The sequence below is a fragment of the Lolium rigidum genome, chromosome 1 (assembly GCF_022539505.1).
Source record: "Lolium rigidum isolate FL_2022 chromosome 1, APGP_CSIRO_Lrig_0.1, whole genome shotgun sequence".
Classification (NCBI taxonomy): Eukaryota; Viridiplantae; Streptophyta; class Magnoliopsida; order Poales; family Poaceae; genus Lolium; species Lolium rigidum.
This window is the reverse complement of record NC_061508.1, coordinates 345,501,378-345,573,466: the sequence shown is the minus strand read 5'-3', so window position 1 is coordinate 345,573,466 and position 72,089 is coordinate 345,501,378. Positions and strand designations below refer to the sequence as shown.

The following is a 72,089-nucleotide window of genomic DNA, read 5'->3' as shown; positions in this document are numbered from 1 at the left end:
TTCACGTCTTCTCGCTATTCCTACTTCGAGATTGAGAGTGTCCAAAAATTAAAATTTATGGTTTAATTTCATGGATATTTGTTTTTTTTGAAATGTGGGAAATATCGCTTCTGCATCCAAAGGATGCACACAACTTTTTTTATTAGATTATTCACAACACCTTACAAGAGCAATACAAAAGATCAAACTTGAAGCCACCTCGCTAAACCTACAGAGGGATGAAGGGGGTGACAATTCACCAACACATATCATCCAAAAACCAAATGCCTTCCCAGGCCGCCCAATAGCGAGATGAGAAGCACATCCAGATCAAGGCAGACTCTCAGCATACGCCAACGCACACGCCATAGAAGTTGCTACCGCCGTCTTCCTCGACTCCATCTTCAAGAGAGATCATCGCATTGACCATGTCAGCCTGCCATCGATGCCGCCATGGCGCTAGACGACTCCACCATCCTGTGCATGTCCATCACACTGCATCCGTCCCGAGACACCACTGCACCATGCCACGGCGACTCGACGACGGCGACACAGCAAAAGCACACCGCTCCACCTCAGCACCACCACCATCCGTTGTCTGCTCCGAAAACGATATCCCCAACAGGGAGAACGGCGTTGCGCGCCGCTATCGTCCGATCCGGGAGACCTGGGTCTAGGGTTTCCCCTGGAGCAGCCCAGGCGAAGAAACACAGACTGCAGAGACAATGCCTTCAACAAGGTAACGACGAAAGGCGCCGCCATCATCCGCCATGATCGAAGTCCGGGCCGGCTTTCACCGGCAGCTGCGCCTCGCCATCGGGAGCTAGGCGACGGATCGCAAGATCCGCCACGGCTAGCCACACAACTAGCCGATCTCCTCCGGCGAGAGAGAAGACCACCACCGCGGTGCCACGGTCAGCGGCACCTGACACCCGCCACCTGCCACCAGGTTGGCGCCGTCACCACCATCGCCATCCAGGGCCGCCGCCCTTGGTTCCGTGATCCCAGATCTTGAGGAGCAGCACGAGATCCACCCCCATCCCCACCCGCCCGGCCATGCCAAGGCGAGGAAGTAGGACAGGACCACGCCGCCGCCCCCATCACCGCCCTCCCGGCGAGGCCACGACGAGGAACGGCGGAGAGGGTTGCGCCGCCATGGCCAGGGCCGCGCCGCCGCCCCCAACACCGCCCGCGCCGCCATCAACCAGAACCGGGACCATCCCCCCGGCACGGAGGCGTGCCTCCTACCGCAGCACCAGGGGACCACGTGAGGATCCCCGCCGCCCCCATCACCGGCCGCGCCAGGCTTTGCCGGCGGCGGCCTCCGGGGACGACGAAGAGGGGAGGGGAGGGGGAGAGGAAGGCGGCAGCAGCTAGGGTTCGCCCGAGTCGCCCGGGAGGGGACGACCCGTGCGTGCGTCCTGTGCGTCCGCTGCCTTAGTCTCCAGATAGATGCGAGCGTCAGGTCCATGGATATTTGTTTATGTGATACAAAGTAGGACGGTTCCATAACCACCAGAAAAATTATGTTAAATAAAAATTTGCACAGTAACAACTTTACTTGGCCATAATCTGTGAGAGAATGATTGCTATGGAATTGCGGGAGTGATTCTGTGGCATTGTCCTTCAGATAGTGGTGGGCTGGTGGGGTGTCTGCCTTTGCCAATGAATAACATGGTCTTCGAGCAGATCACTCTTTGGCTATTGGTGAAGAATATATCAGGGCTTGTCACTTCCTAGAGGTTCTATGTGAATGGAAGGGAAGAGATGACACTCTTGTAGATCAGTAGAGGAACTTGTGGGCGCCTATAGTTAGGTACTGCATGAACATATTAGACAATGAAAAATGTTGCCTAAATCATCCATGCATGTGTAGTTTAATTTTAAGAACTGTTAGTGCATTATTCAGAAAAAAAATCCACACGAAGCATGTGCTCCACCATCAAAGATAACTAAACAGAGTCGTTTATGTTCAGTACACCCCCTGGGGAAAAGAAAGCTAAAAAAGAATACAAATAAGAGTCCAAAGAAGAACGTCAAGGAACCAGCCTATACACATAGCACAGACAAGATTTCCACTCAAGCACCACAACTAGAACATGACCAAAACTAAATAACCGACCAGAAGCAAAAGCAACTAGCCTCTACCACCAGAACGAACATAAGTTTTGAGAAAATCTACAAAATTTTACAAGCCTAGACTAAGAGAACCCAACAGAACCTAGCCATCATAGTTTCTCTCAGACAACAACTTCATTTGGTTCAAACATCCAGTTCTTCGTCCCCAATTTAAGCCTGCTCTTCGTCCTCCTGGTCATCTTGATGCTCCTCGGTCTGAAGAGATCTGCTACCTTGAGAAGTACGAAGTGATAGTGTGCCATGTCCTGCAACATCTGCATCTGTTAGTATTTCACTTGTTTTCATTAACTGATTGAAAACCCTGCACAGTATGCTAATAAAGAACAGGAATAACAAATGATCTCGGCAGGTGATTTCATAAGCTTAAACACAAAACAAGATCTATTTCTCAACTTCCACATAGACCAACACATAGCTGATACCCTAACAACATGCAAGTTAGTTTTCCATGTAAGATTCTTTCTATCCACCTAGTACAGGTCTATTACTAGCACCCAAATACATACTCAGAATACTCCACATATATTTTGCAGCTGGGAAATCAAAGAAAAGATGCTGTATTATCTCAAATTCATCACAAAATACACATTTAAAGTCTCCAATAGAGCCCCTCTTTTTCATATTATCTTTATTTACAATTGCATTGTGCCAGATTAACCAGAGCCAAACTTTTATTTTTAGAGGCATCTTAGCTTTCCGAGTAAATTACAAGCAACTACCACAGTTGAGACGAATTCGACGGATCAGTACCGATTTTGTTAAATTTTTCAAGTCAATACCATTTCTGAGACATGGAGCAACAAATTGCACTAATTCTATACAGACAGCGTTTTAATCTCTGCGGCCCCACTACCAGTGATGATGTGGACTAACGGTATCACCCGCCGTTTAAACTAGCTGGTGAATATCTGATCTGGTGGCGTTGACCGATTTGGCCAGGAAACGCGGCCGTGCTGCAACGGTAGAAGTAGCCTGTGACGTGCGCGGAAGGGTCGCCGGAGAGCTCTTGAAGATGGCGCTCGAGCCTGACGAGCGCGGCCGCGGCCAGCGCGCCGTCGTCCGCGCCCCCACTGAAGGAGCACGCGCAGCGCATGCGGCCAGCGGGACACGCCCCAGCTCCGTCGGCCGGCGTCGCTGCAGCTCCCGGCCCGCACGCATCCGCCGCAGCTCAAGCACGCGTCTTGCACCGTCTCCTCGCCTCCGCATGAAAGGCAGCGCCAGGGTGGTTGTGACAGACCGCGCAAGGACGAAGACGATTGGCACCGACCTGGTGCTGCGCAGCCCGGCATGGCCTCGCGGCTAGCGAAGTCGGCGCCGTCGACGTGGAGTACAAGGCGGCGCGCATGGCGGCACAGGGGCACCAGCGCCGGCAAGCACGCGATGCCCTAGTCCACCACCTCCTGTGAGAGCGCCGTCACAGAAGTGAGGCCGGCGTTCCGGCGCGGCGGCAAGCGCGCAACGCCATGGTCCGCGACCTTCTCTACTGGCGCGACGGCAGCGGCAAGCACACGATGCCCTAGTCTGCGACCTCCTATGCGGGCGCCTTCCCACAGGTGAGGCCGGCATTTCCGACGCAGCGCAAGCCCATGATGCAATGGTCCGCGAACTCATGGCGGCCGGGTCTAGCACCGGTGGGTTCCTCGCGGCGGTGATGTTCGGGCGCGGCATGGAGTTGTTGCTCGCAGCCGGACGGGACCCGTGGCGCGGCATGAATTTGGTGCTCGCAGAGGGAGAGAGGTTCCCTTCATCCGAGCCACAGCAGGACCGGCGCGGCTGGGGGCATCGCCGGCGCGAGCGGAGCGTAGCATTGGAGGAGCTGGGACGCGCGCAAACGACGTGGATGCGGACGGGCGCGAAGCGGGTGAGCGGCGCTCGACCGGAGAGAGAGGGGCGCCGTAGGCAGGAGGAGCTAGGCGACAAGGCGAGCAGGGTCCGGTCTTCGAAGGTAGGTGGACAGAGAAAGTTCCCCAGAAGAGATAGAGAGAGAAATTAAAAGAACAGAAAATAAAAAAAAGTGGTCATAACATGTGGGCCCATCTCCATCTCAGCTCCTCCAAACAGAGGGGACGGCCGTCAAGGCACATCATCACCGACAGTGGGGCCATAAAGGTAAAAACACTGTCTGGTTTTGCTCCATTTGTTGTTTCCTGCCTCAGAAATGGTACTGACTTGAAAAAATTAACAAAACTGGTATTGACCCATCGAATTCGTCTCAATTATGGTAGTTGTAATTTACTCTAGCTTTCCAAAGATGTGCATTACTCAGAAAAATAGCACACTGTTTGCAATGTTCACTTGTATACAGCTGAGACTCACGCGTGGAAAGAAACAGAGTGATAGGCAAGAGATTCTAGAAACATGCCCTTTTCTAGCCGTCCCATATGATGATCCTCATCCAATTGGTACTTACCCAAACTACATGGATCAAACATGGTTCCTGAGTCCTAGCAGCAATTTTATCAAGCATATGTTTCCCGGGCTTCGTTCAATCCATACTTGTACTACTTGGATAAATCTGCAATTATCCATGCATCGCTCCCTAGACTCAGCCATTTAATTCCATCTAAGTGCAGCCGGTCTCTTCAATCTTCATGCCACGCACATCGATCAATCGAACGGGCTCAATTTACCATTCATCGTTACGCTGAAGGAGAAGCATATATATCAGCGTTGTCACATGCATGTCAAATCATCCCCGTCCCGCTCGTCGCCAGAGAAGCGTTGCCGCTCAGCACTACGGTGATGCCACATATTCGGCCATGTGTATGCGTCTTGTCCTCACCTTAGGCCATCTCCAACGGGGCAGACCCAAATGCAAAAAATCATCCGTTTGGGTCTTTCCGGACAAAACCTGCTCCCAACGGGGCAACCCAAAACAAAAACGGACAGCAATAAAGTCCAGAGCGACCCAAACCCGTCTCAAATTTCGGCGGACTTTGCGTCTGTCCGGCTGGCTCTGGACAGCTCCGGACGTCCGTTTCTATCCACCCAGCCCCACACTTTCTCTCTCCTATGTTTCTTTTTCCCATGAAGATGACCGGCATAGCCACCGGATTTTGGCTGGCCTGGTCAACTGCCGCCGTCACCGACGCATGGAGAACGCCGTCGCCGATTCCTCACTTTTTTTCATCCATGCCGGAAGTTGCCGCTGTCAAAACGAGCTCCGGCGGCAAACCTCGTCGACGGCGACGCGCAGGGCGACGGCCGAGCGCGCGTGCACGGGCGCCGGCGGAGCTCGGCGAGGAATAGGGCCGCGCCCACGGCGGCGAACGGCGGCGACGAACAGGGCCTCGCCCATGGCGGCAAGGAACGGGGCCGCGCCCGCGGAGAACGGGGCGAGGGCTCGCGCGCCTCGCCATGGCCGCGCCCGCGGAGAACGGGGCAGGGGCTCGCGCGCCTCGCCATGGCCGCGCCGCGCGAGGGGCTCGCGCCGGGCTCGCCCGCCCGGCCGCGCCGTCGCCGCGGCGTCGCCACGCCCGCGCTCGTCGCCACGCAGGGGCTCGGGCACCTCGCCATGGCCGCGCGCGTCGCCGAGCTCGCCGCGCCGCGCGAGGGCTCGCGCCGGGCTCGCCCGCCACGGCTGCGCCGTCGCCGGCCTCGCCACGCCGCGCAGCTGCCCCGTGCACGGCCCCCGCCGCCGCGGAGCCCGGCCCCGGCCGCCGCGCGTCTCGGCCGGCGCGGAGACCGGCCCCGCTGCCCTCCGCCGCCGCCCACGACGCCCTGCCCCGCTCGCCCGCGCCAGTGGCCATGCGGCCTCCGGCGAGGCAAGCACAGGCGCGGCACGGCGACCCCGGCGTCGGCCTCCGTCGTGGCGAGCACGGCCTCCGGCGTGGCTGAAGGGGTTCGTAGCATAGAAAACAAAAAATTTCCTACCGCAAGACGAATAAATCCAAGATCCAATCTATGGAAAAACACCAAGATCTAATCTACTAGATTGAAGCAACGAGAAAGGTTGGATCCACATACCCTTGTAGATCGCTAAGCGGAAACGAGATCGGATCTCGTGGGTGATGTAGTCGTACACTTGCCGATCTCAAGATCGCGATGACGATCCCTCCGACGCTGCAAACGGGCAGCACCTCCGTACTCGGTCACACGTACAGCTCGATGAAGACACCTCCTCCTTGTTCCAGCAAGCGGGGAGATGTGGTAGATGGGATCTATTCCGACGACAGACGACGGTGTGGTGGTGGTGGAGAGTTTGCACGGACAGGGCTTCGCCTGTTCGCGTTGGGTGGAAGAAACTAGGCAGAAGGAGTAGCAAACGGAGCAAAGCTGCAGCACACAAAAAATCTCATTGTACCGTACGCGCCTATCCTTTTATAGGCGCCCACGATCAGCCAATTGCGTGCAAGCCAAGCAAACCATGTTTTGCCGATTTTACAAGCAATCGATCGATCGGATCGATCGGCCGGCCGTACAGGCAAACGATGCCTTGGCCTTTGCTTGCTTGTATGGATGGCCCAAGGCACTCACAGCGTGGCTCAAGGCTAAGGCCTTGGCCTGGCGCTCGTGAGAGCACCGGCCGGCTCAGCCCGGCCACCTCTTTTTTTTTCTTTTCCTTCTTTTCTTTAATAGTCTGTCTACATGAGCTACTAAATTGGCCCATTAACAAAACTACTCATAGACTATTTTTAGTCTTATATTTATTTCTATTAAATAAATATATATTAATATTTACTAATTCAATTAATTAATAAATTATTAATCATCTTCCCGGAACAATTCCGCAACTCTCCAAAACTATTTCTTTAATCCCAAAACTACCCCTAGCAACATCGCAACCTTAAGTGTGTCACCCTACGGTTCGAGAATGTGCAGACATGACCGAGACTCCTCTCCGATCAATAATCATCAGTGGGATCTGGAGATCCGTAATGACTCCTACATATTCAACGATGAACTATGTGATCGAATGAACCATATACATACGATGTCAATTTCCCTTTGTCACACGATATTTTACTTATCCGAGGTTTGATCATCGGTATCTCCATACCTTGTTCAACCTCGTTATCGACAAGTACTCTTTACTCGTACCGCGGTATATCATCTCTTATGATCAAATCATATGCTTGCAAGCTAATCGAGACGACATTCCACCGAGAGGGCCCGGAGTATATCTATCCGTCATCGGGATGGACAAATCCCACTATTGATCCATATGCCTCAACTCACACTTTCCAAATACTTAATCCCATCTTTATAACCACCCATTTACGCAATGGCGTTTGATGTAATCAAAGTACCCTTCCGGTGTAAGTGATTTATATGATCTCATGGTCGAAGGACTAAGACAACTATGTATCGAAAGCTTATAGCAAATTGAACTTAATGACTTGATCTTATGCTACGCTCATTTGGGTGTGTGTCCATTATATCATTCAACTAATGATTTAACCTTGTTATTAATAACATCCAATGTTCATGATCACGAAACCATGATCATCCATTAATCAACAAGCTAGTTATACAAGAGGCTTACTAGGGACTCCTTGTTGTTTACATAACACACATGTACCAATGTTTCGGTTAATACAATTATAGCATGGTATGCAAACATTTATCATAAACACAAAGATATTATAATAACCACTTTATTATTGCCTCTTGGGCATATCTCCAACGAGTCTCCCACTTGCACTAGAGTCAATAATCTAGATTACATTGTAAGGTACCTAACACCCATAGCATTCCGGTGTTGGTCATGCTTTGCCCTAGGGAGAGCTTTAGTCAACGGATCCGCAACATTCGGATCCGTGTGTACTTTGCAAATCTCTACTTCACCATCTTCGATGTACTCGCGAATCGAATGAAAACGCAGCTTGATATGCTTCGGCTTCTTGTGTGACCTTGGTTCCTTTGCATTGGCGATGGCACCCGTGTTGTCACAATAAATGACTAACGGGTCCAATGCACTAGGAACCACACCAAGCTCAACAATGAACCTCTTCATCCATACCGCTTCCGATGAAGCCTCTGAAGCCGCTATATATTCAGATTCTGTTGAAGATTTCGCCACCGTGCACTTGCTTGGAACTGCTCCGGCTACTGCCGCACCATTCAATATAAACTCGTACCCGGACCGAGACTTAGAGTCATCGGGATCGGTGTTCCAACTTGCATCGGTGTAGCTGGTTACAACGAGCTCTTGGTCACCGCCATAACAAAGAAACATATCCTTAGTCCTTTTCAAGTACTTCGGGATATTCTTGACCGCTGTCCGATGTTCCATTCCTGGATCACTTTGATATCTCGCTGGTCAAACTAACGGCATGTGCGATATCCGGTCTAGTACACGGCATGGCATACATGAGAGAGCCTACTTGCCGAAGCATAGGGGATCTTGCTCATCCTCTCTCTTTCATCTCGCAGTAGCTGGACCTTGAGTCTTACTCAAGACCTTACCTGGCAACATAGGCAAGAACCCTTTCTTGCTTTCATCCATTCTAAACTTCTTTAGAATCTTGTCCAGGTATGTACTCTGTGAAAGGCCTATTAGGCGTCTTGATCTATCTCTATAAATCTTGATGCCTAAAATGTATGCTGCTTCACCAAGGTCTTTCATTGAAAAGCACTTATTCAAATAACCTTTAACGCTGCTTAATAGTTCTATATCATTCCCAATCAATAATATGTCATCTACATATAATATCAGGAACGCTACAGAGCTCCCACTCACTTTCTTGTAAATACAGGCCTCACCATGAGTCCGTATAAAACCGAAGTCTTTGATCACTCTATCAAAGCGTAGATTCCAACTCCGGGATGCTTGCTTCGGTCCATAAATGGAACGCTGAAGTTTGCATACCTTGTCGACATTTTCGGGATCGACAAAACCTTTGGGTTGTACCATATACAACTCTTCCTCAATATCACCATTGAGGAACGCCGTTTTGACATCCATCCGCCAAATCTCATAATCGAAAAATGCAGCTATTGCTAACAAAATCCTCACGAGACTTTAGCTTCGCTACGGGTGAGAAAGTCTCATCGTAGTCAACTCCTTGAATTTGTCGAAAACCCTTTGCGACAAGTCGAGCTTTATAGACGAGTAATATTACCATCGGCATCTGTTTTTCTCTTGAAGATCCATTTATTCTCGACGGCCTTGCGGCTATCGGAGTAAGTCTACCAAAGTCCATACTTTGTTATCATACATGGATCCCATTTCGGATTTCATGGCTTCTTGCCATTTGTTGGAATCCAGGGCTCATCATCGCTTCTTCATACGTCGCGGGGTCCTCATCATTGTTGTCCACAATCATGACATTTAGACAGGGATCATACCAATCGGGAGTGGTACGTTCCCTCGTCGATCTGCGAGTTCGATAGCTTCCTCGTTCGAAGCTTCATGATCATCATCATTCGCTTCCTCTCCTATCGGTGTAGGCTGCGCAGAAACTTCTTCCGGCACTGCGCTACTCTGATCTATGAGAGAAGGTTCAGTAACCTCGTCGAGTTCTACTTTCCTTCCAGTCACTTCTTTAGTGAGAAACTCCTTCTCAAGAAAGGATCCGTTCTTGGCAACAAAGATTTTGCCTTCGGATCTGTGATAGAAAGTGTACCCAATTGTTTCTTTAGGGTATCCTATGAAGACGCATTTCTCCGCTTTGGGTTCTAACTTGTCGAGTTGTAACTTCTTTACATAAGCTTCGCAACCCCAAACTTTAAGGAACGACGGCTTAGGTTTCTTCCCAAACCATAATTCATACGGTGTCGTTTCAACGGATTTAGATGGTGCCCTATTTAAAGTGAATGCGGCTGTCTCTAATGCATAACCCCAAAACGACAACGGCAAATCGGTAAGAGACATCATAGACCGAACCATATCTAAGAGAGTTCGATTACGACGTTCGGACACACCATTACGCTGTGGTGTTCCCGGCGGTGTCAACTGTGAAAGTATTCCGCATTTCTTTAAATGCATGCCAAACTCATAACTCAGATATTCGCCTCCACGATCAGAACGCAGAAACTTAATCTTCTTGTTACGTTGATTTTCTACTTCACTTTGGAATTCCTTGAACTTCTCGAAAGTCTCGGACTTATGTTTCATAAAGTAAATATACCCATATCTACTCAGATCATCCAGTGAAAGTCAGAACATAACGATAACCACCGCGCGATGCTACACTCATCGGTCCGCACACATCGGTATGTATGATTTCCAATAAATCTGTAGCTCGCTCCATTGTACCAGAAAATGGAGTCTTAGTCATTTTTCCCATTAGACATGCTTCGCATCTGTCAAGTGACTCAAAGTCAAGTGACTCAAGAAGTCCATCGGAATGGAGTTTCTTCATGCGTTTCACTCCAATATGACCAAGACGACAGTGCCACATATAAGTAGAATTATCATTCAATTTAATTCGCTTAGCATCAATGTTATGAACATGTGTATCACTACTATCGAGATTTAACAAGAATAAACCATTCATCTCGGGTGCATGGCCATAAAAGACATTACTCATATAAATCGAACAACCATTATTCTCGAGACTTAAACGAATAACCGTCTTGCATCAAACAAGATCCGGATATAATGTTCATGCTCAACGCAGGTACCAAATAACAATTATTAAGGTTTAAAACTAATCCCGAAGGTAGATGTAGAGGAGCGTGCCGACGGCGATCACATCGACTTTGGATCCATTTCCAACGCGCATCGTCACCTCGTCCCTCGCCGGGCTTCGTTTATTCCGCAGTTCTGTTTCGAGTTACAAATGTGAGCAACCGAACCAGTATCAAATACCCAGGCACTACTACGAGAACTAGTAAGATAGACATCTATAACATGTATATCAAATATACCTTTCTTCTTGATGTTGCCGCTCTTCAGATCGGCCAAGTATTTGGAGCAATTACGCTTCCAGTGCCCCTTCCCCTGGCGGTGATAGCACACGGTATCGGGCTTAGGACCAGCCTTAGGCTTCTCGGGAGGCGGCCGCAACTTTCTTGCCGCCCTTCTTGAAGTTGCCCTTGTTAGGCTTGCCCTGCTTCTTGAAGCTGGTGGTCTTGTTGACCATCAACACTTGGTTCTCCTTCTTTATTTCTACTTCGGCAGACTTCGGCATGGAGAAGAGTTCGGGTAACTCTTTGTTCATGTTACGCATGTTGTAGTTCATCACGAAGTTCTTGTAACTTGGTGGCGGTGATTGGAGGACACGATGAATACCCGGCTTGTTAGGGATCATCATCCCCAAGTCATTGAGCTTCTTCGCATGCCGGACATGACGAGCATGTGCTCACTAACGGAGCTGCCCTCTTCCATCATGCAGGTAAAGAACTGCTTCGAGGCCTCATAGCTCTCCACGGCCGCATGAGTTTCAAAGATAAGTTTGAGCTCACGCATCATCTCACATGGGTCGTGGTGCTCAAAACGCTTTTGGAGCTCTGCCTCTAAGCTGCACAAGATGGCACACTGAACTCGGATGCCGAGTTGCCCGAGTCTCATAGACATTCCTAATGTCCTCGGACACTGCGGGAGGTGGTGGGGGACCTAGCGGTGCTTCGAGCACAAATTGCGAGGTTTCCACCGGTGAGGAAAATCCTCACATGACGGAACCGATCGGTGAAGTTGCTACCATTGCCCTTAAGCTTTTCTTTCTCTAGGAAGCTGGTTAAAATTGATGGAGGGGCGCCATGATCTACAACATATTTGCAAAGAGTTTAGACTAAGTTTATGATAAATTGAGTTCAATTTTAATTCTGAAATTAACTAGGTGAACTCCCACTTAAAACAACATCCCTCGCATTGTCTTAGTGATTACACGAACCAAATTCACTACACCAAGTCCGATCTTCACGAGAAAAGATGTAGCTTCAAAGGCGAACACTCAAAGTGTTCATCATATCATTCATATGACTCATGCTCTACCTTTCGGTATCCCGTGTTCCGAGACCATGTCTGTACATGCTAGGCTCGTCAAGGCAACCTTGGTATCCGCGTGTGCAAATCTGGCTTGCACCCGTTGTATGCACATGTAGAGTCTATCACACCCGATCATCACGAGGTGCTTCGAAACGACAAGTCTTAGCAACGGTGCATACTAAGGATGAACACTTTATTATCTTGATATTTAGTGAGAGGGATCATCTTATAATGCTACCGTCGCGATCTAAGCAAAATAAGATGCATAAAAAGGATTAACATCACATGCAATTCATAATGTGTGATATGATATGGCCTTTCTTCTTGTGCTTTTGATCTCCATCTCCAAAGCACGGACATGATCTCCATCATCACCGGCATGGCGTCAAGGTCAGTGGCGCCGCTTCATGGTTGTCCATCACTTATAGCTACTATAACAACTACTTGAAATAAAGCTATTACATGATGAATAGACACGCAGGTCTTTAACAAAAATTAAAGACAACCATTAGGCTCCTGCCGGTTGCCATAATACAATAATGAACATCTCATACATCAAATATAATCATCATCACATCATGGCCATATCACATCACCAAACCCTGCAAAAACAAGTTAGACGCCTCTAATTTGGTTTGCATATTTTACGTGGTTTAGGGTTTTCGAGTAAGATCCAATCTACCTACGAACATGAACCACAACGGTGATACTAGTGTTGACAATAGAAGTGTAAATTACAATCTTCACTATGGTGGGAGAGACGAGACACCCGCAAAGCCACTTATGCAATACAAGTTGCATGTCAAGCGTGGAGCAAGTCTCATGAGACGCGGTCATGTAAGGTTAGCTCGGGCCGCTTCATCCCACCATCCCGCAAGAAGCAAAGTACACAAACTAAAGCAACAAGAGCATCACCGCCCACAAAACCATTGTGTTCTACTCGTGCAACAGATCTATGCATAGACATGGCTCTGATACCACTGAAGGGGTTCGTAGCATAGAAAACAAAAAATTTCCTACCGCAAGACGAATAAATCCAAGATCCAATCTATGGAAAAACACCAAGATCTAATCTACTAGATTGAAGCAACGAGAAAGGTTGGATCCACATACCCTTGTAGATCGCTAAGCGGAAACGAGATCAGATCTCGTGGATGATGTAGTCGTTCACTTGCCGATCTCAAGATCGCGATGACGATCCTTCCGGCACTACAAGCGGGCAGCACCTCCGTACTCGGTCACACGTACGGCTCGATGAAGACACCTCCTCCTTGTTCCAGCAAGCGGGGAGATGTGGTAGATGGGATCTATTCCAGCAGCACGACGGTATGGTGGTGGTGGAGAGTTTGCACGGACAGGGCTTCGCCTGTTCGCGTTGGGTGGAAGAAACTAGGCAGAAGGAGTAGCAAACGGAGCAAAGCTGCAGCACACAAAAAATCTCATTGTACCGTACGCGCCTATCCTTTTATAGGCGCCCACGATCAGCCAATTGCGTGCAAGCCAAGCAAACCATGTTTTGCCGATTTTACAAGCAATCGATCGATCGGATCGATCGGCCGGCCGTACAGGCAAACGATGCCTTGGCCTTTGCTTGCTTGTATGGATGGCCCAAGGCACTCACAGCGTGGCTCAAGGCTAAGGCCTTGGCCTGGCGCTCGTGAGAGCACCGGCCGGCTCAGCCCGGCCACCTCTTTTTTTCTTTTCCTTCTTTTCTTTAATAGTCTGTCTACATGAGCTACTAAATTGGCCCATTAACAAAACTACTCATAGACTATTTTTAGTCTTATATTTATTTCTATTAAATAAATATATATTAATATTTACTAATTCAATTAATTAATAAATTATTAATCATCTTCCCGGAACAATTCCGTAACTCTCCAAAACTATTTCTTTAATCCCAAAACTACCCCTAGCAACATCGCAACCTTAAGTGTGTCACCCTACGGTTCGAGAATGTGCGGACATGATCGAGACTCCTCTCCGATCAATAATCATCAGTGGGATGCTGGAGATCCGTAATGACTCCTACATATTCAACGATGAACTATGTGATCGAATGAACCATATACATACGATGTCAATTTCCCTTTGTCACACGATATTTTACTTATCCGAGGTTTGATCATCGGTATCTCCATACCTTGTTCAACCTCGTTACTGACAAGTACTCTTTACTCGTACCGCGGTATATCATCTCTTATGATCAAATCATATGCTTGCAAGCTAATCAGACGACATTCCACCGAGAGGGCCCAGAGTATATCTATCCGTCATCAGGATGGACAAATCCCACTATTGATCCATATGCCTCAACTCACACTTTCCAAATACTTAATCCCATCTTTATAACCACCCATTTACGCAATGGCGTTTGATGTAATCAAAGTACCCTTCCGGTGTAAGTGATTTATATGATCTCATGGTCGAAGGACTAAGACAACTATGTATCGAAAGCTTATAGCAAATTGAACTTAATGACTTGATCTTATGCTACGCTCATTTGGGTGTGTGTCCATTATATCATTCAACTAATGATTTAACCTTGTTATTAATAACATCCAATGTTCATGATCACGAAACCATGATCATCCATTAATCAACAAGCTAGTTATACAAGAGGCTTACTAGGGACTCCTTGTTGTTTACATAACACACATGTACCAATGTTTCGGTTAATACAATTATAGCATGGTATGCAAACATTTATCATAAACACAAAGATATTATAATAACCACTTTATTATTGCCTCTTGGGCATATCTCCAACAGTGGCGTGGCGCAGTCTCACCGGCGGGCGCAGCCATGTTCCCAGCGAGCACGTCATACACAGGCAGGACACGGCCTGATGCGCGCCCTCTTGTGACGAACCGCCCTCATGGAGGACGGGGGAAAGGAGGGCGGCCGCTCACTAGCACTGAACTCCCTCGGCCGTTCGTGCGGCGCGGCCTCCGGCGTGGCGTGGCGCAGCGACCTCCGGCGTGGCGTGCCGAGCGCGGTCTGGCGTGGCAACTAGTACTACTAAGAAGAAGGAGGAGAAATAATTATTTGGGTCAGAGCGCTGGGCGTACTGTGCGATCCAAACGGATCCACGGACGCGAAACGCTGTCCGTGTGTCCGCGCGACGACCCAAACGACCCAAAACGGACGTCCGTTTGGGTCGCTGCGTTGGAGATGCCCTTACTTCCCGGAGCTCCTCCAACATTTTTTTCTGTCTGACTGTGTGAGATCAGTAATTAATTTGTCATCGTAGCGTAGAGAGTTTCGGAGACCTTAAGCACGTGGACATGTTGGGTCGTAATTGTCCATCCTTGTATCCATAGCAAACATACGCGACAATACCCAATGATGATGTGTTTGAGACGGCCAGCTGGGTGTACTTGTGACGGCCGTATCTAGCGTAATCTACCTTTCCAGTTTGCAAACCATTACTGTGTCAGCTTGCGCACTTAGCCAATCCTAGTTCTCATCTACAAGATGTTTGAATTCTTCTTCCACTTCCTCCTCCGAAAGGCCCCCAGCATCGATAATCACGATGTTATAATTGGTAATCGTCTGCTGTAATTTCCTCTTCAGGCACCTCGCAGCAGAAGAAGCCCCGCTGACCTCCTCCAAAACACACCCAGAAGGGATCTAGAGTGCGTCAACGGCCCCGCGGTGCGGTCTGCTTGAACATGGCTTGCTTCCCGCAGTTGTAGCATGTCATGTGCGCCGCCACCTGGTTGGTAATGCCAGCCACACCCTAGCCAGAAGCATCGGCTGGCGTCTGGGAAGGCCTTGGCCCTTGCGGCACCCTAGGTTGGCGAAGAGACCGCCTCCCAGCGCCCTGACCTAAGTCACACCCTCGCGGTCCAGGAGGGGGCGGTGGTCGTCGAGAGGCATCCTGGCACTAACGTTCCTCATCTTGGCGCCACGACGAGGACCCCGCCTAGTCAAGATCCTGGGTCGCATTGACGTTGTTGGCGGCAGTGCTCCTCTTGCTCTTGATATATCGAGCTTCTGTCTAAGATCTTGATCTCTGCTGTGGTTGTCCCCACCTTGGGCTTCATCATAGGGACGGTTCCCATGGCAGTAGCGATCACGGTCCATCATGGAGAGATGCGGGAACACCTCGCTAGAGACGGGGTGGTGTGGAGGGAGAGGGTTTTAGCACGAGAAATGTTGCGACAAACGTCCCAATCTCGAGCCAGAAACTCTATCGCTGGATTACCGGGTGAGAGCCAAAGCCACTTAAGTATCTACGACGGCAGGGTATAGTCGAAATAGCATGGTTTTAAATAGCCGGCTATAGCCTGGCTATAGCCCGGCTATAGCCTTTCGGGAGACCTGCCGCTGCGGCTATGCCCTTTATAGGCTAAATGAGAAAAAACCGTTAAAAGCAGGCTATAGCCCAATTTAGCCCCTATTTAGCCTTTAATTTAGCCGCTAAATCTCCTGCATTTTAAATTTCTCTTCTCTTCTCTTTTTTATTTCTTGTTTTTCGAATTTGCGTTCAATATAATTAGATAAAACTTGTGAGTTGAATAACTGAATACTTATTTGATGAATAGTTTGTATCACGAATCGTATTTGAGTCATATTTTTGCTCTTCTTTTGGTAAGATATGACTGAAATATTTCAAAAATTTTAAAAAATGCTAAATGGAATAGCCCGCTATAACCCGGCTATTGCCTTTTATAGCCTCCAAAAAAATTGCGGCTAAATGAAATAGCCCGCTATTTTAAACTATGCGAAATACTCTGATGGGGATGAGTCCAAAGCGATTGTGACCCCTCCTTTTTCCCCTCGAACACGTGTGCTCCATCGAGCGGCGCAACCCCTCGTGTCCTCACGTGGGCTGGGAAGGAACCATGGGACGAGATTGGCCAACGATGCCCAAGTAGGCCGGCCCAGATCGCCCACCCATGCCCACCTCCACCATCGCGTCATGCTCCGCCAACCCTAGAGGCAACGCGTCTCCCAGCACTGGCAGCAGCACCACGAGCGCCGGCAGAGCAACGAGTTGGTCTCCCATGCGAACCAAGGAGACCAGGACCGATGGCGGCGTCGCGGTGGAGCAGCCGTAAGAAGCGACGCGGTTGCCGACCCAACACCAGCAGAACGAGACGGCAACCAAGGGAAATCCATCTCCCCCAGGGGAGGCGACGGAGGAGGAGGGCACTCCGGCACCAAGATCCCCGATGGCGATGTGCGTGGAGATAACAATACCCAATGATAATACGTAGCTAGTGCATGCGATGCACGATAACAACGTATTTGAGACAGCCAGCTGGGTACTTGCAATGCGTGCATCTTGTTCTACGGGCGGCGAATCCAGTGTGATATTACCTTTCAACTTTCAAGCTGGCCATTTCAGTGTGACGATGACACGGGGAGCCAGCTCGGAAATTTTGTTGTCATCATGCGCTTGGGAGACCTTAAGCTTGTGGACATGTTCCGTACTTGTCGATTCTACATTCATACTATATACCTAGCATACGACAATTTATAATCATGGAAGAATATGGGCACGACTGCATGCCGTATTAATTAAGGACATCGCCAAAGTCGACAAGTCGCCTACTTTTAGGCTTTAAGTCCCACACATGTGCATCGATCGTATTGAACAGAACATGCCATGTCTACATCAACAAGTAGCAACAAAAATCATGTGTGAGAGATTATGTAGGAATCGGGTTGCACATGCTATACAGTATATATGTTAGCGACACATCACATGCATGCCGGAGACTCGTATTTATCTCGTGGACGTCTTGCATAGTACTTGTCCATCTTTGTATCCATACCCAGCATATGCATGACGAAGACGTATTTGAGATGGCCATCTGGTGATGTACTTGCTACGGGCGGCCAATCTAGAGTGATATACCTTTCAACTTTTCAAGCTGGCCATTTCTGAGTGAGTGTGACGATAACACGGGAGCCAGCTCAGAAATTTTGTTGTCATCATGGGCTTGGGAGACCTTAAGCTTGTGGCCATTTTGTGCCCTACTTGTCGATTCTACGTCCATACCTAGCATATGACAATGTACAATCATGGAAGAATATGAGCACGTCTGCAGGCCGTATTAAGGACATCGCAAAAGTCGACAAGTCGTCTACTTTTAGGCTTTAAGTCCCAGACATGTGTGCATCGATTCGTAACGAACGAGACATGCCATGTCAACAAACACTATTAACGTGATAGCACAGATGTTAATATCCCCAAGGATCGAGCAACAAAAATCATGTGTGAGAGATTATGTAGCAATCGGGTTGCACATGCTATACAGAATGTAGTATATGTTAGCGACACATCACATGCATGCCGGAGACTCGTATTTAAGCAGCAGGAGTGCCTATGCTCATGCTACCTATCCATCAACATTACTTACCACAAGCACTTGCATTCGTCTCTGCTCAAGGCAAAACAGCAGACAAGTTCAGCCATGCAAGGCCCTAGCACCAAGTCCTTCAGGCAAGCGTTCCTCGAGAACCTCCTTGTAAGTCTCCAGCTCCAGCAGGAGCACACGAGCAAACATGATTCGTCATCCGTCGGCGCCGCCATGAGCCTTCATGAGAGGAAGCTCGCTGTCAAGTCCTCTGCCGATGTCGCCATGGCGGCTGCCCGTGGAGCCGGCGCGAGGTGGACAAGAGCCATCTTGGCTCCGGCGTCCAGTGCGTGCAAGGTGCAGAGGTGCAGGAGGATCGTGATCAGGTGCCGCGGCCGGAAGAGGACCTTGACGAGATCAGCTCGTGCTGGCGGTGGCAGCAGTAGTAATGGAGGTGAGGTTGCGAGGAAGCTGGTGAGTAGGAGGACCATGGCGCTGAGGGAGGTGATACCGGGAGGCCGGGACGCCGCCGTCGACGAGGCCACCCTGCTCCGCGAGGCCATGGACTACGTCGTCCACCTGCGCGCTCAGGTCGACGTCCTCCGCCAGGTGTCGGAAGCCGTGCAAATATCCGGCTCGAGTATCCTACAGGTGCATAACAAACTGGCTATCGATCGAAATTATTCCGTTTCCCTGTCTTTTCTTTGTACAGTTCTGCCTAGGACTTCTTACTAATTATTTGCTTCAATAACTGTCTTGCAGTGATTCGTGGTCTCCACGTACGTCAAGAAAAAGGAAACATAATTAGTTAGTGATTCAGTGTCTTCAGATAGTGGATGCCCTGGTGGGAGTCACAGCCTTTCGAAAAAAAAAAAAAATCTTCAGGCAGGCACAGATGCATGCAATATGGACAGGCGCACACGCACCTTGGCTACTGGTGAAGAACATATCAGGATTTAGTACAGCTCTTCAGACTGTTCTGACCAGTGTGTGGGCTTGTAGCTACCTATATGTTGTATCTGAAGGGAACTAAGGGAATACAGGACACAACTCTTGTAGATCAGGCTGATCAGCAGAGGAATTTATGTGTGACTTGAACTGGAATCATGTACCGCAACACTTAGCTTAACCTGTGGAGGTGACTCTTTTGGGTGAATAAACAAACTAGAAAGATTAAAATGTCGCTTAAATCATGCGTGCATGTGTAGTTTAATCTCAAGACCTGTTAATGCTTTTTTTTGGAAAAATCTGCATAATTTCTCACTACTTGCATCAGGCTTAGAGACATACCCACCATTGTTCGTAGTTAAGATATCAACATGACAATAGTCAATTGGTTAATATTTGATTATTAAGATATTTTCTGTGCAAATTTTATTGCCAGATTACTTTCTCATTTTCTAGTTTCCACAACAATTTCCCTACCAAGCAGATGTTCATCAATCTCAGTTTGAGAACTCCAAATCTCCAAGGGAACTAGGTCTGCAAATATTTTCCCAGTTAACTGAATGATAGTCTCTAGCACCCAAATCTTGTTGTCATTACAGTATTTTCCTAAAAAAGTCTTGTTGCATCGATTCAATGTGATGGTCTTGACCTTGATGACATCCTCCAACCTTTCCCGCCAAGGATAACAACCTTTCCAATGCGCTATTTGTGCTTACCTTTGACGGTCAATAGACTCAAACATGCGGATATACAATACTTGGAAGATAAAATCGCCGGGAAGTTTGATTCCAGAAATTGGAAAAATGTTAACATGGCCGGTAGAAGGGTCTTGGTTCGCTCCGTTCTCACTTCCCAAGAAATCTTCCACATCACCTTCATTGACCTTCCAAAGATGGTCACCCAAAGGATCATGGCGCTTCTTCGTGCTTATCTTTGGGCAGCGCGGGACAAGGTGACCGGCGGCAAGCGGAAAGTAAATTGGAACAAAGTGTGTCGCCCTACTAAGTTAGGGGGCCTTGGTATCTTGCACCTTGAGAAGTTTTCCGCCGCCCTTAGACTTCTTGGTTATGGCATGAATGGACCGACGACACCAAAGCTTGGATTGGCCTTGGAAATCCCTGCAACAAGAATGATAGAAAGATCTTTGTGGCTGCTACCCTCGTTAATATTGGTAATGGGGAGAAGGCGAAGTTCTAGTCTTCCCCTTGGCTTGGGGGTATTTGCCCACAAGACTTGGCCCATGCGCTCTACAAGTTGTCAAAAAGAAGAATTGCAATGTGCAGAAAGCTCTCCACAACAACTATATTGGGTCAACCAAATCAAGCCCTCTCACAACTTTGGTTTGTTACACATTGAGGAATTTGTCAACCTTTGGGGCCTCCTTGCGGATGTGCACCTTGAGCATGATGTCCCTGACACCATTATTTGGAAGTTCACTAATGATGGAAAGTACTCTGCTTCTTTGGCCTACAAGATGCAATTTGAGGGCCTCATCCCGACCACCCTCAATGCCACGGTTTGGAGAGTTTAGGCGCCCCCAAAATATAAATTCTTTGCTTGGTTGATTATGCAAAATCGAGTGTGGACGGGGGAGAGACTTCAGCGTAGGGGATGGGAGAATTGTGGAAATTGTCCCCTATGTAATCAAGTCCAAGAAACGGCGGACCACCTAATGTACAAGTGCAGATTTACCAAACGATTGGAGAGGGGTTCTTTCTTGATGCGGCATCCCGGAGGGTTTTATGGCGACTTGGGGTGATGTGCCTTCCGTTGATGTGTGGTGGACAAATATCGCATTGGCTAGAGTGCAACATAGAAAAGCAATGACTTCCTTGATCATGCTTATTTCTTGGAAAGTTTGGAAGGAGCGCAACACTAGAGTGTTTCGGCACCATTATCTACCGCATGCATGGTCATTGCCAATATCAAAGATGAGGCTCACGCTTGGGGCTTGGCCGGTGCAAAATATTTGAGCTATGAGAGTAGGCTTGTGTCAAAGTCTTAGGTTTTTCCTAGGCACTTGTTCTCAACTCTAAAATTCCTGTTTATCAATGAAAATGGAAAATCTTTTGCCTCATTTCAAAAACATTAAAATATTTTCCTAAACAAGTGAAAAGCAATGCAAACACAGAGAAACGTAACGTTTAACTAGCTATGTTCAACAAGGAAAAGGTACAGAGAATATAAAAGAATATGTCAAAGGAAATGCCCAAGAAGAAGAAAAATTACTATAGTGGGAGATGAGACGGCCTTGTCCACCATAGATTATGCTCAAATCATAGATTTATATTAAAATTTAAATGTACTTGAGGTTTATTTAATTAATACATACTTAGATCACATATAAAATAAAAAATTCATAATATTGTGACATTGTGATGCCATTCTATCTGTGTCTACTTACAAACAAAATGTATTAGAAATCCCAATCTGCAAACCATGATAGGAAGCAAATAGCTCATCTATTGTGATGCACCTACCCACCCGGTGGTTGGGATGGGCTAATGCATACCAGCCCACCCAAGGTTTGAATCTTCGTATTCGCAATTTGGTGTTGTGAATACAATTGCTTCTAGTAAAAGCAAAGCACTTTGGATTGCGCTAATCATTTTTTTATAGTAACGCACCTACCCACCATCCGCCTTGTGGTTGAGTTATACTGGACTTTATTTCTCATACCTCCTATCCGATATATATGTAGCTCTCATCTATCTCGGGCGAGCTCAACACCATTAGTAGTACTCTAGAAATTTTCCCTCTTTTATTTTGTTATATTTGTGTTGTAGGGAAATAAAAAAAACATGTTGCACTACTCATACACATTATCACATATAGGTTGTACCTGAAGCCATCTTAGTCTATGATATACGCTGAGAGCAATGGGAAAAAGAGAAGCAGTGACAAACAAAAGATTCTAGAACCAACATGCATGGTACCCTGTTCCTGCCTTCTGATGATGATCCTTTCAACCATTGGTACTTACAAGAACCACGAGGGTCAAATGCTGTTTTCGATGAATACACGGATCAAATAGTTCCGAGAGCAGGCAAAACCATACATGTAGTATCTACCGTAATCTAGCAAGCATATATGTTTGATGTCTCCCTAGCTAGTTTCATGATTTGCCATCATATATGTATGTTATAGGTTTTGGGATCAGGAAATGGCTCGATGGAGATGTAAGAACGTAAGACATAAAGAATGGGGAGTAAGGGCTTTGGTTTACCCTATATACCATTCCAATACTCTAAACTGAGTGTCTGAGTTAGTCAACAAATTTCGAGATAATGCTTAATACAAACACTAGAAAGAAAAGGTCACGTTCTTGTCTAGATGTAACCTCCCTATTATCTACCACTTCAATCAGTAATTTCACTGTTGAAAAAAGTTAGGCTGACTTTTAAGAGGATGGATTGAAGAGCTATATAGAAGGTCTGGATGACCGGCCACTACAAAGCACCAATTCAACAGGAAGATAGGGGAGACTGGTTCGTCTATAATGAAGAAAGAAAAGATTTGTTTTCTTACGGCATCTCTAATGGGGCGATGCAAATCGGACGTCAAAATCGATCAGCTGCGTCCGTTTGCGTCGGCCATGGACACCGAAATGGTCGCAAGACCAAGCTTGTTCGTTTGAGTCTGGGGGCAGCGCCAATGGCCCGACGCATTTTGTTCAGCGAGGACGGCCATGTGCTCTATTCAAACTCATCTCAAACACAAAGTAGTGCAGTATTTTGAAATAAATTTAACACAGAAACTGCGAAAAAAAGATGTTCAAACTACTTTATAAACTAATTACATAAACAAGTTACTTCTTCTTAGAAGGCCCAGCCTCGTCATCCTCACGGAGGCGCTTCTTACTCGTCACCTCTTCGGAAGAGCTCATTGCGTCCGATGAGCTTGTGTCCCCCTCTGACGAGTCACCTTCTTCCTCCTCGTCGGTGCATGCCGGCTGCGCCTCCGCCTTCCCCTTCGCCTGGGCCCTTGCCTCCTTCTTTGTCACCTCCTCGGTCGCCTCCTCTGCCTCTAGCCGTGTTCACATGGCCTCTTCATACTCTTCCTCTTCCGCAGGCCCCTGGGAAAAACGAGCGGTCGGGCGGCGCGAGCATGAAGCGTCCGCGTAGACCCAAACTCGACACATATTGGGGTTGTGTTTGCATCTTCACGGACTGCCCGATCACTGTGCGTCGCGCTACTGAGACTGGGTGCAGACGCATATTTCGACCGCGCGGTCACAGATGGACGCGAACCGTCCGTTTGCGTCGCCCTGTTGGAGATTCCCTTAAATACAAGAGGTTAAATCTGGTTTTCCCTTAGTTTATAGCGAGGCGGATGGCCAATGGGGTGAAATTTGTAGACGTTCTGTGTATTTAAAAATACATTTTGCTCATAGGTGTAGATACACGTATTATTCAAAAAACATATTTTAAATGTTAAATAAATCTGAAAAAATTATAGATGTACAATGGCCATGCTGGCACACAAATTTTCGCTAAAGAATACCATTTTTTGTGACTTGTATAAAAAATACTATTTTTGGTGCTCCAAAATGGCTTCTTACGAGATATTTATTTATTATTTTTACACATCCCATAAAAAAATTCTCCCACAAAACTTTGTGTATGAACATAGTATATCAAGATGTACATCCAGGACTTTTTTCATAATTGCTTGACATATTAAAATATATTTATAATGCATTTTTCATAATAGATGTATTTGAACCTATGAGCCAAAACAACATGTCCATACTATTTTCGATAAAGGAGCATAACCCCGGCCTCTGCGTCAATAGATGCACACGGCTTGCTTTATTAAAAACAAAGTATGAAGTCACAATAGATCCATCATCACTTATTACAATCACGGAAATGCTAAGGTGGATTCATGAATTAATCACTAGAAAATATGGCTAACAGAAAAGCTATGCATTTGCTATTCTATTAAGATGGCGCCACCCAGTAGCCTGGAAAAAGAAGTCATGGGCAACCACTAGCATCCGGTTGCATCCAATAACCATATCCTCCCGCTGCCCCACCGGGAGAAGGAAAACCCATTGCTGGATTGAATGAGCAGCTCGCCGGATAACCTGCAAAAAAATTAGTCCCAGTTTTTTGTTAAAGATAATATCATTTCTAGTCCTCCAAATGGCCCAACAAATGGCCGAAACCCCAACTATAATCTTCTGTTTGTCATCTTTTCTCACACCATTCAACCATCTACCAAACATATTAGTAAAATTAGCTGGTGGTGGAATATTATAAGTAAGGTACATCATACGCCAAATTATCTTTGCAAAAGGACAATGAATAGACAAATGATTAACAGTTTCTGTGGAATCACAAAAACAACACATTTGACATCCCTTCCATTTCCGTTTAGCTAACTTATCCTTTGTTAAAAGCACCTTATTGCTAAGAAACCACGTAAAGATCTTAACTTTTAAAGGAATCTTTAACTTCCGTAGGTACTTACGAAGATAAACAAATCAAGGTACATAGACTTGACTGAAAAAATACCCAACTCAGTAAGCTTCCAAATAAACTTATCTGGTTCAGCAGTTAAGTTAACTAGCAATGGCTGGCACGGCGGCACGCCGCGCCTGTACTTTCGCTAAATGAGGGGAAAATGTATGAGATGATATGGATGCATCACTTCATGGTTTAATTCTGGTGGAGAATGTACATTATTGTTGAGACTGCTAGTAGTATGTGTTAATTATAGTCAGTGCAATCATGGATCAAGTGACAATTCAGAAGAACATGGCCGATAATTTGTATAAGAAACTCGATCGACTGAAATGGTTTGGCTAGCTTATTCAGACATTCTAGTAGTGTAGTAACATAATGTAACAGTGAGTAAAGGTATGTAGTTTGATTGGTTCACAGCAGAGGATTCTATTGTACTGAAGTACTCTACTAATTGTTTTGGTCCACATAGAAATATGTCTCTGACCCAGGTCATTAGACTGGGTCCTATGTAGCAACACCGTTGTTGTTTCTTGTGTATGTTACAATGTCCATCTGTTTATTGCCAAGTGGGAGTTTATTTGCATGTCATCACTGATATATCCATTAATTTTACTCTAATGATGCAAAAGTTCTATACGATGCCTGAGGGAGTTACCTAACGCCCGGACTCCAAGAATTATAGTCCCAGATTAAGTGAGTCGAACTTGACTTGTCTAAATTGGCATGTATCTTCGCATCTAGATAACCTATACAAATCTGAGTTTTGGGACAAAGGAAGCACTGAGTCTAGTGACGGTGAACCATAGTTAATCATTCAACTCGGCAACTCAAGTCCTAAAAAGAACACATTTCAGCAAGCGCACCATTATATTACATCAAGATATAGCAGTATGAAAGGTAGTGTAGAACCGAATCTTCTAATCTTCCTGATACCATCTTGAGCTGTGCTTGGACAGTATTTACACATGGATCCACTAATTTCATTGGTAGAAAAATGGTAATACAACGTCCAATTTAGTATAAGTCGCGACTATAGAATTAGCCTCCTCTAGTTTCTGAAGCCTAAGAACAGTTGCAGACTTTTAAGCTGAGAAGCTGCATTGACGAAACTGGGTTTGGTCATTTTATCAGCCACTGATCTACAGAAATATATGAATCAATGCTAGATTTTACGTTACAGAGAGATATGGGGTACCATCATGTGTGACTTGTGTAGTCTGAACTAAAGCAGCACCCATAATATTGGTCATCAGTGGTGCTCCTCTGCATTTATTAAGACAAAAGATAAGAGAAATAAATGGGAGCTTCATGCTAATTAAAATTAAGCTGATTGGTATCTAGTCCAGAATGTATTCTCCCGCTGGACAGCTCCATATGCAACCTAACCTGATTAAATCTCGCAATAATGCAATGAAGAAAATATGATATTGTGATCATGTATTCTCCCGGTGGACCCCATACAAATTTCCATTCATTTTACCATGATGATGTGTTCTTGATCAATAAAACAAACAAAAAAATAGAGTAAGACCAAACCAGTCAAAATAACAACGTGAATTTTTGGGGGAAAATAGCATGAACATCACATATCCAACAAAAAAAAAGATTGTAAGAACAAAAATATACTTCTTAAATCATTTTTTATTTTCAATGGGACCAAAAAATATCTTTACTTAGTTGTTTTAGAAAAGCACGGGATAATTGTTGTGACATAGGGCCAATTCATAGTAGATCATCTAAGATAAACCTCCTAGTAGATTCTCATGTTCAGAATAAACACAAAATAAAATAACAACCCCGGCGAAATAATTTTATTACTTGCCAACAAAGGACTTGGAAGAAGTTGTAGGTCTCAATTACAGATGCAGCTCAGAAGACAAATGGTAAAGTAAGAGAAGGAACCCTTTTATCCGGTGGCACTGTTGATTGGTGGTCAAACCGCCTGATATTTATAAAGAAGCTTCGAGCATTTTCAGAAATTTCACCAGAAAAATGTATTTACCTGTAGAAAGACATAAGTGCGGAAAATTTAGGCTTCCCATGTGGACTTGAAGTACTGACATCAATCAAATTCAGACGAAAAACAATTATATCTATCCCTCATCAGATGGTGTTACTAATTAAATAAGTGCATGAATCTCGCACTGAAGGCAATATGCATGAAAAGTTAATCTTAAACGTCTCAGATGGATAGCTGCGGCATAACTGGCTCACCTCGAGGGCTTCGACGCGGATTGCAAGTAGAAGGAGGAAAAATGGGGAGTGGCCAAGGAGGAGATTATGAGGGGAAGCCGGACAGGGAAAGGCAGGGAATGTGGAGTAATAATAATAATAATAATAATAATAATAATAATAATGCTACAAGACAGGGAAAGTCAGGGAAAATGACTTCAATTTTGTTTAAATAAAGGCTTTTCGAACCTACATTTAAGTGACCGGTTACCCTTTGCAATAGCTTATTTGGCGGCAGAAATACAAATAATGCTGACATAGCTTTGAAGCCATCTGATTATGTCAATGAATATAATTAAAGATATTCAAATGTCAACCATGATCTTGTAAATATTTGTTCTTATATATCTAATAACGGGACCATAGAGACCGGTAAAACATCCGGACCTACCAAATTAAAATCACAGATTGATATGTAGTAGCAACTAATGTGCCTAAACGAATAAAAACAGTACCGTCGTCAGTAAGAGAGGTACCAGGAAAACTCGCATTGAACATTCGAATCTTATTGAGCTGCATTGTCTATTCGTTAAGTAAGGATAAGTAATAGATTACTGCTTGAACAAAGGAAGCAGACACCAACATAAACACTTGTACACCAAGAGTTCCTGTTTTCACGAAAAAGTCCAAAAGAGTTTGGATCCACTGAAATTTTAATGTAGAGTAACGTATTCCTGGAGTGTCATATACAATTCAATGCAAGAAATAATTAACAACTTATGTGGCCTTATTCAATGGAAAGTATGCAGTCTACATTTGGTTGAATTGCTTTGCTACTTTCTACTGGAAGTATTGCGGGGTAAGCAACACTTAAATTCTGCTCTGAACTGCAACACCACACATTGGAACGTTTTAGAAAAATAATCTTAAAGAAGCAGCCAATTAGCCAACTTAAGCACGCGAAACTCCGCACTTGCCCCAAGGCACTTTGGTAGCGCAGTAGAGGAAGTAGAATGGTTGCTTCCTGTAATGTAGCCAAGTAAAAGTTCCGATCACATACTACAAATGATGGTTCTAAGCTCTGTATGTGCCAACATTTCTTTGCATTAAAGTGGCAGATAACACTACTTCGGAACCTCATCTATTTTTTTTATCTTTGAAAGTCAGGCCTATGTTAATCGCCGATAACTAATTGGATATTCGTCCAATTACCTTGTAGTAGCCAAGTGTGTTGCAGTACATAACCAAAAGATAGCCATCTAGATTTCAAATTTATAGTCATGGATGTTGCAGCAGATTTTTAATCACTTGGTACCCAACAGCTTCATAGATATGCAACTGCCAAAAAATTTACAGAAGTGGCTGGACAACCTCAATTCTCGTAAAAGTGGAAAACTGAAGTTGCTCACACTCAAGCAAAAGGGGCACAAGGAGCAAAAGAAACAGGGGAAAAATATGCTACTTCGTGTCGATACACAGGACCAGGTAAACTAACTGGCCAATTAACCATTATTAATGAAATAAACTGTAGAATGGAGTTACGTATCATGAATAATCTAATCAAGACATGTTGTTTTCTAGGTTGTCCCTAGATCCAAGTAGTCTCCCTTAGCTCTGATTTTGTGGGCTCGCGAGAATATTACTTGAAATACGAACTGAAAATCAAATATTGGGTGATTGGACTCAGTTAAGCGCTAATAACATTTCTCAATTAAGTGGAAATACAAACTACATTTCCAAAACATTGAACCAACCTACCATGACATAAGGAGAAAATCTATATAGAACATATATACTAAGTCATGAAACTTTCCAATGAGAGATAAACAAGGATGTTTTGACTAAAGGTGAGCCCAAAGTTCAGGTCTGCAAGTTTACCGAGTAAGTGATGGCCACAGAACTATCATTCCTCCCAACTTGTGAAACAACAGTAATGCAGACAGGCTTAACTGGCACATACCACGTCCTGTTTTAAGAGGTTATAATTTTTCAATAGATACTGGCCAAGGAATGATCCAATAAGTTCCTTCTAAGAGTTCATCCCTATCTCATATCCCAAACTTTCTTCATTGCTGTGTAAAGTATGGTCCATGTTCTCAAATACCAATTAATCATATTAATCGATGATCTCATTACAGTTTTCCCCATTCAGCTGAAAGAACAAAGACCGTGCTATCAAACTATCAATGGGAAGAACTCTAGTTGATCAATGTATAAGAAAATCAAGAAACATACTATAGTGGCATTGAACGTAGAGAAGGAACCTTTGTTGGTTTAGGACATATGCATATCATCCAATTGAAGCAGACTCACCGATAAATTATCAAGAGAAGATAAACCTAAACAACCAAAGATCGTGGTGGCAACAACAACCCGCTATTCTCAGCCATCTCCATAGGAAACATCAACTAATTCTGTTGCCTAACATGGGCTGATATGGGAAAATGTTAAGCTTCCTACTAACATTAAAGGAAACTGGTCAGATGGTGAATGCATATACAGGATACCGCTAAGGAGATGCAGACAACTCAGGTTGGCTCTCATCTTCTACCTACAGAGCATATTGTCGACACTCGAGAGCAATGCTGAAAGATAGACATGTACCTGTTTTTCTGATGCGATTTCACAGATTAAATCAGATTCAGATGGCCGCCTTGATATGAATCCATTAGGCCGGAGAATAGAGCAGGGATTTCACAATACAACGTTGATTGCTTGAGGATCCAGGCAGGAGCGACATGAGACAATGGGAGAACAGTAAACTCAGAGTGCACCTCGAAGGCTCTGACTCTAACATGAATCTTGGTTTTTATGCTTGAAAATAACAACAAAAGGACTTCAGACCAAGCAGCCGAAGGCAATGCTTAGCTGATTTTGTAATATAGAAACTGAATAATCTGTTCTCAGATACCAGTCTTGCATCACACAACAATGTATGAATATAATGCTATCTAGCCCTACAGAAACCAATCTAATTACAATTCAGAAGCAACAATTACAAACTTCAGTTTGTACCTGCACATAGACTATGCAATATGCATACGTGTGTGCTTTCCTGATGATTGCATACACATCGCACTGAAAGGGTCAGCTTGTGTGTTGCGTACACCGTGATGCGCGGGCGCGGGATCGACTCAATGGCATCTACCAGCACCACCAATCTAGATCTTAAGTAGACATTGGCATTGCACTTCCGGTGTAGTCGCCCATGCTGAGGACGGCAACCGCCCGTCTTCTAACACTTGCCGCTGCAATAATCTCACATGCATACTCGCATGAACCGTCGTCGATTGCAAGGTTCGGAAGATGGGGAGATTAAAGGTTGGAGAGGAAGGGGATTGGACAGATTGTATCAGACTTGTTGCTAGATAGGTTACCTTCCTACAACACAGATAAAAAGTTGAAATTTGGGATGAGGGGATAAGGATTGCATACCTCACCTGCGCTGCCACTGCCATTATTCTCACCCTTGCTCCTCCAGCGACTGGTGACTCTGCACCATGCTACCTCGGGCAGCTTGCTTTTTTATCCTCCGATGTCATCATCCGGGCCGGCGCATCGTGCAGTTTGATGCCCAAGGTAACGGGATTTCCGGTCCTGGTGAAATCCACACATGCTTCATGCGTGAGGAATCCGCTGCTCAAGAGGCAGTGACGGGGTGAAGCTGCCACCGGCGGCACCGGAGCGCGATGCGGAGCGGCGCTGCTGAAGGGGATGGGGGTAAAGGCAGCGGCGGCGGCTGAAGTATCTCAGGCCAGGGGGAGGTCGGGGCTGGCCGCCTCTGCCGCCCCTGCGTTTTGTCGCTGCCGCAGGGTGAGGAAAGCTGGGGTAGGGGAGGAGCAGTGGTGAGGGACAGAGATCAGGTGATAGTGCCGTAACATGCGTTTTAGGCCGTTGGATCGAAAATGGATAGACAAGATCAAGCACTGTAGCGATGCACTGTAGATGATCCTGTAGCATGTACTGTAGCGACACACTGTAAATTTGTTCCTGTAGCAATGCACTGTAGATTATTCCTGTAGCGGCTACTGTTCATGTTTATCTGGCCATCCATTTTCAATCCAACGATCAGAACATGGTCACACGTCACAACACTGTTCATCGGTGACATGTCTATTGCATGTCACCTGATCTCTGTCCAGTGGTGAGAGGAACGGTGGTGCTGAATAGCTGGGCTCAAGGAGCCTTCCAAATCAAGTCAAAGCGGTGCGCCACTCAAAATACTGGGCGATCCTAGCTGGCGGTCGTTCGCTCAAAGATTGCTTAGCGATCACTGTCAGACAAGTTTTTTGGGTTACGTGAGCAAACCTCTTTCTTCTCCTTTCTCTGACTCACGTCCATGTTAAAACTTATCAAATTCGAAATTTTAAAATGTTTTATCTCTCAAACAACAACTTCGATTTAAGATCCGTTTTTACAATCAAATTCGTCTCGACGAGATCTTTAAAACTAGCACTCATGTTAATATGTTTCGACAAATTTATTTTTCGGCTAAAAGTTATCAACCCTCTCTATTTGAATAATCAACCCCTCCGTACTTGAGTGATCAGCAGTAAATGTATAAAATTATCAACTTGATGCATGCTATTGAGGGAAAGTTCTGCATGCATGCACGAGTAGACGAATCTGCCAGCGGAATCTTTTACAAATTTGAAAATTTAAAATGTTTTAACTTTCAAACGACAACTTCAAATTAAGATTCGCTTTCACCAATAAATTCATCTCGACGAGATCTTCAAAACTAGCACCCATGTTGATATGTTTCGAGAAACTTTTTTTTCTCTCTGTTTGAATAATCAACCCCTCCGTACTTAAGTGATCAACGGTGAACGTATAAAATTATCAACAGGCTATTGATCTGCAGGCATGCACAAAAAGACGAATCTGCTGATGTCAGCGGAATATTTCCGAAATTTAAAAATTCAAAACGTTTTAACTTTCAAACGACAACTCTAAATTAAGATTCGCTTTCACCAATAAATCCGTCTCGACGAGATCTTCAAAACTAGCACCCATGTTAATATGTTTCGACAAACTTTTTTTTGGCTAAAAGTTATCAACCCTCTCTATTTGAATAATCAGCCCCTCCGTAGTTGAGTAATCAACCGTAAATGTATAAAATTATCAACCCTAAAGTTAATTTTATTTTAAACATTTTAGCGAATCTTTTTTAGTTTAGAAGCTATCAACCCGGTGTCCTGTTATTTATCAACAGTAAATATAAATAACTACCAACCCTAAAAATCTAACTTCATTTCGAATATTTTGGCGACTCTTTTTAATTTACCAATTATCAACCCGGTGCCCCGTTATTTATCAATGATAATTATAAATAACTACCAACCCTAAAAAGTATTTTATTTAGAATATTTTAGCAAATATTTTTTTATTTTACAAGCTATCAACCTAGTGCCTCATTATTTATCAACGGTAAATATAAATAAATAATAACCCTAAAAAATATTTCATTTAGAATATTTTAGCGACTCTCATTTAGTTTACAAGCTATCAATCCGGTGACCCGCTATTTATCAATGGTAAATATAAATAAATATCAACCCTAATAATTTAATTTAATTTGACATATGTAGAGACTCTCTTTTTGTTTACAAGTTATCAACCCGGTGCCCCGTTATTTATCAACGGTAAATACAAATACCTAGCGACCCTAAAAAGTAAATTTCATTGAAAATATTTTAGCAACTTTTGTTAGCTTACAACTTAAAAACAGTACTTAATTTGAGTAGCAAGTGGTAGTTCATTTGAGTTGCAAGTGGATCTTCCCACCCGTTATTTCCCCCCTTAAAAACCACTGGCCCGAAAAAGGGAATTAAAAAATTAATCCAAAAAAACATGAATTACCTTACGAAATAACAACATAAAGGGAATTGCAAAAAAAGAGAATTGTCAAAAGGGAATTGCAAATAAAGAGAATTGAAAGTATGCGTCGTGCTGGAAAAAAAGAGCGAGATGCTCTGTGCATGCATGCAGCAATTTGTGAGAGCTAGCCTCATGCTGAAAAGTTGGCTCATTAAATGCAAACCCATGAGATACTTTATGCATGCATGCAGTGTGAACGCTCTTGGCTATATGCAACTTGCAAGTGGGAACGTGAGCTGTTAGTGTGAACACAAAGCTACATGTGAACGTAATTAAACACTACGAGACAAAAAAAGGGAATTGATTTCGCGCATGGCGCGAGCACTGCCGCGCAAGGAAACAGATCGCTCGAGGGATCGATTGCCAAGGAGGGAATTCGCAAAATACTGGCCCTTCAGACACAACAGGAAGTGAACCACCCCACGACTCCCCAAACCATTTTGAAGCTACAGCCACATGACCAACGTATCCAACTAACCCACCAGCCAAGCATAAAGAAGGAGAAGCAATAAAGATTGCCACTGTGGCAGCACCACAATGATTTTAAGGCTCACTAAAATTGCTATAGAGCACCCAACCAGTTCACATGGGAAAACAAATGGCATAAAATGCATACGTGTCGCCACAACGTGAACTCAAAAAAAATTCAAAACTCTTACAAAAAAGATGTCAGTTCCCATTTAATATAATAGTTATTGTGATTAATCGTTGGCATAGATGTAACCATTGCACCCACTTATTATCGTTCAAACCTCTCCTGAAAGAAATATTGATAGGTTCCGTAGCAACCACAGTCGAAATTAACACATTCTCATGTTGAACGATATTATAAAGTGCCGAATATTGATGAGATAACGGAGTATCGTCCAACCATACATCCTCCCAGAACCTAACAGATGTTCCATGGAGGTGGCAATTTGGCTCATAGGAGCAAATGCTCTCATTATACAAAATAATTAAAAAATAATTTTTAAAATGTTAAAAAATTCTGACATAATTTTTTTGGTGTACATCGTGACATTTTATGTTAGTGCACAAATTTTCGTGGAGAAACAACATTTTATGTGGCGTGTACAAAAAAGACAAAAAAATGACATGTACGTAGTCGTGTTATAGCATCAAAACTTGTCTTTTTTACAGGAGCCACAAATTTTTTTAGTTTTTTTTGAAAACTTGTGTACAAACATAAAATATGTAGATGTACATAGAAAATTTTATTTTACAATTTTTTGATATTTCAAAATGTAGATTCACATAACGAGAGCAAATGCTCCTATGAGCCAAAGTGAATATCCCATGTTCCATCACCTACTCTAAAAAAAACCTCGCTTGAAGAAGTCATCTTTAACATGCATAAGACCCTTCCAGAAAGGTGAATCAGTCGGTTTAACCTCAACATGTGCTAGTGTTTCATTTTTGAGGTATTTGTTACATAAGAGCAGCTGCCCCATACCTTCCTCATAAAGGAGTTTAAACAGCCATTTGCTTAGTAAATATTTGTTCTTTAACTCTAATACCTCAATACCCAACCCCCCCTGATCCTTTGGTCTATACAAAATACTCCATTTAGATAACTTATATTTCTTCTTGTGCTCATCAGATTGCCAGAAAAAATTTGATCTATAAAAGTCTAACCTCTTCCTCACCCCAATTGGGATTTCCAAGAAGGAGAGCATAAACATCGGAAGACTTGTGAGAACCGAATTAATCAGAACCAACATATCTCCATAAGACAACAATTTACTTCACCAGCACCCCAATTTGGAGGCAAACCGATTTTCAATAGGGTTCCACTCCGCATTCCGTAGAGTCCTATAATGTACCGGAATCCCTAAGTATTTCAAAAGTAAGGTTTCAGACCCGCACCCAAAAATGTGTCTATACTGGTTCTCCACATCATTTGCCTTACCAAAGCTAAAAATCTCGCTCTTATGAAAATTATATTTTAAACCCGACAGTAGTTCAAATATGCATAGGATTAGTTTCATATTCACAGCCTTAGCAATATCATGTTTCAAAAATAAGATTGTATCATCCGCATATTGTAGAATGGATATTCCCTCGTCAATCAAGTGAGGCAACAAGCTACCCACTTTACCCTCATCCTTAGCTCTAGCAATCAGAATCGCTAACATACCATCGACTATATTAAACATGATTGGAGATAATGGGTCCCCCTGGCGTAGTCCTTTTCTAGTTTGAAAATTATGCCCAATAACATCATTAACTCGTATTCCAACACTCCCTCCTTGCACAAATTGCATTATTCTATCACACCAAATAGGATCAAATCCCTTTATGCGAAGAACTTTTTGCAGAAATGGCCACTTAACCTTATCATACGCCTTTTCAAAATCTATTTTAAAAATCACCCCATCAAGTTTTTTCCCATGCATCTCATGAATAGTCTCATGGAGAACTACCACTCCTAGAATATGCCTTCCCGAAATAAACGCCGTCTGAGTAGGTCTAATCACTTTTTGAGCTACCACAGAAAAACGATTTGTCGCAACTTCAGTAAATATCTTAAAACTCACATTTAGCAAACAAATTGGCCTATATTGTTGAATCTGAGTTGCATTCTCCTTTTTAGGCAGCAAAGTAATCACTCCAAAATTGAGTTTATACAAAGGCAATTCTCCTTTCTGAAAGCTATCGAATAAAGCCATCAGATCATATTTAATAACCCCCCAAAAGTGTTGGTAAAATTCTGCAGGAAAACCATCCGGCCTAGGTGATTTATTATGTTCCATTTGAGAAATAGCATCATGAACCTCCTCCATTGAGAAGTTCACAGTTAACACTCTATTCTCATCTGCCGACAATTGTGGAATATCTTCAGTTCTACCTTCATCCAACGAGACAGAACTAGGCTCTGGATTACCAAACAATTGTTTATAGTACTCTGATATATACACCCTTAGATTATCATCCCCGACTATCGTACCCTCCTCTTGTTCAAGTTGATATATTTTCTTTTTTTCTATGTTTACCATTGGCTATGAAATGGAAATATTTGGTATTATCACCCTCTTCCTGAATAACTTAACTTTAGCTCTTTGCGTTCACTTAATCTCTTCCTCTCTTCGGAGTTTATTTAGTTGTTCATTGGAGTTTTTTTTAACTCATCACGTTCAACAATAGATAGCAGCATTGTTTCCGCCTTAATGTCCAGCGAGTCTATAATGTTCAATAGCCATTCCTTCTCCCTTCTATATTTTCCGCTTAAATATTTTGCCCAACCCCGTAAGAATCGGTGCAAATGCCTAATCTTATTTTGCCACGTTTGAATTGGGTTTTTTCCGATGTGGCCAGCCGCCCATTCATTTGCAATGAGCTCATCAAACCCTTCATGCTCTAACCAAGCCAACTCAAACGAGAAGCGCGGCTTATTACCCATATGTGTCTGAATCCCCGCATCAATCAAAAGCGGGGTGTGGTCAGATACAGAGCGAGACAAAGCCTGTACCGTGACCAAAGGGAATTTTTGTTCCCATTCGACACTAGCAAGCACCCTATCCAATTTTTCGTATGTAGGGGTTTCTCTTCTACTTTCCCAGGTGAATTGGCGACCCGACATAGCAATTTCCCGTAAATTTAGATTCTCAATGATTGCATTAAAAATGAATGGCCAGCGAGGATTAAAGTTATCATTATTCTTCTCCTCCAGTTTTCTCAAAATATTAAAATCCCCAGCGAAAAGCATAGGTATCGTTTCAGATTCACAAGTCCTAACTAACTCAGCTAGAAACTCATATTTATTCTTATCTTGTGCCGCACCATACACCGACACAAGCAACCACTCAAACCCGTCTATTTTCGAAGTAATGGACAACTTTACACAATAGTCTCCACTATCCACCATATTAACCACCAAAGTATTTGTATTAATCCCTACAAGAATTCCTCCCAACCTCCCATGAGGCGGCAGACAAAACCATGCAAACTCCTTACCCGCAGCTAGATCACGAAGGAAAGGGACCGCAAAATTAGATTGTCCCGTTTCTAACAAAGCTATGAAATCAAGGTCATACTCCCTAATTGATTCTTTCACAAACAAATGTTAAACCTCTCACTATTCCAAGTTAAACCTCTCAAATTAGTCATTGGTATCTAGTATTTTTAACTCTAACTCGGTTACTCCTCCACACCATTTTATTATCATATGATTTTTTCTTACGACCCTTTCTAACATTTGTAATAACCAAAGGTGCATTCGAATCATCATCTAAATGGTCATCCTCATCCAGGTCATCACAAAGCTCTGAAGCATGTGTTACCGCCAAACAAGAGGGGGCATCAAGAACCAAATTATCCAAATTGCTAAGCATGGTTAATGTTCTCTGTAATTCAACATCCTTAATTAATCTAGCAGATGCAATGCACTCAGAATGAGAATTACCCAATGAAACCCCCAATGATAAAGCATTCTCAATTATATGATCATCCTTAAATTCTGAAATTGAAGTTGGTTTGGATGGAGACTTACCAAGCACAGGCATCTCCGCACGTTTCTTGGCGATCAACATCGCCCTCTCCATATGTGGACCATTCCGGACATCCTCGTGATGTCCTGGATCCCATCTGAGACTCCGAATAAAATTCGAACTCCATTCCATATTTCATATCTACTTAAAACGACATCAAACCTTAAGTGTGTCACCCTACATTTCGTGAACTATGTAGACATGGTCGAGACTCCTCTCCGACCAATAACCAATAGCGGGATCTGGAGATCCATAATGGCCCCCACATATTCAACGATAACTTAGTGATCGATTGAACCATTTACATACGATACCGATTACCTTTGTCACGCGATATTTTACTTGTCCGAGGTTTGATCATCGGTATCTCCATACCTTGTTCAACCTCGTCACCGACAAGTACTCTTTACTCGTACCGTGGTATATCATATCTTATGAACTATTCATATGATTGCAAGCTAATCAGACGATATTCCACCGAGAGGGCCCAGAGTATATCTATCCGTCATCAGGATGGACAAATCCCACTTTTGATCCATATGCCTCAACTCGTACTTTTCGAATACTTAATCCCATCTTTATAACCACCCATTTACGCAGTGGCATTTGATGTAATCAAAGTACCCTTCCGGTATAAGTGATTTATATGATCTCATGATCGAAGGACTAGGTAACTATGTATCGGAAGCTAATAGCAAATTAAACTTAATGACGTGATCTTATGCTACGCATAATTGGGTGTGTGTACATTATATCATTCATCCAATGACATAACCTTGTTATTAATAACATCCAATGTTCATGATCATGAAACCATGATCATCTATTAATCAACAAGCTAGTTATACAAGAGGCTTACTAGGGACTCCTTGTTGTTTACATAACACACATGTATCAATGTTTCGGTTAATACAATTATAGCATGGTATGCAAACATTTATCATAAACACAAAGATATATAATAACCACTTTATTATTGCCTGTTGGGCATATCTCCAACGCTATATTCTCTGAATACGATGATACCGCAGTGGAAGACAATGAAGAAGAATGAGGTGAAGAACGGGCTCCAGATGATCCTGGTGATGATGATCTTCGTCGGGCCATTTCTGATGCAAGGAGAGACTGTGACACGGATAAGGAGAGGGTGCAGTTCGACAAGATGTTAGAGGACCACAAAAAATTGTTGTACCCAGTTTGTGAAGATGGGCAGAGAAAACTGGGTAGCATATTGGAATTACTGAAATGGAAGGCAGATGTCGGTGTTACTGACTTGAGATTTGAAAAATTGATGATAATATTAAAGAAGCTGCTTTCAAGAAAGAACGAATTGCATCGACAGCCCCGCCCGCACAAGGCGCCTCCATTGTCCGTCGTCATCCAGGATGATGACGAGTAGGCATCAATAGCAGCGGCAACCCTAGTTATGCAACGCTTTTAATTTTTAGCTATATATTTTTTTACTTTTTCGCACTTCATAATTTATTTCTATCAATAAATATATTATTGCAAAAAAAATACATCAGGCTGCTAGGCTATCCAATCTAAACGGACAAACGAGATCAGAGCTATTTTCGTATCCACGGCCCCAATCAAACAGACAAAACGATAACTCCAGACGAGAAGTCACGAACCGGTACGGTGCAAGGGAACCCAGGAGGCGGCGGAAAAAAGGCAAAAAACCCATCTAGGGTTCCATCCTCCTCGCCGGCGATACCGCCGGTTCGCTCCGCCTCCGGTGGCCTTCGGGCTTTGGAGGTGTGGTGGACCACGGTCCCTCGTCGGCGGGGAGTTTCTGTTCTTAATTTAGTTTGCTTTTCAGTCTCTTTTTTGGGATGGTGAGGCGGCGGCTACATCATGAAGTCAGAATAAGGTCCTCCCCGCCCTATCCTCGCTCCGGTGGTGCATCTAGCGCTGTCGGAGGGCGCGTGGAGTTGTGTGCCCATCGGATCTGCTGGGATCCGGTCGGTTTTCATGTTTGTTGGTGCGGTTTCATGATAGTCTCTTCCGATCTACGGTTGTCATCATTGGCGATGGTTGCTGCTCTGGTCCTTTGGAACCTTAGCACGACGACTTCCCGTCTGTCTACTACAACAAGCTCTACTACGACAAGCTTTGCCTGACTCCGGCGATGGAGGGGCGAGGACAGCGGTGCGCCTTCGGCTCGTGTGCTAGTGTTTGTAGTCGTCGCTAGGTGGTCCGAATACCAATTTGTAATTTTCTTTACTTTTTGGGTTATTTGTACTACTGTTGATAATTATTAATAGATCGGTGGATTTCTCGCAAAAAAAAAACGGACAAAACGATCACTTTAGATGACCCAAATGCGTCCCGTGGCGCCTTTGCTCCCGCTATGAACAGTGGAACAGTCTCAAGTTAGCGTTCATTCGTGGACACCGACTACGTCTTCCTTTTGCAGCACTATTACACGCTAGAATGGAGGGGCCGGGAAGCATGCAGGTCAACACATCCACGTCCACCTCCCTGTCAAGTGCTAGAGCCGGGCTGACGCTGCATGTTCGGCCACGTGCATTGTCTTGATGTTATCTTGCTCGTGGAGCTTTCTGCGCCTTCTCCTTCAACTTTTCTAGCCATATTGTTCTTGTGTGGCTATGACACTGTAGCAAGCGCAGTTATTAGTTCATCATCATGCGCTTGAGACCTTAAGCGTGGACAACTTACGTCGTACTTGTCCATCTTTGTATCCATACGTAGCATACGACCAGTGGCGGAGCCAGGACTTCAAACTTGTGTAGTCAATTCAAAACTGTGTAGTCAAATACATGTATTTATATGAATTTTTCATTATTTTTCACATGATTTATCTCTTGAATAGCAAAAAACTGTGTAGTCACTTGACTACACAGCTAATGTGTGGCTCCGCCACTGCATACGACAATACGTAGCTAGCTAGCGCATGCGATGCACGACGAGTCGACGACGATGTGTTTGAGACGGCCAGCTGGGTACCTGTAAGTTGTAACACGCGTTTTTAGTGTGCTCTCTAACTAGCTAATTCCCTTCCAACATTTCAAGCCATTTCTGTGTGATGACGATGACACGCGCGGGAGCCATCTGCCCAGCTCACAGTAACTACGTTATCATCATGTATCTGTGGATATCTTGTACCGTACATGGCGATCCTACGTCCATACCTAGCATACGACAATGTATAATCATGGAAGAAAATGAGCACGCCTGCAAGCCGTATTAAGGCGGTCGAAATGTCAAAGAAGCTTTTATGCTTCAAGTCCCTGACAGATACATTGTAGAGAAGAGGAAAATCACATGCATGTCGGCGCTATTAATCATGATCATGTGTCCAAGAGTGTCAATATCCATCAACAACGACAACAAAAATACAGCATGCATGTGCGACAGACTACGTACCCCTTCATTCATTATTATAAGATGTTTGTATTTTGATGAGGACTATATATAGATAGAAATTAGTGAACCTACACACTAAAGCATGTCGAAATACCAGCATTTTTTAATAAAAATAAGACATCTTATACTAATCTTGTAATAGTGACGTAGAGAGTACACCTCACGGTTAGGTGGTACATTGTTTTCGAAATAGAGATTTACCCAGCCTTTGCATCGAAAAAAAGATGCATATAATCTTGATTTATTTAATTTATTCAACAAAGAGAGATTTACCCGGATCTGAGGTTTCATCTGAATTCTGAAGCCGTCAAAGCTAATATAAGAGGGACGAGATCTGCGATGACGATACCTTCATGGAGGTAACAGTGCAAAAACACCGCCATCATCCACCATGACCAAAGTTGGCTCGGTAATTTTCACCGGTAACCGCACTTCCCTTTCCTCGCGGATAGCAATTGATGGACCGAAATAGTCCGGACCCGCCCGAAACGAGCACGACCGCGGCCCCTCCATCACCGGCTAGGACCTCCACGACCCCATCAACGCCGGAACCAGGGCCAGCCACCGCCTCCAAGTAAACCGGTGAAGGCCATTGTCTGCCACCTCCAAGGCCAGTGAAATCCACCGGCCTCCGTTGAAGAGGCCTCTATCCGTGCCACCGAGCCGAGCCGCCATCTCCACCTAGATCAGGTCGCGCCATGGTAGTGGGGTTGGGCAACGCGAGGGAAAGCCCCGCCACCTCCGTCAGCCACTTAGACTTCGCACAACGGTGGCGGGTGGTGGACGCTGCAGATCGGGGCTGGCGGAGGAGTTAGGGTTTTCCATGCCGCCGTCTCAAAGGAGATGACGTTGACAGGCCGTTGCGCAAAATATGTGTAAGACTGTTAGTGTTGGTGACACCACATGCATGGTGCCCTAGACACATACTTAAGCAGCATGAGCGCTACTGTTTCAGCAGAGGGATTTTCGGTCATTGCTCAACCAAAAGTGAAATCAGAACATGCAAGGCCCTAACGCCAACACCAGCACCAAGTCCTTCAAGCAAGCCTTCCTCAAGAACCTCCTCCTGAACCTCCATGCACTCACTAGCACAAGTGCATCATCCTTCGACGCCATAAGCCTCCACCAGAGGAAGCGCACCGTGAAGTCCTCCACCGACGTTGCCATGGCGGCGGCACGCGACGACTCCGGCGACGCCGGTGCCGTGAGGTGGCCCAAGGCTATCTTAGCCCGAGCGTCCAGGGCGTTCAAGATGCGGAGGCGCAGGAGGATCGTGATCAGGTGCTGCGGCCGGAAGAGGTGCTTGACGAGAAGCCGTGCCGCCGCCTCCAGTAGCGACGGTGGTGATGCTGCGAGGAGGCTGGTGAGGAGGAGGACCATGGCGCTGCGGGATATGATACCGGGAGGCCGGGACGCCGCCGTCGACGAGACCACGCTGCTACGCGAGGCCATGGACTACGTCGTGCATCTGCGCGCTCAGGTCGACATGCTCCGTCAGGTCTCGGAGGCCGTGCAAAGATTCAGCTCCATTGCTCTGCAGGTTCGTGACGAACAGACTATATTGGTTGCTTCTATTGTGTTCACTGGCGATCTTCTATATCTTACTAATTACTTGCTTATTTGGCGTGCAGTGACTCGTAAGCAGAATGATGGTAGGGATTTAGAACCTTTGCCAAAGGGAAAACACCTTAGCTAGTGGTGAACATATGTTGTCTCGTTCTTCTGAGAGATCCTAGAGGTCCTATCAGTTTGAGGGGTTGTCAGTGGAATAGATAGATGTTGTATGTGAACGGAAGGGAAGAGAGGACACTACTCTTGTAGATCACCCGAGAAATATGGGTACCTCTGAAACTTCAGTTTCACCTGTACTGAAGCGACTTATTGGAAGAAAAAACCAACTAGAAAGAGTGAAATGTTGTTTGAACCATGCATGTCCCAAGATCTATTGATGCATTGTTCACAAAGTCCACCGAATTTCTCACTACTTGAAGCCACACTTCCAGATGCCGACCATTGCTCATGGGTAAGCTATCATTAATTAGCATGGCAAATAGTGTACCACAAACGAATCCTATAGAGAAATGACCCAAAAGAATGAAATGATTAATTGTTGATACAGTATCTAGTGTATATATTGTCTTGTATAAAGTGCAGTATCTAGTGTATATATTGTTAACAGCTGTGTAGAGAACAGCTGCCAAATCAACGATACAAAAGATTTTAGGAAAGCCTATGCCTATAAAATTATTGTACAACCATTCACATGCATACAGTTAAGTACGTCTATGTGGGGGTTCTTCATTGTCCCAGTGACCTTTTTTTTCTTCAACAGTTAACATACAGGCCAAGTTATACAGTTCAAAAACTAACATTAAAAAAGAGCCACATTTCGTCCTTTGAACAACACAAATACTCCAGTCGATAGTGCTGCAAAGGCACATTCTAATATTCTATAACTAAAGGGTATTCTTAAGGAGATAGTAGTGGTAAGCATCTCATCCAACAAGGACAAAAAGCAAGTAGATTTTAACTGTCCATCAGAACCACATGTTGTCTTGGGCATACAGCTCACCTTTGGTTGACTACCACTTTAGTAGACCAAGACTGTACTAGAAACTTGAGCCGCTGAAAATTTTAAGGTTTACTAAAACTTCATGATGTACTGGCCTACTGGGCCAATAACCCAAGGAACAAATTCATATTAAGCCATTGATGAAGTGAGACAAAATAACCTTAGATACAGAACAACATATATCTATGCCTACAGTGAAGTAAAAAAAACAGTGGCTGGCTTAGCAGCCTCTGTGTTTGTACATTCTGTGGAATCCTGCAAAATTGACTGGTCTATTGGTTGCCAAGTTTCAAGAATCCATGGAGGTTCGGCAATGCATTTGCAGAAAGGAGTTCAAGAACATGTAACTGCAATGCAATAGACAAGAAAGAACATATGCAACTTATCACCATATCATGATAATGGGATGCCGCCATAGACGATCATCTGAGGGCAAGATACCAGCATGCGCAGGCTATATATGACACATCATCAGAGATACAGGATAAATTTGCATGCTATATATGGTTCACACATCATCGGAGATATAGGATAGATGATAGAGGTGCTTGACAAACGACAGTGAGCCATTAGCACTAAACACGGGCCTAATTACCTAAGCATCGCCATGCATCTCATTTCCATGCTGGGTGTGAGTTGTCCCGCCGGTTGTTCCTGAAAGCGCAGCACCCAACAGAGTAGACAACGATGAGGAAGATGAGGAATATGATGTTGACGGTGGCGATCTTCTTCCAGTCATTCTTGAGGTTCGCGAGCACTCCAGCCTTGCATGACTGGCAGCCATAGCAGAGAGCACTCGGATCATTTGACCACGTGTTGCAGTCGGGGTCATCAGTAGAGTTGAGGCCGGGAGGTTTGATCCAGACAGTCTCGCTCTTGTAGGTGAAGTTGCATCTTGTTGGGGGCTTGCAGCATCCGGACTGGACATACATAGGTGTGTTAGTTGCAAAACACACAACCGAATAGATTGACAGAAATTTTATATTAAAACACAACTCAATGTCTGGAATCAATCCACAGTATATATACAAAATCTGTAGTGGTCTGTATGTAGGAGTATCGTTGACACATAGAAGTACTATACGGGGTCAGGCCAAAGATCTTATATATCAGTATATTATAACCTGAGAAAATATATAGTTCCTCTAAATGGCAGAAGCTTCACACATGGGGTTGACGTGATCCTGAATACCATAAAAATGCAGGCAGTAGTACTTACGAAGGCACAAAAAGTGTAATCCCAGTGGTTTGTGCATAAAGAAAGAATAGTATATACAGGTAAGATGCAACCTGTAATTGCACAGGGAAACCCAAATTGACAATCCAAAGAGAACACATCAGTCAAAGGCAAATCACAGATGCAGTCATACAATAATGTCAAAGGTCTTGCAATGTGGCAAGTTTTGTGGGTGCACTAAATCCACAAACGAGCAAAGTTTACATCAATTCTGTCGCGGGTCATTCTGTCACCATAATAGTTCAACTCAATAGTTGCTGTATTCACAGTTCCAAAATGTGGTGGAATCTAGTTGCGTCGATTTGTACTGAAACATGGCATGACAAAACTTAACGAACGAACTTGAATTGCTACTTCGCATTACTCACTACCAGATAACAACATGATCAAATCTTCCTTTAGTCTTTACTAGTCCCCTTCTTTTCAACACCATGACATGCAGGCACAAAATAAAGGCTAACTGTATGTACTTCAAGGCAATGGCAGTGGCAAGAGGGGGAACAATAGCAGGAACATAATCGAAGACAATGCTACAGAAATCAAGTAGACAATGTACCATATAAATCAGGAGCAATTATTCATGCAAAGTGAAATGTCACAGTCAACTTGTGCATATGGAAATCCAACGATTCTCCTACCGGTCCTACTTTAGGCACATTCTGTACCAAATCCAGACGGACTGCCACTCGTTAGCTACAGTTATCCAACATGCTGCAAGCCTTTTTGTTGGGGCAAATCTAAGTAGTACAAAACACCGAACGGAAATATAGGCCCTAATCCCCCACCCACCAGAAAATCATGAGAAATAAAGGAAGTCTACTGAAGTTATTATCCAAGCACAACCCGACCTGAATTTTCATATCGCCCGAGATCAATCGGTTCAAAACCATAGTTGCCAGCGATCCGGGTCGTGCGGGTCGTGGAACGGGGTCGAGGATCGAGGATCGACATCCTAGCGAACAAGGATCGACATGGAGTATACATCTCCGGTACGCCGATTTGGTACGCGGGTCGGGATCCATTTAATTTTGGGTCGATCCAGTCAGCCAGTCAGCCCACCACCACGTCAGCCCAGGAAACTCATCCGTTCCGTATTTCTTCTCCAGGAAGACGAAGCACCAAACAAATCCCCAAATTCCTTCGGTCTATTCCGGTGATCAAGTCCAGCAGTGCCTCCCACGATCAGAGCCCGATGCCCCGATCTCCCCTAGTGAATTCCAGGCGACCAGGCGGCGACGGAGGAACGGAGCAGGGCAGGCCGCAATGCGACGGCGCCGTGAGACTGAGACCGTCGCTCAGCCGCCGGCGTACATGGCAGGACGGAAACTGCGGCGGCATGCCTGGTATGTACTCGCCGCCTTGCAACTGCCGTGCTCAACATCAATCGAACGGGGTCGTGACCCGGCCACGAATCAGGTCGACCCGCTGTCGTTCCCGATCCTCGATCCGGGTCGATCGATCCGGGATCGTGGAACGCGGCACCGACCCCGAACCTGGCAACTATGTTCAAAACCCCAAAAATCCAACCGCTGGGGATCTTAATTTTTCGAACTAAGGGCATCTCCAACGGGGCGATGCATTTCGGACGTCCAAAAATGGTCTCGAGCGTCCGTTTGCGTCGCCCCGCGGACATATTTTGTCCGCGCGTCTGTTTGCGTCTGGGTGTGCTCCCACCGGGGCGACCCATTTTTAGATTTGCAACGTATTTAAAAATATAAAAAGTAGTACATTTAAATGTATAAAAACTATACAATGTAGATCTAGAAGCCTAGACTACTTGCTTCCGGACGGGCTGGCCCCGTCGTTGCGTCGCTCCATCGCCTGCTTCTCCGCCGCCTCCCGTGCGGCTGCTATGGCTCGGTGCGCTGCCGCATCCTCTTGCAAGCACTACTTCAGTCTCGCGTTCGCGGCGTCATCCTTGAGCGTTTCGAAGGACTCGACTATTGCTCTCTGCTCCGCCGCCCTCTCCTCCGGGGTAGGCGCATCAGGGTCATCGGAAGACCATGATATGTCGGAGTCGGACTCCTTTGCGGCTGCGGCGGCCGCCAGCCTGCGCTATTCCATCGCGGCGTCGAACGCCGCGTGGGCCGCCCGCTCCTCCTCTGCTTCCTTCTCTGCGTCAGCCAGGTACTTGGCGTCCCTGACCGGGTCGAGGAGGTCGCCCGTGCTGTCGTCGGAGTCGAACTCCTCGTCGGAGCTCGAGGCCGGGGGAGGTGGAGTGGGAGGTGTAGGTGGAGGTGGAGGCGCGGCAGCCTGGCCGCGGCCGGCGTTGCTCATGGTGGCTGCGGTGGAGTCTGAGAGGCAGCGGTGCTACGGTGGAGGTTGTGCGGCGGCTAGGGTTTAGTGGGGAGGAGATGAGATGCTACCGCCCCTGTTTATATATATAGATCGAAGGCAGGGCGAGGGCCGCGGCACGCGTGGCATCGACATTACTTCGTGCGTAGAGGTAGGGGACGGCCGCGCCACGCGAGGCATCGCCATTTACACGGCCGCAGACTGCCGAAGCGACGCCTCGACGCCAGTACTGGCGGAGAAGACGCATCGACGTTGGCTCATTGCTAGGCGGGCCAGACAAAACGTCCGCCAGACGTGAGCGGACACTTTCCGCGTCTGCGCAGCGTCCGCAGAGACGCATCTCAGGCGCATATTTAGGCCAGGTTTGCGTCTCCGCGGACGGCCCGGTCACTTTGGATCGCCCCGCTGGAGGTGGTGCCAGACGCATTTCCGGACACGGCGGACAAAAAAGGTCATCAGCGTCCGTTTGTGTCGCGCCGCTGGAGATGCGCTAAGAATGCTGACAACAACTCCGCACTAAGTAGCAACCTGACAACGGATAGAGATAATCAGAACAGGAAGAGAGCAGAGGGAGAATTTGGACCTGGGTCGGGGAGAGGCCGCTGGTGGCGAACTGCTGCAGGGTTTGTTTCCTGGCCCCGAGCTTCCGGCAGACCCCGCCGTCGTGGAGGCAGCTCCGGATCCAGGCCCAGTTCTCGTGGTTCTCGACCCGGCGCTGCAGCCAGGTGGAGTAGTCCCCGAGGCGGTACTCCCTGAACCCCCGCCCGGAGACGACGGCGCCGGCGCCGCGGTTGGTGACGGCGAAGGCGAAGGCGGTGAAGACGAGGAGTAGCGCGATGAGGAGGAAGAGCGCGACGAGGTAGAGCCAGAGCAGGCAGGAGGCGCGGCAGAGGGACCCCGCCAGCCCTGCGAGGGAGAGCGCGAGCAGGAGCAGCCCGAGCGCGATGACGGGCCGCTCCAGGAACCGCTCGCAGTCGGTGGTGGCGGCGCGGTGGCTCAGCCAGATGCCGCCGCCGAGGACCGCGAGCGCGAGGACGAGCACGCCGGCGTTGAGCAGGCCCAGGACCCCGTTGCTGCAGCGCGCCATTAATTGTTGCGGTGCGGTGCCGCGCGTGCTGGGTGGGGGGTTACTGGTAGGAGGCGTGCGTGCGTGGCTTTGCGGCCGTGGGGTTTATAGCGTGGTCTCAGCTGGATTTCGAATTTGGAATTTGGAGTGGAGTGGTTCGTCGCAAACAAAAACAAAAAAACAGTCAACTATACAACCTATGGAACTTATCTCTACTTTTAGGGCAACTACCGAAGGCGCATAAGTGCATCCACCGGTTCTTGGACGAAAACATCTCCCACCGGCACCCCCAAGTGGTGACCGCGCGAGCTATGGCCCGATAAAACAATCGGCACTTCCGTGTTGGCCCCCGTAGCGTGGGTGTCGAATGGGGGGGGGGGGCGTCGGCAACGTGTGGCAAGCAGAAGAAACCGTGTAAGGTCATCCTGGCGGCGACATGATGCCATTTCAGCCACCCTCTTTCTTCCTCCGACCTTCGCGGTGGAACTCCACACCCATCGCCGCCTCATAATTGGCGTCGCAGCCGTCCATGAATCGACGCACCGAAAGCTCTATGGCTTGCATCGTAGCAAGAGAACCCGACACCTATTGTGTCGCCGGCAATTGGAGCCGGCACAATTTTTGCGCGGCCCGTCGCTGCAACCTCTCATTGTCGGATCGTGCCCATCGATGTTGCCCAAGAATGATAAGCTGGAACGACGGGGAGACCTCCAGCGAGCCTTGGCTCGGCGATGTGAGTCATCCCTTCCCTCTAGCCCCTCTCCTACACCGGCAATGTTCTTTTAGGTTTAGGGTTTTGGTGGGCTTGTTAATCTAGGAAAATCAACAATTATGTCCATAGCCTGAAATTGTGCTGATTTCTCGGTGATGTGTAGTACCTCGACATGGACTATATATGCGCCAGAGACAATCCCCGGCCCATCATGGAACAGCTTTGCCGATCCCAGTCGGCCCCTCATTGTCGTATGCACGACCTTCTGCCAAAGAAGGTTGCTGCTTTTGAAGGTACGGGTACAAAATGTCGGTTTAATGTGTGTTTGAAGAAAACAGTAACTAGTTGTGTGCTACATTGTTTCTGTTTAGTAGGTAGATAAATACCTCAAATTCGTTCATAATTTATAATTGTAGGCTGGTATCAACTTTGGGTTTGTGGGTTGGACTGATCATCAGTGATGTTTGCCATACCAACGTGCATTGACCTATTCATGAGGCACGTATGAGAATCTGGTTGAAGAAAGAACAAGCTGGACGAAAAAACATGCATGTTTAATAAAGGATGTGAATCATTGGAGCGATGCTGCTGTGAAGCGTACAATGGAACTAAACTATGCAAAATTGAAGAAGGGTGTGGACGAACAAATCCAAGTTGAGCATTTCATTACCTAACACGCAACATTCAATCCAAGATACAACTCAATAGTTATAGATCGACCATTATCCCATAGCAAACTCACGATAATCATTTCAATCATTTTGAAAGTGAGTTGAACAAAATGAAGAAGGGGAGAGATTTGCTGCTACAGTAGAAAAAGATATGTTAGCATGAACAGAAAAAACTAAAAGAAAAGAAGAAGTTGAAATAGACCTTGTTTGATCTTCTAAAATCTGGGGATGCAAACAAAGATAACTTAGAAAAGATTCGTCAAATTCGTGATGAGTGAGATATGTGAATTTAGTGTGTGTGCTAAAAAAAACAGTTAATAGTTGTTGTAGAATATTTACGTGCGATACTATGTGTTGTGGAAACTATTTCCGGAGGCAAGGGTATAGTCTTAATTGATAAGCAAACACATTTGTGCATCATTCGAACAAATGAAATGCCATGCCAACATGTGTTGTAAGCAGATTTAAAATGTGATGTCTTCGTGGCTTGTGTTAGTAGAGATGTGGCATTACTTATGTGACAATTCACTAGAAAATGGGTTGTCACATAATGTAATGTCGCATCTCTACTAACACAACACAAGGAGGCATTGCATTTTATAGATGCTTCCATCACATGAAGACATCACATTTATTTGTTTCTAATATACAATTTAAATTATTAATATGTTTGGAGACTCTCTTTGGGAGGTGTCGGTGAGGGCAACCTTGCCCCAAACGGTGGCAGTTTCTGTTGATGCTCTAATATCGTGTATCTTCATGAGGTGCAACCTACCAAGTTCGATACAAATATATGCAAGGAGAAGCCAACAGATTAGCCTATTGCGGTCACCTCATTGCAATGGTGTCACTCTCTCGGTACTAAATGTCGATTTACCAAAGTTTTGACAAAAAAGTATTTCTGGCAGTTGCTCCGGCCCTGCATTCATGTGCTTTCAGTTTCTCTAGCATCAACTTGCCATGATTTTTTTCTGTGTCATATCATTGGTTTTATAATTCTTGCTACACGTCCATGAGGAGTGTTGGATCTTTTTCTTTTCAGATTTTTAGGTTGCTTGACCAACCAGGTAATGGAGATCGAGGCCGGAGCCCATCGGCAGTGTGGATGGAGTCTTCTTCTTCTTCTTCTTCTTCTTCTTCTTCTTCTTCTTCTTCTTCTTCTTCTTATTATTATTATTATTATTATTATTATTATTATTATTATTATTATTTGCATACTCCTCTTTATCGGACTGTCCGAGATGTCCTTGATGAACAACAAAAAGTTGTTGGGGCAAGTTAGGGCCGAATAATACGGTAGTTGCCTAAATCATAGACCCTTCCAAATCAGCCCATCAATACATAAACCTTAAAATGAATGTTAGGTTATACACAAGAAATTAGAGGGAAGCCATGTCACTGGTATTTATAAAATTAATCAAGCTTCCTCTAAGTTGGTAGACAAAGAAATGTAACACAAAATGACAAGAATGGTTCAGAATTATTTTGCATATTATAATTTTGAGATCGTGCAAAACACGTAGTAGTCAACCATAATAGAAATACTAGAGAAAATTTTAGCATGAATATATATACAAACAAAAGATGCCAATGGGCAAGACAGACGGGAGGAGATTCAAGGAAACATGGTTACATATATGAACATGTATGATATTCAATATTCTGCATTGAGTTACAACTAAGCTAGCAAATCATAGCCTACAAAGATATTTTAAGATATATGTAAGATCCTTACGCCAGAGGACCCTCTAGAGAGTTATTTAAAGATACACAAGTTAGCATTAAAACAAATAAACACACATTGCATTGAGGCAAAAGAAAAATCAACAACCGAATGTTATTTTGTTCACCATTACATCTTACTCGAAATTCAATTTAGCAAAATTTTTTTTGAAGAGGGCACAATTAGCTTTTGACCTACAAACTTACACAATGATACATGGTTTGTGTTTAGCACGATTATACGTGTGGGAGTTAAATTATTAGACTAAATAGTGTCATCTTGTAGCATCAATCTTGGTTTCGATTTGTTAAACTTGATTGTAAAAAGATAAAATAGTTTAGTATAAATAAGTCAGTATCACTACAAGAGGACCCCTCCTACAACAACACATTTATCTGCATCGATCTAAATATCGATATAGCCGTTGCTAGAGCTTTTACCAACGGAACAGGATGCGTTGCGTTTTTGGGTGTTGCAAGGCTACAATGCAACACATATAAGCCCGTTGGTAACGAATGGACAAATCGTTGCAACATAGTTACGGACTTAGGCAACAATTGTATTCGTCGCTAGATAAATTCCACACAAACAGAAATTTCTATTTTAATTTTTTAATTATTCAGGCATGTATGGTTTGAACGCTTTGGAAAATAGTTGATGTTAGCGAGGAGGCGAAGACAACGACCACGATGTCGATGGCCCGGCGTGGGATCCGGAGACCCAGCCGTTGGACATTAGCGAGGAGGCGAAGACAACGACCACGATGTCGATGGCCCGGCGTGGGATCCGGAGACCCAGCCGTTGGACATTAGCGAGGAGAAGGCAATTGCCATCGCAATGTACCTCAACTCCAAGCGCGTGTCGGTCCCTCCCGTGCCACGCGAGGGCCGAGAGCGCCGTGACAAGGTGCGCCGCCAGCGAGCCATTATGCCGACCGATTTCCGAGAAGATCCGATGTACGCGCTCAACTCCTACAACTGGATCTCATTCGGGATGTGGAAGTTCGACGCGCGCCGCCGAGCGGGATACCTCGGCGACATCGACTTCGTCGACCGCGAGCTCACCGCGGAGAACGACGACGACGACAACATGGACGAGGACGAGGGCGCCGAGGACGACGACGCCACCAAGGCTGAGTACGAGGCTTCGTCGGACAGCCATGTCCAAGGCGGAGACAACGACCACGATGTCGGCGGCCGGGTGTGGGATCCGGAGACCCAGCCGTCGGACATTAGTGAGGAGGAGGCCATTGCCGTTGCAATGGCCAATAGCGAGCTCGACCAACTCGCAATGTGGGACGGCCTCACTCCGTGAGTCAACGCCGACATGTACCCAAGGGCGGGCACTGTCTGCTGCTCCTTCGATGCCCTGGGATCCGTGGACACCTTCACGATAGCTTCCTGCTCCACCAACGGTCTGGCAAGAGCCCGCAGGCTGCCGTCCTCCTCCACCATCGGCGTACCAGCTCCCATGCCGGGTGCCGGAGTTCATCAACCTCGTCAGCGACGACGAGCAGTAGTCCGTAGCTAGATTTTAGGCTTTTTATGTATTTTTAGAATTATGTAAATTATGGATTTTTAATGAAAAAAATATACATCGAACCACTGAGGACATCCTTAGAGGTAACGGGACGCACGGTTAATTTCAACCATTGGGCTCAACACAAACAAACAAACTGTTGGCATGATTTGCGTCGCGCCGACGCCCGGCAGAGAAGATCGTCTCTTAATAAAAAAGTGAAAAAGGCGAACTGCCTTTCTAAATCCCTTTCTGTTTGCGACGAACCACTCCCGACTCCAAATTCCAAATTCGAAATCCAGCGGAGACCACGCTAGAAAACCCCACGGCCGCAAAGCCACGCACGCACGCCTCCCCGCACGCGCGGCACAGCCCACCAAGTTCGAAGCCAGAGCGGCGGCGGCGGCGCACCGGCACCGCAGCAATCAAATGGCGCGCTGCAGCAACGGGCTGCTGGGCCTGCTCAACGCCGGAGTCCTCGTCCTCGCGCTCGCGGTCCTCGGCGGCGGCATCTGGCTGAGCCACCGCGCCGCCACCACCGACTGCGAGCGGTTCCTGGAGCGGCCCGTCATCGCGCTCGGGGCGCTGCTCCTGGCCCTCTCCCTCGCGGGGCTGGCGGGGTCCCTCTGCCGCGCGTCCTGCCTGCTCTGGCTCTACCTCGTCGCGCTCTTCCTCCTCATCGCGCTCCTCCTCGTCTTCACCGTCTTCGCCTTCGTCGTCACCAACCGCGGCGCCGGCGCCGTCGTCTCCGGGAGGGGCTACAGGGAGTACCGCCTCGGGGAGTACTCCACCTGGCTGCAGCGCCGGGTCGAGAACCACGAGAACTGGGCCAGGATCCGGAGCTGCCTCCAGGACGGCCAGGTCTGCCGGAAGCTCGCGGCCAGGAGGGAGACTCTGCAGCAGTTCGCCACCAGCCACCTCTCCCCGATCCAGGTCCGAATTCTCCCCTCTTCCTGTTCTAATTAGGGCCTATATTTCCGTTCGGCGTTTTGTACTTAGATTTACCCCAAAACAAAATGGCTTGTAGCATGTTGGATAACTGTACCTAACGAGTGGCAGGCAGTCCGTGTGGATTTGGTACAGATTGTGCCTATTCCGTAGGACCGGTCGCAGAATAGTTGGATTCCATATGCACAAGTTGACTGACATTTCACTTTGCATGAATAATTGCTCCCGATTTATATGGTACATTGTCGATTACTTGCTTTGTTTCTGTAGCATTGTCTTCGATTAAGTTCCTGCTATTGTTACCCCTCTTGCCATTGCCATTGCTTTGAAGTAGATTTTTTTTTCGAAATGGATTGCCTTGAAGTAGATACAGCTAGCCTGTATTTTGTGCCTGCATGTCATGGTGTTGCAACAAGGGGACTAGTAAGACTCAAGGAAGATTTGAGCTTGTTATCTTATCTGGTAGTGAGTAATGCAAAGTAGGAGGAAAACGCTCCTCGGTCGCCCCCGCGCGACCAGGGGCGAACCCTAGATCTCGCCCCTCCAACTCCTCTTCCCCACCACCCTCCCCGGCCGCCGCCGGCGTGCGCCGCCGGGCAAAGCCCGCGCGGTGCCGGCGGCGGCGGGCCTTCCCTTACCTGCCGCGAGGAGAGCTGCGCGGGGCGGTGACCTCCTTGGCGGCAGTGCGTTTCGGCGGAGGTCGGCTTGGCCTGGCGTGGCGGCGGCCGGCGAGCTGCGCCAGGGGCGACCCGTCGCAAGTGGAGGCGGCGGCGGGAGGCGGCGCTCGCGGCTGCTGCAACCCGTGCGGTGGCGGCGGCGGGGCTCCTCTTCGCGCGTGTGTGGGTGTCGCGTGGCCTGTGTGTGTGCTGTGTCTCTGCTCAGGGGGGCGGAGGCGGGTCGGCCTGCCTTTGGGCGCTGGTGGCGGCGCGACTGGCGGCTTCGGCAGATCTGGTGGCGAAGATCGTGCTGCCCCAAGCAGCGGTGAGGCGGAGACAGGGGTCTCTGCCATGTCCCAGGGCGGTTGGGCACCTCGAAGTCGCAGCAGCCGTGGCTTGGGGCCTGGCAGCATGCTGCACCGGTGATTCAGGTCGCCGTCTTCGTTCTCGTCTGCTCGGAGCTTCTGCAGTTCGGCCGCTACCGGCGATGCCACCTTCGGCTTGCGCGGATCCGCATCCGGGGCTGTCGGGTGGTAGGCGCGGCTGGTTGGTCCGGCGGTGGCAAGCCGATGGGCCCGTGTGGTGTGGATGGGCGTCTTCGTCGTGGGTTGCTCTCGTAGGGACTGGTAGAAGGGGATGTGCCTGCGCAGTCTAGGGTGACTCGCCGCCGTCGGGACCGGAGCAGGGGCTCCCTTGGTTCCCACCCCTCTCTCCCATGTTTCCCTCACCAGCGCCGCCCGTGCGACGTCTCGGCCAAATCCTCCTCTCGGTCCTCGGTCTCCTCTGGTCCAACGAGGAAAAGGTCCCAGCTTTCTGGTTTCTCGGTGCTTCTCCGGTGTTGTGGTGGTATCTCAGTGGGCGCTCCTGAAGGGCGATGTAGTCCCCACTCGGTTTCCCGGTGTGGTTGATGGGGGTTAAAGCCGATGGCTTGGGTGAAAGCCTTGGCCGGTCTATCCGGAGCCGCTGACGGTGACGCTCTTGGGCGCCATTCCCCTCCTTGGAGGCGTCTTCGTAGAGCCTCGACTTTGCCCCATCATGGTCGGATGTCTCAAGGTGAAAACCTTGACCCTTGTTGGGTCGAGCAACGGCGTCGCTTCGGTGTCGCTCACCTTCTTGAAGGCGTTGCTTCTGAGATCTCGCCGTTCACTTGCATCCTCTCTGCGTGGTCACCCGTGGCTGGCGTCTGCACTCGGGTAGCTGGTTGGTGGGGATTCCGGTGCTTTCTGCCGGCGATACTCAACGTTCTTCTTTTGCTCGAGCCGAAGACACCATGGCGGATGCTTGCTGTAGTCGTGCTCCTCTTTGTTTTTGAGTGTCGTTTTTTCTCTTTGTGCTTGTTTTGTAAACTGGCATCCCCAGTATCGTGTGTGTTTGTAACTCCTGGCCGGTTGAGGGCTTTGTTAATTCAAAGTCGGGCTCTTAAGCCTTTTATCTAAAAAAAATAATGCAAAGTAGCAATTCAAGTTGGTTCGTTAAGTTTTGTCATGCCATGTTTCAGTACAAATCAACACAACTAGAGTCCACCACATTTTGTAATTGTTAGCAGCAACTATTGAATTGAACTATTATGGTGACAGAATGACCCTGTGACAGAATTTATATAAACTTAGCTCGATTGTGGATTCAGTGTACCCACGGAACTTAATTACCACATCTTAAGACCTTTGACATTATTGTGTGACTTACTGCATCTGCGATTTGCCTTTGCTTGATGTGTTCTCTTTGGATTGTCAATTTGGGTTTCCCTGTGCAAATACAGGTTCCATCATACCTGTATATACTATTCTTTCTTTATGCACAAACCACTGGGATGCACTTTTTGTGCCTTCGTAAGTACTACTGCTGGCACTTTTATGGTACTCAAGATCACGTCAACCCCATGTGTGAAGCTTCTGCCATTTAGAGTTCACGCAATTCAGAGAGAAATCCGGCCGACCCACGCACCCACGAGGCCATGGCTCCTCTCCGATCTCGACAAGAAAACCAAGGCACCCACAACTCCTCCCGATAAAAGACCGCGCGATGACCCCTATACAGAGACCAGGCGATGCTCCCTCGACGCACACCAGGGAACTCTTTGGAAGGCGCCAACCGGCCTAGCCTCGATGGCGTCAACGGGTGGGTCGATGTCGGCTACGATCCGCGGCAGAAGCTGCAGCGCGCCGAGTTCGGCGACGATGGGCCAGAAGATGGCGTCTGTTGAGTAATACGCCAGTACCGGATGTACCAGTCTCCCAGATACCCATGAGGTCCACGCCGCCGCCTACGCCCGTGCACCGCCGCGATAACTGCCTTCCGTCAGCTGGGCGGAGGTGAGCGCAGGCAACATGTCAGAGGATCGTGCGGCAGAAGCCTCTCTCCTCCGCATGTGGTTCCCACAAATCGATCGCACGACCTCGCCCGCTTGCCGCGGAAGCTCTGGAGATTTCCATCGGGGACGGAGGTATCATAGATCGCAGATTGCCATCTGCGAAGCCTGCGACGTAAGCCGCAGCACAACCGCATAACCAGTATCTCTGGGTAGAGCAGCTCGAGACACCGGCTCACCGATTGCCGGAGGTGCCACCTCGCCCTCGAGTCGTCGCGTTGGCGCTGCCTTAGGCTCGCCACGCAGCCTTGGCTGTGCCTCTCTGGATCAACTTTCTGGCAGGACAGTCGACGCTCTTGTCAAGGCCAAGATTTGGAGATCGTCGGCTGCTGCTCAACGTCTCGCCGGACGGCCGGAACTCCAAAGGAACGACGCGCGCCCCCGCTGAAGACTGGGCGCGCGACGGTTTCTCTTCTGGAAAGCTAGAGGTTTCGGGGATCGATTTCGCTGTTTTTTTTTCCATAAAGATGTCTTGCTCCAACGTCGCTTTGGAGGGCTGGAGGATCGGAGGCATGGATCTCAGGCTCTCAGCAAGGTCCCGCCGCGCCGGCGCTGCGGGGCAGTGCACCCTGACACCGGATTGGTTGGTTCGTCCTCCGGGCAAAAAACCTACCGCAGGGAGGTTGACGCTAGGCGGTCAGCAAGGTGGATGTGCAAAGGTGCCGCGCTCCAGGGCCGAGCGACGTGGTGCGGGCCGCCTCTATCCCTGACGACCTGAGGGCAAGTCAACTTACCAAATTTATTTTTTCAGGCAAAATCGACACGATGGTTCAGCTGTAGCGATTCTGCCTATGTACAGATATCCAGTGACCAAACAGGTTCAGCTATTTTGGGTTCATTGTCTCTGTTAGGTAACCACATGTGCAGTCCTAGAGTACTAAAGATCCATACGATCCATACATGCTATTCCTTTTGTACCGCGCCCCAAGCAACATTACTTACCACCTAGAACTTATGTCATACGAAAATAATTCATGATTTTGTATAGACTGCATGTTATATATATAATTTAGATTTTGCTTATATTTGAAGTTTCTCGTTTGTAATTAAGCTTACCATATTTCAAATGGTGTAAAAGAAATAACAAAGTGAATCCACCGATTTTTTGCTAATAAAAAATACAATATTTCTCCAATATGAGCACATATTGAAAAATGTTATGCCACAAAGGCATGTGATAAATATGTGACTGGTTGATTATATCGTATATCTAATCAGTCGAGGCAAGGCTAAAATCGTTGGCACCGTTGCACTCTTAATAATGTGACACAAGTCCGCATATATTTGACCCTAAATAACAAAGGAGGCGAAGGCCTACACCAAGGAGTTGAGTCATCTGGCGATATTTGACATATGGCTGCTAAGTACGTTTAAGTAGGTTTGTTTCTGTTACACAAGGAGCAGGTGTAGTGTAAGAACAAAATTTGTCCAACTCGAACGACACATATTTCTTTTATCTTCCGCAGCAACGCACGGGCATTGTACAAAGTATCTTTGGCCTGACCCTGTATAGTACTTCTATGCGTCAACGATACTCGTACATACAGACCACTGCAGATTTTGTATATATACTGCAGATTGATTCCAGGCTTTGAGTTGTGTTTTATCAATATAAATTGCTGTCAATCTATTCGGTTGTGTTTTCTGCAACTAACACACCTATGTATGTCCAGTCCGGATGCTGCAAGCCCCCAACTGGATGCAACTTCGCCTACCAGAGTGAGACTGTCTGGATCAAACCTGCCGGCCTCAACTCTACCGATGACCCCGACTGCAACACGTGGTCAAATGATCCGCGTGCTCTCTGCTATGGCTGCCAGTCATGCAAGGCTGGAGTGCTCGCGAACCTGAAGAATGACTGGAAGAAGATTGCCACCGTCAACATCATATTCCTCATCTTCCTCATCGTCGTCTACTCTGTTGGGTGCTGCGCTTTCAGGAACAACCGGCAGGACAACTCACACCCAGCCTGGAAATGAGATGCATGGCGATGCTTAGGTAATTAGGCCCGTGTCTAGTGCTATTGGCTCACTGTCGTGTGTCAAGCACCACTATCATCTATCATATATCTCCGATGATGAGTGAACCATATATAGCATGCACATTTATCCTATATCTCTGATGATGTGTCATATATAGCCTGCACATGCTGCTATCTTGCCCTCAGATGATCTTGTATGGAGGCCTCCTATTATCATGATATGGTGATAAGTTGCATATGTTCATTCTGGTGTATTGCATTGCAGTTACATGTTCTTTAACTCTTTTCTGCAAATACATTGCTGAACCTCTGTGGATTCTTGCAACTTTGAAACCCATAGACTGCAGTCAATTTTGCAGGATTCCCCAGTATGTACAAACACAGAAGCTGCTAAGTCAGCCACTGTTTTTATTTCATTGGCAATAGGTCTTTGCTTTGAATCTGCATCTAGGGTTATTTTGTCTCACTTCATCAATAGCTTATTATGAATTTGTGACCGAGAGGTCCCAGGTTCGAGTCGCGGTCTCCTCACATTGCACTTCGTGAGGGTAAGACTTGCCACTAACACCTTCCCCAGATCCCGCACAGTGCGGGAGCTCTCAGCACTGGGTACGTCCTTTCCTTTCTTTCATCAATGGCTTATTATGAATTTGTGCCTTCGGTTATTGGCCCAGCACCTTAAGGTATTCACCTTATGTACCTTAAAATTTTCAGCGGCTCAAGTTTCTAGTACGTCTTGGTCTACTAAAATGGTAGTCAACCAAAGGTGAGCTGTATGCCCAAGATACTTTACAACATGTGGTCCTCATGGACAGTTAAAATCTGCTTGCTTATTGTCCTTGTTGGATGAAATGCTTACTAGTACTACGTACTATCTCAAGAATTACTGCACCCTTTAGTTATAGAATGTGCCTTTGCAGCACTATCGACTGGAGTATTTGTGTTAGTCAAATGACGAAATGTGGCTCGTTTTTACTGTTAGTTTTTGAACTGTATAACCTGGACTGTATGTTAACTGTTGAAGAAAAAAAAAGGTCACGGAGACAATGAAGAACCCCCACATAGACGTACTTAACTAGTTAACTATATGCATGTGAATGGTTGTACAATAATTTTAGAGGCATAGGCTTTTGTAAAATCTTCTATACTCCCTCCGTTTTTATTTATCCTGCGTTTTGGTTCTCGTTGAAGTTAAAGTTTCTAAAGTTTGACCAAAGATATAGAAAAAAATATCAATATCTATAATTACATATTTACATAATATAAAAAAATCAGGATGATTTTAATGGTACTAATTTTATATTTAGTTATTAATATTTTTTTCCTATATTTGTAATCAAAATTTGTAAAGTTTGACTTTGACTAAACCAAGAAGGCAAGAACGCATGATAATTGTGAACGGAGAGAGTATATCGTTGATTTGGCAGCTGTTCTCCACACAACTGTTAACACTTACTGCACTTATATAAGACGATATATACACCAGATATTGTATCAGCAATTAACCAGTTCATTGTTTTGGGTCATTTCTCTCTAGGATTCGTTTGTGGTAGTAACACTATTTTCCATTTTAATTAATGATAGCTTACCTATGAGCAATGGTCGGCATCTGGAAGTCTGTCTTCAAGTAGTGAGAAATTCTGCGGACTTTGTGAATAATGCACCAATAGATCTTGGAATTAAAGTGGGCATGCATGGTTCAAACAACATTTCACTCTCTAGTTGGGATTTTTCTTCCAATGAGTCACCTCAGCACAAGTTTCTAGTACATAATTCGAGGTACCCATATTTCTCTGCTGATCTACAAGAGTAGTGTCCTCCCTTCCCTTCCTTGACATACATCATCTAGCTACTCCACTGACGACCCCTCACACTCATAGGACCTCTCAGAAGAACGAGCCAAAATCTTGATATATTCTTCACCACTAAACCAAGGTGTGTGCCTGATCATCATGCGCATATGCCCGCATGGAGGCCATGTTATTTTTTTCTTTTGGCAAAGTCTCTAAATCCCTACCCGAAGAATAGCCAGTACAACACCACTCTCATACTTTTTTTTTTGAACTGAACACCACTCTCATACTTAATTCTGCTTCTTTTTGTTCACAGTGAGACCATGAGTCACTGCACGCCAATTAAGTAAGTAACTAGTAAGATATAGAAGATCGCCGGTGAACATAATGAAAGCAACCAATATAGTCTGTTTGTCACGTACCTGCCGAGCAATGAAGCTGAATCTTTGCACGGCCTCCGAGACCTGACGGAGGACGTCGACCTGAGCGCGCAAATGCACGACGTAGTCCATGGCCTCGCGTAGCAGCGTGGCCTCGTCGACGGCGGCGTCCCGGCCTCCCGGTATCATCTCCCGCAGCGCCATGGTCCTCCTCCTCACCAGCCTCCTCGTAGCATGACCACCGTCTCTACCGGAGGCGGCGGCAGCGCGGCTTCTCGTCAAGCTCCTCTTCAGGCCGCGGCACCTAATCACAATCCTCCTGCACCTCCGCATCTTATACGCCCTGGACGCCCCGGCCAAGATAGCCTTGGGCCACCTTGCAGCTCCAGCGTCACTAGAGTCGTCGCCTGCGGCCGCCATGGCAACGTCCGCAGAGGAAGGCTTGCTTGAAGGACTTGGTGCTGGTGTTGGCGTTAGGGCCTTGCATGTTCTGAGTTCACTTTCGGTTGAGTAATGACAAGGTGTACTTGCTTGTGAAGTTTGCGGATGAGACAGCGATATCCTTGATCGTTGTCATAGTTGGTGGTGTTTTCTCACGTTGTTTGGGGGCTTCAGCTTGTATGATTGTTTTAAGGATTTTTCACTCTTTGTGAAATAAATCAAGGCTGTATGTGCATCTTTTTGATTCAAAGGCCGGGTAAATCTCCATTTTTTTAAAAGTGTCACCTTACCATGATGAGTACTTCACTATTATTACTCCCTCCATCCCGAAATGTAAGGCGCCTAAGGATTACCTAAATGTCAACATTTTTTAAGCTTGACCAAGTTTATACATAAAAATATGAAAATTTACAATAATAAATCAGTATCAATAGATTCACCATAAAATTTATTTTCGTAATGTGTCTATTCAACATTGTAGATGTAAATATTTTTACCTAAATATTTGGTCAAAGTTAGTCATGTTTGGCTTTTGATCAATCCTTAGATGTCTTACATTTTAGGACAGAGTGAGTATATTTATAAGATGTTATATTTTTATATGAAAATGCTTGTATTTAGATGGGTTTTAGTGTGTAGGTTCAATAATTTATGTCTATATATAGTCCGCATCAAAATACAAACATTTTATAAAAATGAATGGAGGGGTACATATTCTGTCGCATATGCATGATTTTTGTTGTAGTTGTTGATCCATATTGACATTTGTAGACATGATCACGATTAATAGGCGCCGACATGCATATGATTCTCCTCTTCTCTACAATATATCTGTCGGGAATTTAAAGCATAAAAGCCTCCTTGACATTTCGACCGCCTTAATACGGCTTGCATTGCAGGCGTGCTCATATTCTTCCATGCATGATTATACACTGTCGTATGCTAGGTATGGATGTAGAATCGCCAAGTACGGTATAAGATATTCACAAGTACGTACAGTGCGTGATGATAACGTAGTTACGGTGAGCAGCTGGGCAGCTGGTTCCCGTGCGTGTCATCGTCATCACACAGAAATGGCTTGAAAAGTTAAAAAGGAATTAGTTAGAGAGCTGAGCACACTATATACAGAAACGCGTGTTACACCTTACAAGTACCCAGCTGGCAGCTGACCATCTCAAACACATCGTCATCGTACATCGCATGCGCTAGCTAGCTACGTATTGTCGTATGCTGCGTACGGATACAAAGATGGACAAGTACGATGCAATGTGCACGCTTAATGTCTCAAGCGCATGATGATGAACTAATTACTGTGCTTGCTACAGTGTCACGATCACACAGGAACAATATGGCTAGAAAAGTTGACAGCTCGAGAAACAAGGTAACGTGAAGACAATGCACGTGGCAAAACAATATTTAGCTACGAACATGCAGCGTCACTTGGCAGGGAGGTGGATGTGGATGTGTTGACCTGCATGCTTCCTGGCCCCTCCATCCTAGCGGACTCTCAAATACTAGCCAGCACATATATACCCGTTACCTATTTTGGAACGCTCGCAGCGAATGCCGGATAAAAAAAACTACACAAACCGATTAACTTCAATAACATGCACCGGCAGCAAATAACATAGAGGAGAGAGAGTGTGCGTATTTCGATGGTAGATGGGTATTAAAAAGAGAGAGGGGTAGGTGGGGAGAGTGGGCTGGTGGAAATCTTTCTACGTAGAGTTTGTGATCAGCAGCTGCCGGTGCTGTGGATTTCTATTGGGAGTGTCGTGAGCAGTTTCTTTCACACTACTAGGAAATTGCCTATATGTGGCGCATGTTTTTGGAATTATGTGGCGCATAGTCACGCCACTAAATTTTATTTCTGTGGCGCATATTTATGCGCCACAGAATTCTCACATTTCTGTCATATCCATTATATGCTCCACAGAATTCTCGAAAAATTTAAAAATTCAAAAAATTCAAAACAATATAGAAAAATAGAAAATGTAATAATCTGGAAAAAACTAATTTTTGAATTTTTTAGAACATCTAGTAACATTTCGAACATATGTCAAATCATATTGGAATGGCAACTTCCCGACAGGTCAACCATCCTCCCACTCCTCCAACCTGAGCACGCATAACTTCTGAGTTCTATTTGATTGAGCTGCCCTTGTACTAGTCAAGTTCTTATTGATATTACTATCATATCAACCCTCTTAAGGCTTGTTTGCGTTGATGTGTGATATGTGTATATATGTGTGTTTTAAAATTTCTCAAAAATTCAAAATTTTCAAAAGCAATTTCAAACATTTCAAAAAAATTACAAATTTTAAAATTCAAATTTTAAAAAATTACAAATTTCATAAAATTCCAAAAAAGTCCAAATTTCAAAAATTTAACTTTTTCAAAAATTTCAAAGAAACTAATTTTTTTCCCAAAAAACAAAACAATCCTTAAATTTCAGAAAATGGAAAAGAAGCTAACAAATTCTAAAACTTCAAATAAGTCTGAAATTTTAAAATAAAAAGACCATCTAAAAAAACTATAAATTAGGAAAAAATTAAATATTTTAAAAATATTTTTTAAGTTTTTTAAAAAGAACTAATTTAACAAATAAAAAAATCCCTAAAATTTCAAAATTTGGAAAAGATTCTAAATATTCTAAAATTTCAAAAAAATCTAAAATTTTAAAAAATCTAGAATTTAAAAATCCAAAAAAATTATGCGCCACAGAGATGTGAATTTATGTGGCGCATATCAATATGCATCACAGAAATGTGCATTTCTATGGCGCATATAGCAATATGCACAACAAAATTGTGTATTTCTGTGACGCATATCAATATGCGCCACAGAAAACACATTTCTGTGGCGCATATGGTTTGCATGCGCTATAGAATTCCAACAATTTTGTGGAGCATATTTTTCTATGCGCCACATAAACATTTTTGTGGAGCATGCCTTTTTAAATGCGCCACAGAATACATTCCTACCTATAAGGGTTTTCCTAGTAGTGTCACTAAACACTACTAGGAAAATAGCGCCCGCCAGCGGTAACACGCCAGTGGTAACACAGTACTGCCATTGCACGAGCCAGGTGCGCTGGTGGTAGAGAAATTTACCGCCAGCGCACCAGCCAAGTGTGCTGGAGATAAGTTGTTTTAGAATCAAACAAATGTTGTCATCGGTTGGCTACTTTACAAACATCACCATCAGTTTGAAATTAAAAAGCGATCGAGTCCACAACTCAATTTCGTCGCCGACGCCAATCCATGGATTGCAGCTGCAGAGGTGGCCCTCAAGGCAGCGACGAAGAGGAGGATCTTGAGGTGGCAGAGGAGAGGATGAGCTCAAGGTGGCGACTGAGAGGAGGAGCTCAAGGCATTGGTAGAGAGGAGTAGCCCGAGGCGGCGGCGGCCTCGGTGGTGCCATATTCGTAGTCTCCCGCGGCTTGGAGGATGATACGTCCAAAACGTATCTACTTTCCCGAACACTTTTGCTATTGTTTTGCCTCTAATTTGTGTATTTTGGATACAACTAACACGGACTAACGCTGTTTTCAGCAGAATTGCTCTGGTGTCTCGTTTTTGTGCAGAAATTTAACTTTCAGGAAAATCCTCGGAATTTATGTCGAAGGGCTTATTTTTCCAGAAGAATCACGGAGCCAGAAGGGCAGGCCTGAGGGAGGCCCAGGGCCCCCAGACACTAGGCCGGCGCGGCCTATAGGGGGGCGCGCCGCCCTATTGTGTGGCCCCCTCGGCTAGCCTCGGACGCCCTCCTTTAGACTACTTAAGGGTTTCGATCTAAAAACGCGAGACGAGAAGTCGAAGTCGCCAGAAACCATCCAGAACACCGCCACCGTCGCGAAACTCCATCTCGGGACCAGAAACTCCGTTCTGGCACTCCGCCGGGATGGGGAATTGGAGGAGATCATCGCCATCATCACCACCGATGCCTCTCCATCGACCAGCCATGTTTCCCCCATTCATGTGTGAGTAATTCCCCCGCTGTAGGCTGAAGGGGATGGTAGGGATTGGATGAGATTGGTCATGTAATAGCATAAGATTGTTAGGGCATAATGCCTAGTGTCCGTAATTGGTACTTTTATGATATTGTTGCAACTTGTTATGCTTAATGCTTGTCACTAGGGCCCGAGTGCCATGATCTCAGATCTGAACATGTTATCAATTCAAGATGATATTCATTGCTTTATGATCTTACCTGCAAGTTGTATACACGTATTGTTGTCCGGAACCAGAGGCCCCAAAGTGACAGAAATTGGGACAACCGGAGGGGAAGGCAGTGATATGAGGATCACATGTGTTCACGGAGTGTTAATGCTTTGCTCCGGTGCTCTATTAAAAGGAGTGCCTTAATAGATTCCCTAGAGGCCCGGCTGCCACCGGCTGGTAGGACAAAAGATGTTGTGCAAGTTTCTCATTGCGAGCACGTACGACTAAATATGGAACACATGCCTATTGATTGATTAGTACTTGGATACCGTTTTATTATTATCTGCAAATTCCCTACCTTGATTGTTACACGAGTTTCTCTCAACCATGCAACGCCCGTCATCCATCCCTGTGCCTACAGAATTTTAATCCTGCTGTTTACTATAATCACTACTGCTGTCTTTGTTACTCTGCTGCTGATATTTCACCACTTCTACTGCTATAAAACTGTTACTACTGATAAACTCTTGCGAGCAAGTCTGTTTCCAGGTGCAGCTGAATTGACAACTCCGCTGTTAAGGCTTACAAATATTCTTTGGCTCCCCTTGTGTCGAATCAATAAATTGGGTTTTACTTCCCTCGAAGACTGTTGCGATCCCCTATACTTGTGGGTTATCAAGACTATTTTCGGGCGCCGTTGCCGGGGAGCATAGCTTTATTTGCAAGTTCACTTGGATTGATATTGTTCGCTGCAAATTCTCCATCATGGGTAAACCTCGCGATACTAAAGTCGCCATATTACCATCCACTACAAGAAAAGGTACAACTCCGAGTACCTCTCGCTCGCTCTTGATTCACCATCTCGTGATAGATAAACTTGTTTCACCACCACAAGCTTCACATGTCGGTACTTCTGCTAGATCTAAAAATTCCTCTCATAATTTTGATGATGCTTCGCTCGTGCTTGATAATGATGGTTCATTGGGATCTTTTATAGATGCTACAATTGCTAGGTCTAGATAAATTGAAAGTACCGAAACTCCTAATGAAAATGCTGCTACACTCCGTTAATTCACCCGAGTCTCGTTGAATACTCTAGTGATGATCTTGATGAAGATTATGTAGAACTTGATGATGATTTCATTGATAAATGCAATGCTACTACCGATGCAAGTAATATTAAAAAGCTTCTTGCACAACGTGCTCGTTAGATATAAACCGTCTCCCGATCCTAAATTTGCCACATCTCCTATAAACATTAAGGATAAGGATTATGATTTTTCTCTTGCTTTATCTCATATATCTATTGTTGAGAAAACACCTTTTTGTGGTACTGAAAAAGAAAGTGCTGTAGAACACATGATTGAGCTATCTACTCTGAGTAGCTTGTTTTCTGATGATGTTAAGAAGTGTACTTATTTCGTTGCTAAATTTTTTTCCCTTTCTCATTAAAGGATGATGATAAAACTTGGTATAATAGTTTGCCACCTGATTCTATTAATAGTCCAAAACAATTGCTTGATGTTTTCTTTCAGAAATACTTTTCTGCTAGTGCTCAACATATTGCTTTGCAGAAAATTTATAATTTTGATCAGGAAGATGGAGAGAAATTGCCTGAGGCTTGGGCGAGATTTTGCTCTCTTATTAGAGCTCGGCCTGAACATGATTTGGAAAAGCATGATTTACTTGATATATTTTATAGTGGACTAACCATTGAGTCTAGGGCATACCCGGATAGTTGTGGCTGGTTGTGTTTTCAGGAAAAGAACTCCAGACGACGCTGAAGAATTATTGGCTAGAATAGGCTGGAATCATGATGATTGGTCTACACCTGAACCAACCCCGACACCAATATTGAAGAAGAGGGGTATGATTAAATTAAATGATGAAGATATGAGGGAAGCCAAGAAATCTCTTAAAAAGAAGGGTATTAAATCTGAAGATGTGAAGAATTTACCTCCCATAGAAGATTTATGCAAGATAACTCCCCCTTCATCCATGATTGAGGTACACTCTCTTCAACGCTTTACTAGGGAGGATATTCCGTATTCAAAACCTCCTGCTCAATGCTTAGATGAGTTTGATAATTATATTGTTAAGCAAAATAATTTCAATATGAGAGTAGAGAATCATTTAATGGAAAATTCTCGAGCTATTAGTGAATTGCATGGTATTGTGGAGAGAACCTCCAATGATGTTAAGATGCTTGTTAAACATTTTCATATGGTTCAAACTTAAATTGATCAACTCACTAAAGTGCAAAATGACTTGTTAAAAAATAATTCTAAAGAAAAACATGCTTATGAAGTAACAACTAGAGGCGGTGCTTCTACCCAGGATCCTCTATATCCTGAAGGGCATCCCAAAAGAGTTGAACAAGATTCTCAACGAACGGAAACTAGTGCTCCATCTAAGAAAAAGAAAAAGAAACATAAAACTGTTGTAGAATCCTCTGAACCTGTTAATGATCCTAATAGTATTTCTATTTCTGATGCTGAAACTGAAAGTGGTAATGAACATGATAAAGATAATGATAAGGATGATGCTTCTGATAAAGAAGAGGTTGAAGAAGAACCTGAAAAGCATGCTAAACATAAAAAGTATACCAAAGAAGATTTTATTGCTAAGAAACATGGTAATGAAAGGGAACCTTGGGTTCAAAAGCAAATGCCTTTTCCTGCTAAGAAACTAAAATCAAAGGAAGAAAAACACTATAATAAATTTTGTGATTGGATGAAACCTTTATTCCTGCAAATACCTTTGACTGATGCTATTAAATTGCCTCCTTATTCAAAGTATATGAAAGATATTGTCTCTAATAAAAGGAAAATTCCTAATGAGGAGATTTCCACTATGCTTGCTAATTACTCTTTCAATGATAAGGTTCCAAAGAAGCTTGGAGACCCAGGTATACCGACTATTCCTTGTTCCATCAAGAATAATTATGTTAGAACTGCTCTATGTGATTTGGGAGCAGGTGTTAGTGTTATGCCTTTGTCTCTTTATAAGAGACTTTATTTAGATAAGTTGATACCAACCGATATATCTTTGCAAATGGCTGATAAATCTACTGCTATTCCTGTTGGTATATGTGAGGATGTTCATGTTCAAGTTACTAATAACTGCTTGATATTAACTGATTTTGTTGTGTTGGAAATGCCTGAAGATGATAATATGCCTATTATTCTTGGGAGACCTTTTCTTAACACCGCAGGGGCTGTTATTGATTGCAATAAAGGAAAAGTTACTTTCAATGTCGATGACAAGGAGCATACCGTTTATTTTCCCAAGAGGATTGAGAAAGCATGTGGAGTTAATACAATTTCTAATGTGAGAACTATCAAAGTGGGAACTATTGATTGTCCTATATATGAGCCTAAAGAAGAATATCAAACTCTTGTGATTGGATCCATATCAATACAATACAAGGTAACTTGATTGATTTGAGGTTTATTTCTTCTTATGCTATGTGAAATTTATTTGGTGGCAAGACTTGATCAACCTTGTTAACAAATTCATTTTATATGCATAGAGGAACTAAACAACATCTCTTTCTTCCTCCACTTGTTTTACTTGTTGTAGCACTTTTGTTTTGCAAAGTTCTTTAGTTGATTAGAGATTTCAAAAATCTTTTTCTGCCCAGTAATAATAATTTTGACACCCAGAAATGCGCATTTTTCAAAGTTTTCAAAAATTCACGAAAATTATACCATTGGTCTTATTTTTCGAAGAGGCACCTGGGAGCATCTGGGGATGACCAGTGGGGCACCCCAGGGTGGCACCCCACAGGCCGGCGCGGCCAGCAAGGGGGGCGCGCCACCCTGTTGTGTGGGGCCCTCCTTGCCCCACTTCTTCATCTCTTTCTCCCATCTCATTCTCTCTCCCGAAAAAACTCGTACTCACTTTCTCTCACTCGCGTTTCTGCTCAAGAGCTCAAGATTTCTCGATCTCTTTGCTCAGCCCAGATTTCTGTCTGAAATTTGGCACATTTGCTCTCCGGTATGTGACTCCTCCGATTATCCAAGTAGAATTTTGTTTGGTTGAGTATATCTTGAATATTTTGCTGCTGTAGGTAACATGTTTAGTGAGCTTGCATGCTTGTTCTAAGTGGTAAAAACTAGTTTGGATGCATGATTAGTACTCTACCAAGTTCCTATAGTAGTTTTCCTCAATTATATGTCATCAAACCAAATTTTATATTGTTTGTTGAAAAATTTCAGAAAATGGAGTGGAATAGTCATCAACTAAACCAACAAGAATTGGAGGTGCAACAGGTTATGAGAGTTCATCGCGAAGAGGGAGTATACCCCTCTTACTACCCGTGCGTTGATTTTATGAGGAGTGCAGGAATCCTGCAGGATGTTCAAAAACTGATTTCCAATGCAGGGTTGGAAAGTTTTGTTGTTGGTGAACCATACCAATATGCAAAATTGACCATGTCTGTGGTTCAGGATTTTGAATTCAATTGGTCTCAATCTAACCCCATGGTTCGATACAAAATTTATAATAAAACTGTCAACTTTCCATTCGATGATTTTTGTGCAGCAATTAGAGTGCCACAATGGGGATCATGCGAGAAGATAAGGGGACTGCCGCAGGAGCTCTTGAGTCTCTACAAGATGATTTGCCATGGAAGAAACTTCTCAGAGGATGGTGGTAAAATCAGTAGTATTCAATTCCCAGCAATTCGCTACTTTGCTTATTTCATCACCAAGTTCGTTCTTGCTAGAAAGAATGCAAGTAAGTTATCTATCTAGGATTTGGCTTTCCTAGCTGCTGCATTACAAGGTGCTAGGACTTATAACTTGGATGCTTTAATAGCCTATAGACTTGCTACTAACCGTGAGAAGGGCGGAATTTGTGGAGGTCTCATCGCCTCTCGTTTATTAGCTATGCATGGTGTAGAACCTCACCATCTTGATATTCAGCTCTCCATAGAGAAACTTGACATAGTCTCCATGATTAAGCATGAATTTGTTTCTGATTTGTCTAATTTGAGTAACCTGTCTTACAAGATAACATTTTACAAGAAAACTTGGAGAACAACTAAGAAAACTGAAAAACTAGTAGGATTGCCTGCACCTGTTCTGTTTAACCTTGATTCCAGGAGGGATTGGTCAGTCACGGAAGGTGAACTGAATGCATACATAGAGGGAGATGGCCATCATGCAAGAGACGACACGGAGGAGGCCGAGGAACACCTCGACTCGTCATCCAATGCAGCAAGTTCTTCGCATCAACATATTGGGCATGAGGAGCCTTCACCCTTTTCTTCTGCACCGGGACCTTATTATGACTACGCCATGTATGATCCACCGGCGTGGAACCCTGACCCTCGATGGGGTTGATCTCCACTTAGGCCAAAAGCCTAAGCTTGGGGGAGGTATACCGGCATCACTCATTCTTTGCATATTATGGTTGCTGGATACTTGTATATACTTGTTTAGTTTCTTGAAGTGGTTTTCTAATAAGAGGGAGATGATATTTGGGGAAGTGCTGATTGAAAACAGATTCTGGACTGATACCAAAAAAATTCTCAAAAACAGCCAGAACGTTATTTTGCGAAGCCATTTTTTGTGCATGTTCCCCAGGTTGTTATCTAACTTTCATTAGTTGAACACTTTTCGAGCTGAGCAGTGGAAGAATTTCTTAAAAATCGATTACTGTACTGCTGTCAAGTTTGACGAATTTCTGCTGCTTTGTGTTTGTGTGACTCTTTTAGTTTTCATTCTTTTGTTTTTGCTTTGTTTCTTTCCTAAAATACAAAAAGACCAAAAATATTTCTGTTGTTTCTCTTTACCATTTGTTTATTTTGTTTTCTTGCTTTTATTTTGCTTTGCTTGCTATCGTTGGTTTGCTATAAGAAAATCCAAAAAGATTTTGCTTTGTTTGCTTGTTTCCTTTTATCCTTGTTTCCAATTCGAAAACACCAAAAATATTTGCTGTTCTTCTTTGGTTTTGTAAAGTTTATTATGAGTTCAATGGTCTTTGGTGGCGGGAGCTTGGTTTTCATTCCATATTATTCAAGCTACACAAGTGAAAAGGCAATAATGACGATCTACGACAATTCGACTGTGGTGAGAGGCTGGTATGAACTCTATTTGTTTTCATTTTTGTACATATACTCATCCATGTGAGCATGCTTAGTTGGTTCATGTGAGGTATATGTCATTTAAGAAAGTCTAGTAGTTCATGATCTCCCATGATTAGCTCCAATTTATTAATATGAGTAGCATGTCATAAATATTTGCTTGCATTGCTTTATTCATAGATAGGTATGATATTGTGGTATCCTCCTCTGAATAATTCACTTGAATCAACTTGGCACATGCTCACGCATGCATATGACTGAACAAGAAGTCAATTAAGCCTCGATGATTTACTTTACCTCAGAGTTCTTGTATCACTTTTATGCCCCCGTTAATTTAATTTGTCGCAAGCATGATTATGACAGTTACTGCTCTCTTGATTGTCGCTTCCCAGTCTATTGCTAGCCTTCACTTGTACTGAGCGGGAACGCTGCTCGTACTTCCAAACACCTGAAAACCAAGTTATTCCAGAGTGTCCACCATAAATACCCATGCATGGCATTTCAAACCATTCCAAGTAAATTCTCATGTGCTACCTTTAAACCTTCAAAATACTCCTAATTTGTGTTGATGTTTTATAGCTCATGAGGAAATATGTGGTGTTTATCTTTCAATCTTGTCATTTACTCCTGACATACTTTCATAATGGACTAGTGGCACATCCGCTTATCCAATAATTTTGCAAAAAGAGCTGGCAACGGGGTTCCCAGCCCCAGTTAATCAACTTTCATTAATAATTCTCTTCACATGTTTTGCCCTGATTTATCAGTAAGCAACTTAAATTGCAATAGACACTCCTCCATGGTATGAGATTGTTGGAAGACA

The 72,089-nt window shown here is 45.1% G+C and overlaps 3 protein-coding genes across 3 annotated transcripts; 2 read left to right on the top strand and 1 right to left on the bottom strand.

Moving 5' to 3' along the window:
• The first annotated feature begins 41,651 nt into the window (after window positions 1-41,651).
• LOC124664337 (transcription factor IBH1-like 1) lies at window positions 41,652-42,347 on the top strand. The gene has a single exon (XM_047201881.1). It carries the CDS (start codon window positions 41,652-41,654, stop codon window positions 42,345-42,347), a length of 696 nt encoding a protein of 231 aa, XP_047057837.1.
• A 1,490-nt stretch (window positions 42,348-43,837) lies between these two features.
• On the bottom strand, window positions 43,838-47,842 carry LOC124684522 (tetraspanin-7-like). The gene is made up of 2 exons (XM_047218816.1): window positions 47,339-47,842; window positions 43,838-44,143 (listed from the first exon to the last, which is right to left on the bottom strand). Exons 1-2 carry the CDS (start codon window positions 47,840-47,842, stop codon window positions 43,838-43,840), a joined length of 810 nt encoding a protein of 269 aa, XP_047074772.1.
• Window positions 47,843-52,874: 5,032 nt separating this feature from the next.
• Window positions 52,875-58,642, top strand: LOC124684520 (tetraspanin-8-like). The gene is made up of 2 exons (XM_047218815.1): window positions 52,875-53,378; window positions 58,091-58,642. The coding sequence occupies exons 1-2, from the start codon at window positions 52,875-52,877 to the stop codon at window positions 58,394-58,396; spliced, it is 810 nt and encodes a 269-aa protein (XP_047074771.1). The 3' UTR covers window positions 58,397-58,642.
• Window positions 58,643-72,089: the final 13,447 nt, after the last annotated feature.

Bases quoted from the DNA above. Each gene is read 5' to 3' on its own strand.
- LOC124684520 (XM_047218815.1), top strand. From the start codon at position 52,875: ATGGCGCGCTGCAGCAACGGGCTGCTGGGCCTGCTCAACGCCGGAGTC. The intron at 53,379-58,090 runs GTCCGAATTCTC...ATGTATGTCCAG, and splicing joins GCCACCTCTCCCCGATCCAG to TCCGGATGCTGCAAGCCCCC.
- LOC124664337 (XM_047201881.1), top strand. From the start codon at position 41,652: ATGCAAGGCCCTAACGCCAACACCAGCACCAAGTCCTTCAAGCAAGCC.
- LOC124684522 (XM_047218816.1), bottom strand. From the start codon at position 47,842: ATGGCGCGCTGCAGCAACGGGGTCCTGGGCCTGCTCAACGCCGGCGTG. The intron at 44,144-47,338 runs GTCCAAATTCTC...ATGTATGTCCAG, and splicing joins GCGGCCTCTCCCCGACCCAG to TCCGGATGCTGCAAGCCCCC.